Below are 72089 nucleotides of genomic sequence, written 5' to 3'. Positions count from 1 at the left end.
CCCTGAGTTTTGCCATGTTGAAAAATGACAGAGGACGCAGAGAGGTGCATTAAGAACTGACCCTATGATGGAGGACTTGTGTCCGCCTCTGTGCCCAACATGGAATGACGACTACTTCCGGTTGGCGCGGGGTAGCGTGGCACGTCATATTCAGCCTAGTTCCCGTCATCGCACCTTTTTACAACCCTGTGAGATCTTATTGATTTCCATTTGTATTTTGGACAGCTTTAAGACACGTTAACTTAATCGTATATCAAAGTCGAATGTCTGACGCACAACACCAGTATATATGGGTTCTTTTGTTCGATTGTTCCTAGACTCCTGAGGCATTCTATCAGTCATCTGAAACATAGTCTTCCTATGGGGAAGGACACGATCGATCCACAGCATCCGGAGTGTAGTGAATATCAAATTCAAATTCAAATTTTATTAAAAACCAAACATATTACAGAGTAATACGTAGGTGGCAAGATAAAGAACTGCGTATTAGGTACAAACAGAGGAAGTGAAACAAATTATCACCTAGCTGTGATCACCAACAGTGACATTGACTGTCAGTACCTTGTCTTACTTACTTTGACCAGAGGTCATCTGTTCAGAGTCAAACAAAGACAGAAGCAACCGAATAGGACCCAAGATCCGGCCGAACAACAACAACTCATTCAACTTGAGCAGACGACATCCAGAATGTACACGTTTTCTCCAAACTTAAGGTTTTTCTCAAGAAATATTTGAAGGAAAGTTGATCATTTCGACCATCTGAACAAAGTTTCTTCAATTTGTTTAACAAATATTTGTCAGTGTGTGCAGACGACACTTGAAAGACCGAACAAATCGTTGCAGAAGATGAATAATTATACGACTGCAGCAGATGACTCATCACCATATGAAGGGTTGCTAAGCGACCGCTAAAACAGTCCCACGCGAGGAATTAAGTAATGATCCGCTGCAGTCAATATAAATGACATGCTCACATTATCTACTTGATCACTTTTTCATTGCAAGTTAAGCAACATTTGGATCTGCAATCTTTAATTCTCTATTTTAAATGATCGTTACGGGTTTGAGTGATTATGAGTTGACTGTTTTCTGGACTATTAGTGTTCATGTTATTAGAGTTGGACAATCATAAGTCAATCAGTATTCACGTACCATTTCGAGTTTAAGTAGTTTGAATTATATCTTTAGAGTTTGAGACGACCCCTCCAAACCTGAGTTGAGTTAAAACTAGGACATTCTTGGTTTGGAATTTCTTTATCTAATTACTAAAGCAATTAAGTATTAAGGGAGGGATGTCGTGTGGTGGTTATTTAGAGACACGCTGAATATAAATAGTGGTCGCGTTAAATGTTCTCGTGTATGACGCTAATGCCGCGGATCTTCAATGGCGCTGAAGCCGATCGATTTAGAGTGAATAAAAACCACTGAATAGAAGTATCAACTAGTTATTGTGATATTGACAACCGCTAAAACAGTTCCACGCGAGGAATTAAGTAATGATCCGCTGCAGTCAATATAAATAACATGCTCACATTATTTGTACAAGCTTTCAATTGATCATTTTAATAGCAATAAATTACTTAAGCTGATTAATGCGTTTGAATATCAAAACAACTTTTTAGGACAGAAGTCGCCAGGTCCCATCGAAAATCGTCCATTTTGACTGAATGTTGTGTTTGCTCGAAGACTGAAAAGGAATTAGCGACTTTTGCATCTGAACTCTTTCGGGGGTCTCATAAACAGTGATTTGGTTCTCTTTGGCCTATTCGATTGACTCGTGCATATTGGTCCCGCCACAATCCATTCATTCAGAATCCATACCGGGAACGTAGGTGGACATCGACCAGTTAGTTCCGGATGGATTCATATTTTCTGAAGTTGTTCCGTGATAGTGGCACGTCCATTTTCATTACGAAATCTCCTTGATCACTTTTCATTGCAAGTTAAGCAACATTTGGATCTGCATCCTTTAATTCTCTATTTTGCGAGAAAAAATCGGTTCAACATGGCCGTAAAAATAGTCCTTCTAAAATGGGCTCTTCTGCTTCTTGCTGGAAACACTACCGCAGGTAAGTACAAGATATTATTGTTTTTGTAAAGAATGTACAAACTTCACTAATAACGATTCCTGCAAGTGTTGTGAGGTGGTTTTGGACATGTCTAGGAAATTCGTCAGTTACAATCAGTTTTGGTGAGATCTTCGTTGCAGTCTGAAATCAGTGTGTGTTCTTCAGTTTATAAAGTTCGGGTTCAGAAGGTTTCAAGATAAAAGTGATATTGATAATAATGATACTGATAATGGTAATACATGTAATACTATATGTACATGTACCTCAGTGATATAAAAGATTATCTTTGCAGTTGATTTAAGGTTTGAATGACCTTTTTTAAAAAGTTTTTCAAAATCGAGGTCAGCAGGGTCAGACACAATCATTTATTGTTTTGAAAGACTCCGGCAGGGTCAAAAGAAACAGTTGTTGGCGCCGATGATGTCAGCAATATGGCGAATTTCCGCCCCACCCGTGAGATTTGCTCTCGTCACGTCATGAGCACATTGAACTGCTAGTGAACCGTGCTCAATATGTACCGGATATACCGCTCTCTCCATCATCAACGACGATATATGTCGGTGCCGGCCGTGCGAGGTCGTTTCAATGAAAAAGACGCACGCCACTGCCGTACCGTACCTGAGAAAACTTGCCGTTTTAGGCAGATTTGCGATGATTGAAACAATACATCTACCTCATAATTCATGTACTCGAACGCCCGGAATCAGTATGTGATGGACTTTGAAAAGTTTGGGTGCGGGGTATGATAATGATGATAATGAAAATGTTTACATCTGTACATGGATGATTAGATAACAAGACAAGGAAGAAGAAAAAAGGAATTTTTTTTGAGATTCACCGGGGGTCGAACCCGTGACCAGCCGATCCACAGTCAAACACCTTTAGCGCTGAACCGTCAAGGCTTGCATGTTGAAATGGAGATTTTGTTCGCCTCTTATATGCGGTATGCAAACGAGCGCGCCACAATAGTGACAAGGTCGCGCAGGTGGCAAAGTGATTAGCCGAAATAGTTCCAAGTAATCGTATATTTCGATAGTTGTACAGATTTTTCTCAACATATCGTATGAATATACCTCAGTGATATAAAAGATTATCTTTGCAGTTGATTTAACGTTTGAATGACCTTTTTTAAAAAGTTTTTCAAAATTGTGGTCAGCAGGGTCAGACACAATCATTTATTGTTTTGAAAGACTCCGGCAGGGTCAAAAGAAATAGTTGTTGGCGCCGATGATGTCAGCAATATGGCGAATTTCCGCCCCAACCGTGAGATTTGCTCTCGTCACGTCATGAGCACATTGAACTGCTCGTGAACCGTGCTCAATATGTACCGGCTACCGCTCTCTCCATCATCAACGACGATATATGTCGGTGCCGGTGTAACATCTGTGGTTGTTTCCCATGTGTCAGTGTTTCCAAACAATAGGCAGCTAGAGAGACCACGACTTTTCAATATGGGGGATACACAGAAAAACTTGTCAATCTATTTTTGAGCGTTCCCAAACAATGAGGGGAAACACTCAAAAACAGAAACACTCAAAAACATTACACCGGCCGTGCGAGGTCGTTTCAATGAAAAAGACGCACGCCACTGCCGTACCCGTACCTGAGAAAACTTGCATTTTAGGCAGATTTGCGATGATTGAAACAATACATCTACCTCATAATTCATGTACTCGAACGCCCGGAATCAGTATGTGATGGAGTTTGAAAAGTTTGGGTGCAGGGTATGATAATGATGATAATAAAAATGTTTACATCTGTACATGGATGATTAGATAACAAGACAAGGAAGAAGAAAAAAAGAAAAAAAATTCGGCAGATTCACCGGGGGTCGAACCCGTGACCAGACGATCCACAGTCAAACACCTTCAGCGCTGAACCGTCAAGGCTTGCATGTTGAAATGGAGATTTTATTCGCCTCTTATATGCGGTATGCAAACGAGCGCGCCACAATAGTGACAAGGTCGCGCAGGTGGCAAAGTGATTAGCCGAAATAGTTCCAAGTAATCGTATATTTCGATAGTTGTACAGATTTTTCTCAACATATCGTATGTATATACCTCAGTGATATAAAAGATTATCTTTGCAGTTGATTTAACGTTTGAACGACCTTTTTTAAAAAGTTTTTCAAAATCGAGGTCAGCAGGGTCAGACACAATCATTTATTGTTTTGAAAGACTCCGGCAGGGTCAAAAGAAACAGTTGTTGGCGCCGATGATGTCAGCAATATGGCGAATTTCCGCCCCACCCGTGAGATTTGCTCTCGTCACGTCATGAGCACATTGAACTGCTGGTGAACCGTGCTCAATATGTACCGGCTACCGCTCTCTCCATCATCAACCACGATATATGTCGGTGCCGGCCGTGCGAGGTCGTTTCAATGAAGAAGACGCACGCCACTGCCGTACCCGTACCTGAGAAAACTTGCCGTTTTAGGCAGATTTGCGATGATTGAAAAAATACATCTACCTCATAATTCATGTACTCGAACGCCCGGAATCAGTATGTGCTGTAGTTTGAAAAGTTTGGGTGCGGGGTATGATAATGATGATAATGAAAATGTTTACATCTGTACATGGATGATTAGATAACAAGACAAGGAAGAAGAAAAAAGGAATTTTTTCTGAGATTCACCGGGGGTCGAACCCGTGACCAGACGATCCACAGTCAAACACCTTTAGCGCTGAACCGTCAAGGCTTGCATGTTGAAATGGAGATTTTGTTCGCCTCTTATATGCGGTATGCAAACGAGCGCGCCACAATAGTGACAAGGTCGCGCAGGTGGCAAAGTGATTAGCCGAAATAGTTCCAAGTAATCGTATATTTCGATAGTTGTACAGATTTTTCTCAACATATCGTATGTATATACCTCAGTGATATAAAAGATTATCTTTGCAGTTGATTTAACGTTTGAATGACCTTTTTTAAAAAGTTTTTCAAAATCGAGGTCAGCAGGGTCACCACAATCATTTATTGCTTTGAAAGACTCCGGCAGGGTCAAAAGAAACAGTTGTTGGCGCCGATGATGTCAGCAATATGGCGAATTTCCGCCCCACCCGTGAGATTTGCTCTCGTCACGTCATGAGAACATTGAACTGCTAGTGAACCGTGCTCAATATGTACCGGCTACCGCTCTCTCCATCATCAACGACGATATATGTCGGTGCCGGCCGTGCGAGGTCGTTTCAATGAAAAAGACGCACGCCACTGCCGTACCCGTACCTGAGAAAACTTGCCGTTTTAGGCAGATTTGCGATGATTGAAACAATACATCTACCTCATAATTCATGTACTCGAACGCCCGGAATCAGTATGTGATGGAGTTTGAAAAGTTTGGGTGCAGGGTATGATAATGATGATAATAAAAATGTTTAAATCTGTACATGGATGATCAGATAACAAGACAAGGAAGAAGAAAAAAAGAAAAAAAAAATTCGGCAGATTCACCGGGGGTCGAACCCGTGACCAGCCGATCCACAGTCAAACACCTTCAGCGCTGAACCGTCAAGGCTTGCATGTTGAAATGGAGATTTTATTCGCCTCTTATATGCGGTATGCAAACGAGCGCGCCACAATAGTGACAGGGTGGCAAAGTGATTAGCCGAAATAGTTCCAAGTAATCGTATATTTCGATAGTTGTACAGATTTTTCTCAACATATCGTATGTATATACACGTACATGAATGAATAAAGAAAGTAAATGAAGAGAAACGTTTTTTTCTGGATACACGGGGAGTCGAATCCGTGACCACCTGGCAGAAAGTCCAGCATCCTGACCGTTGAATCAAAGAGGTTTTCATGTTTGAGTGGAGATTTTCTTCGCCTGTGATAGCCAGGCTATGGTGATATGAACCTTGTGTGTTTATTTCACACAAGCTTCAGATCACCAATTCGTTGCGAATTTTTTGTGTTTTTGCCACATTGGTGGAGGACTTGCCGGCAATAAATTATAGTTCTATTTTATCAAACGTTGATTGGCTTGTTCGCACTCTTTTTTGTGAGAAAATCCATTATTTAATTAAATTGTGCCAGCTTATAGGTGATGTATCTGTAAGCACTTCAGTGGAGATTTTCTTCGCCTGTAATAGCCAGGCTATGGTGATATGAACCTTGTGTGTTTATTTCACACACGCTTCAGATCACCAATTCGTTGAGAATTTTTTCTGTTGTTGCCACATTGATGGAGGACCTGCCGGCAATAAATTATAGTTCTATTTTATCAAATGTTGATTGGCTTGTTCGAACTCATTTTTGTGAGGAAATCCATTATTTAATTAAATTGTGCAAGCTTAGGTGAGGTATTTGTAAGCACTTCTGCCATGGAATTTAAAAGGAAAATCATGATCAGCATCATGATGGTAAATCTGAGATCTTTTTAGTATAAGGGTTTTTGTTTGTTTATTGATTGACAGGGATTACCTCATTAATTGCTGAGTCAGCTACACAAAATTGCCGAATAATTACACTGACTAATTATGGTCGTACCCATGCAAGCCTCATGCTGGATGACAAGATGTCAATTAAAGTAGACATTTTGGGCTTGATTTTAAATGATATCAACTAACAGAATTTCGGTCGATTTTAAAATAGGAACGCGATCTTTTTCTAGATATTCCCTCACGGGCAGCATATTTTAATAAAACCATCCAGGCACCAGTGGTTTTTGATATCCTCCGCCTCTCGATATGACGAAGGAGTATAAAAAGCCTGGAGCTCAGGATACCCTTTGACTAATTGGAAAAGTCAAGGTCCGACACTAACACCTCTTTGCCCCAATGTAGCCTAGAAAATACCAGCTGCCGATTCGAATCATCCTCGGTAGTACTCGAACGCCCGGAATCAGTATGTGCTGCAGTTTGAAAAGTTTGGATGCGGGGTATGATAATGGTAATGATGAAATAATTTACATCTGTTCATGGAGGATTAGATAACAAGATAAGAGAAAACTGCGGCAGATTCAGCGGGAGTCGAACCCGTGACCAGCCGATCTACAGTCAAACACTCTTAGCGCTGAACTGTCAAGGCTTTCATGCTGTAATGGAGATTTTATTCGCCTCTTATATGCGATATGCAAAAGAGCGCCGCAATTGTGACAAGGTCGCGCAGGTGGCAAAGTGATTGGCCTAAATATATATAGTTCCAAATAATCGTATATTTCGATAGTTGTACATGTTTTTCTCAACATATCGTATCTATCCATATACCTCAGTGATATGGCGCCGATGATGTCAGCAATACGGCGGATTTCCGCCCCACCCGTGAGATTTGCTCTCGTCACGTCATGAGCACATTGAATTGCTAGGAACCGTGCTCAATATGTACCGGCTACTATGGGCGGTTATTTCCGCATAAATAGAGGTTGTCTCAAATCGAGACATTTTATGTCGTGTTATGACTCGAATAGACGTTTGGTGGCGCTCGTTTTAACGGAGACGTGTCGTATCTCAAATAGACATACACTCAAATAGACGTTTGGTGGCGCTCGTATATCAAACAAACATATATTGTCGTGTTTTCAGCTTTTTGTTAATAACTCAAATAGACGTTTGGTGTCGCTTTTCAAATAGACATACACCCAAGTAGACGTTTGGTGGCGCTCGTATCTCAAATAAACAATATTGTCGTGTTTTCAGCTTTTTGTGTATAACTCAAATAGACGTTTGTTGTCGCTTTTCAAATAGACATACTCTCAAATAGACGTTTGGTGTCGCTTTTCCGCAAAAAATGGAAGTTCCCCAAACAGACGTTGTGTGTACGAATCCGGTTGTGGACAACATTTTTCTTTTTCTTTTTTCTTTATATTTTATTTTTTATAATGCGTTTCTTTTCCCTTGTTATTTAGATTTTAGATATTTGAGTTATGCTGCCTGCAACATACCTACAGAAAGGACAATAAAAATAGCCCATCTCCAAGATCCAAGCGATAGTCCTTCAGATATCATATTGAGTATGAATATACAATGAGATTTGTCGCATGTAAATGGTCTTCCTTCAGTATGAATATGTTTCTCTGCAATGAGACTTGTCTTTCGATACTGCCTCATGTGTATGGTCTTCCTCCAGTTTATTTTCATACTGCATGCTTCAAATTTGAGTAACAAGCACAAAACAATACAAGCAAAGATTTTCAGGATTTGTATGATTTATTCATTTTTGCAACAGTGAAACACACCAAAATATACTACATTACTAATACATATATTTCATCACCAGGAATAGCATCAGTCATGTCACAAGAAATAACAGCTGGAGATCTGAGAACAGCATTATTTAAAGCATCATTTTACAGAAATATCTATTGATATAATGGCAAGTTCTACTACACAGTTTCATGATGACGCCCCGATGACGACACAGATTTATCGAATTCTGATTGGCTGAGAACCTGTGTACAAATGTACACTGTACTGCCCGAAAGGTTCAGGTCAACAAAATTCGCCGCCGGCCCGCCCTACTAAAAGTCCAGCGTATAGCGGATCGAAGCCTATTTCAATGGGATACCGCCTCGCTCCTTTACAACACTGGTATAAAATCCTTGTTCTTTTTTGACAGCTGTGTTCAACCCCGCCCCTGTCGGCTACTGGCCCTTGACGGCTGAAGCGAAGGGAGATGACCTCTCGGGCAACGACAACAATGCCACTCTCCATAGAGTCACATTCACCCACGGACCGACCCAAAGACCCAGGAGCGCTATTCGCTTTTACGGCAACACCTCGTCCTATTTCAGCGTGGTGAATTCGGCAACCATGGACTTGAGCCACCGTGACGGGTTCACACTCACGGGGTACTTGAAACTGCTCTCAGGGACTCAGGCGCCGATTATGGAGTGGCCGGGGACGCATGGCAAGAATTACGGATTGCTGGTCTGGGTGTGGCCCACATTGAATCTCCACGTTAACATAATCGCCGTTGATAATGCAGGACATATCTTTGATATGAAATTCTCTCACGGTGTTTGGAAGTTCTTTGGCGTATCGTACGACAAATCGTCAAGAAAAGTGATTGGTTATATGGATGGGGTCACCCCGGAGACGCAGATGAAATTTGAAAGCACGAGCGTTGCGCCAGATACCTCCGCGAGCCTTGTAAACTTCGGTAAACAAGTACGTTCCGTTACAGACAAACGGTCTCTGAACGGAGAGATGAGCTGCATCATGTTATTCGACCGGGGTCTGACAGCAGACGACATGAAGAGAGCAAAGACCTTCTGTGATAATAACAACAATGGGGGGCAAGGTAGGTCAACCCCAGCAGCACAGACCTAAACATACTGTACAATGTATAGGTCCGTGCCTGAAGCGACCGTTTGCACATCGTACAACACGTGCACTTCCCGTTCACTTGTGTTCTTCATATTTTCCTCCACGCTAGACAGCTTCATCGGCCTGTCCAAAGAAGCCGTAGCCTATAGTACTAGCTTTCAATTCAGGTTCAGAGTGTCTATCATTCGTCTCGAGTCACAACTACCTTCGCTTCGGAAGGGTGGCTGAACACACGTTCCTCTTTATTACAAATTCTCTCCATTTCAGGCGCCACGTTTGAATTCCACTCAAAAGCGAAGATTCCATCTGGAAGCATTCTGACGACGCACACAGACACCCCGACCATAATCAAGTGCATGGACTTCTGTGCCAGGGACTCTCAGTGCGCGTCAGCCTCCTTCACCGACGCCAGCAAGACCTGCCTGACCTCAAGTGTGAACTATTTCCTCCCCAAGGTGTCGCTCCCTGCCGACGACCGCTTTGAACTTTACTGCTTGATGCGACCAGTTTGATCAGCAGAGGCCGTTTGTTCAAAAGAACAAAAATCACGTTATCCCTACTAAACGGTTTAGTTGAATTAAGTAACCTTAAGGACGTTATCTCTTTCAGTTCATCCCACCAAGACCTAACGGTGCCGTTAAAGCTTTAATACGTGCTTTTGAACAACTCAGCCCTGAGTTTTGCCATGTTGAAAAATGACAGAGGACGCAGAGAGGTGCATTAAGAACTGACCCTATGATGGAGGACTTGTGTCCGCCTCTGTGCCCAACATGGAATGACGACTACTTCCGGTTGGCGCAGGATAGCGTGGCACGTCATATTCAGCCTAGTTCCCGTCATCGCACCTTTTTACAACCCTGTGAGATCTTATTGATTACCATTTGTATTTTGGACAGCTTTAAGACACGTTAACTTAATTGTATATCAAAGTCGAATGTCTAACGCACAACACCAGTATATATGGGTTCTTTTGTTCGATTGTTCCTAGACTCCTACAATCCATCCCAGACTCCTGGGGCATTCTATCAGTCATCTGAAAAATAGTCTTCCTATTGGGAAGGACACGATCCATCCACAGCATCCGGAGTGTAGTGAATATCAAATTCAAATTCAAATTTTATTGAAAACCAAACATATTACAGAGTAATACGTAGGTGGCAAGATAAAGAACTGCGTATTAGGTACAAACAGAGGAAGTGAAACAAATTATCACCTAGCTGTGATCACCAACAGTGACATTGACTGTCAGTACCTTGTCTTACTTACTTTGACCAGAGGCCATCTGTTCAGAGTCAAACAAAGACAGAAGCAATCGAATAGGACCCAAGATCCGGCCGAACAACAACAACTCATTCAACTTGAGCAGACGACATCCAGAATATACACGTTTTCTCCAAACTTAAGGTTTTTCTCAAGAAATATTTGAAGGAAAGTTGATCATTTCGACCATCTGAACAAAGTTTCTTCACTTTGTTTAACAAATATTTGTCAGTGTGAGCAGACGACACTTGAAAGACCAAACAAATCGTTGCAGAAGATGAATAATTATACGACTGCAGCAGATGACTCATCACCACATGAAGGGTTGCTAAGCGACCGCTAAAACAGTCCCACGCGAGGAATTAAGTAATGATCCGCTGCAGTCAATATAAATGACATGCTCACATTATCTACTTGATCACTTTTTCATTGCAAGTTAAGCAACATTTGGATCTGCAATCTTTAATTCTCTATTTTAAATGATCGTTACGGGTTTGAGTGATTATGAGTTGACTGTTTTCTGGACTATTAGTGTTCATGTTATTAGAGTTGGACAATCATAAGTCAATCAGTATTCACGTACCATTTCGAGTTTAAGTAGTTTGAATTATATCTTTAGAGTTTGAGACGACCCCTCCAAACCTGAGTTGAGTTAAAACTAGGACATTCTTGGTTTGGAATTTCTTTATCTAATTACTAAAGTAATTAAGTGGGAGGGATGTCGTGTTGTGGTTATTTAGAGACACGCTGAATATAAATAGTGGTCGCGTTAAATGTTCTCGTGTATGACGCTAATGCCGCGGATCTTCAATGGCGCTGAAGCCGATCGATTTAGAGTGAATAAAAACCACTGAATAGAAGTATCAACTAGTTATTGTGATATTGACAACCGCTAAAACAGTTCCACGCGAGGAATTAAGTAATGCGTTTGAATATCAAAACAACTTTTTAGGACAGAAGTCGCCAGGTCCCATCGAAAATCGTCCATTTTGACTGAATGTTGTGTTTGCTCGAAGACTAGAAAAGGAATTAGCGACTTTTGCATCTGAACTCTTTCGGGGGTCTCATAAACAGTGGTTTGGTTCTCTTTGGCCTATTCGATTGACTCGTGCATATTGGTCCCGCCACAATCCATTCATTCAGAATCCATACCGGGAACGTATAGGTGGACATCGACCAGTTAGTTCCGGATGGATTCATATTTTCTGAAGTTGTTCCGTGATAGTGGCACGTCCATTTTCATTACGAAATCTCCTTGATCACTTTTCATTGCAAGTTAAGCAACATTTGGATCTGCATCCTTTAATTCTCTATTTTGCGAGAAAAAATCGGTTCAACATGGCCGTAAAAATAGTCCTTCTAAAATGGGCTCTTCTGCTTCTTGCTGGAAACACTACCGCAGGTAAGTACAAGATATTATTGTTTTTGTAAAGAATGTACGAACTTCACTAATAACGATTCCTGCAAGTGTTGTGAGGTGGTTTTGGACATGTCTAGGAAATTCGTCAGTTACAATCAGTTTTGGTGAGATCTTCGTTGCAGTCTGAAATCAGTGTGTGTTCTTCAGTTTATAAAGTTCGGGTTCAGAAGGTTTCAAGATAAAAGTGATATTGATAATAATGATACTGATAATGCTAATAATACTATATGTACATGTACCTCAGTGATATAAAAGATTATCTTTGCAGTTGATTTAAGGTTTGAATGACCTTTTTTAAAAAGTTTTTCAAAATCGAGGTCAGCAGGGTCAGACACAATCATTTATTGTTTTGAAAGACTCCGGCAGGGTCAAAAGAAACAGTTGTTGGCGCCGATGATGTCAGCAATATGGCGAATTTCCGCCCCACCCGTGAGATTTGCTCTCGTCACGTAATGAGCACATTGAACTGCCAGTGAACCGTGCTCAATATGTACCGGATATACCGCTCTCTCCATCATCAACGACGATATATGTCGGTGCCGGCCGTGCGAGGTCGTTTCAATGAAAAAGACGCACGCCACTGCCGTACCCGTACCTGAGAAAACTAGTGCTGTTTTAGGCAGATTTGCGATGATTGAAAAAATGCATCTACCTCATAATTCATGTACTCGAACGCCCGGAATCAGTATGTGATGGAGTTTGAAAAGTTTGGGTGCGGGGTATGATAATGATGATAATGAAAATGTTTACATCTGTACATGGATGATTAGATAACAAGACAAGGAAGAAGAAAAAAAGAAAAAAAATTCGGCAGATTCACTGGGGGTCGAACCCGTGACCAGACGATCCACAGTCAAACACCTTCAGCGCTGAACCGTCAAGGCTTGCATGTTGAAATGGAGATTTTATTCGCCTCTTATATGCGGTATGCAAACGAGCGCGCCACAATAGTGACAAGGTCGCGCAGGTGGCAAAGTGATTAGCCGAAATAGTTCCAAGTAATCGTATATTTCGATAGTTGTACAGGTTTTTCTCAACATATCGTATGTATATACCTCAGTGATATAAAAGATTATCTTTGCAGTTGATTTAACGTTTGAATGACCTTTTTTAAAAAGTTTTTCAAAATCGAGGTCAGCAGGGTCAGACACAATCATTTATTGTTTTGAAAGACTCCGGCAGGGTCAAAAGAAACAGTTGTTGGCGCCGATGATGTCAGCAATATGGCGAATTTCCGCCCCACCCGTGAGATTTGCTCTCGTCACGTCATGAGCACATTGAACTGCTAGTGAACCGTGCTCAATATGTACCGGCTACCGCTCTCTCCATCATCAACGACGATATATGTCGGTGCCGGCCGTGCGAGGTCGTTTCAGTGAAAAAGACGCACGCCACTGCCGTACCCGTACCTGAGAAAACTTGCCGTTTAAGGCAGATTTGCGATGATTGAAACAATACATCTACCTCATAATTCATGTACTCGAACGCCCGGAATCAGTATGTGCTGGAGTTTGAAAAGTTTGAGTGCGGGGTATGATAATGATGATAATGAAAATGTTTACATCTGTACATTGATGATCAGATGACAAGACAAGGAAGAAGAAAAAAATATAAAAAAATTCGGCAGATTCACCGGGTCTCGAACCCGTGACCAGACGATCCACAGTCAAACACCTTCAGCGCTGAACCGTCAAGGCTTGCATGTTGAAATGGAGATTTTATTCGCCTCTTATATGCGGTATGCAAACGAGCGCGCCACAATAGTGACAGGGTGGCAAAGTGATTAGCCGAAATAGTTCCAAGTAATCGTATATTTCGATAGTTGTACAGATTTTTCTCAGCATATCGTATGTATATACACGTACATGAATGAATAAAGAAAGTAAATGAAGAGAAACGTTTTTTTCTGGATACACGGGGAGTCGAATCCGTGACCACCTGGCAGAAAGTCCAGCATCCTGACCGTTGAATCAAAGAGGTTTTCATGTTTGAGTGGAGATTATCTTCGCCTGTGATAGCCAGGCTATGGTGATATGAACCTTGTGTGTTTATTTCACACACGCTTCAGATCACCAATTCGTTGAGAATTTTTTCCGTTGGTGCCACATTGATGGAGGACCTGCCGGCAATAAGAGACAAGACCACAATTGATTTTTTAAGCCTTTTAGCAGTTAAATTGTCAATGTTTGACCGCGACGCATCAAAGAACGCGTGGTGTTGTGAATCTGAAATTTAGATTATGTTATTCCGGACAGTCGGGCAAGTAAATGGTGAAAAATAAAATGGTGATTGACCACGGAAATTTTTTTTTAATCGACAAATTAGACAGACTTTGATATTTCCACTCTTTTCAGCCAACTGGCAGAAAAAACTCAAAACACGCCCCCTATTACCCAATTAGCAAAATTCGAAATTTATTTTTTCATCAAATAATTTCTTTATATCTGTAGACTTGCCACAACAAATATTTTTTCAATACCTCTCCAAATATGTACTTGAGAGTAAAAAACATGCACTCGTCTAATAGATAGGCCTGGACCCTCCAACCTATGAATATTCATTAGTGGTCTTGTCTCAATGAAGGTACATTTCAGGGGTTAACATTTTGAGATTTTTTTCAAACTAATGTACATGACATCCCACAACTCTCCAACAAAGGAAAGTCATATCTGGACATTTTTGGAGAAATGAGAGACATTTCAAAGAGTGGTACAACTGTGCCAAAGCGACGAAAGAGGACAAAATCGACAAAAAGTCATGATTTTGCACCCAACAGCACCAAATTCAAAGACCTGCCCTGGCCAGAATAAGCAAGCTATGGAGCTGAAACTTTAGGATGTGATTTAGGAATATCTTTGCTGCTTAGGGCACAACTTTCAGAATCAAGGCCTAAGTAGTTTCAAAGAAATTACAAAATGAATGGCAACACAACAAGACTTGTAAAAATGAAACCGAACTTAGACCGGGGTTAGGTTGACTCTTATTTGGGTCAAATTAAGTTTTTTTCTCATTATTTTGGCTTGTTTTGACCTTAAATCATCAGCAATACAATATTCTAAATGAATTAGAGTGATTTGAGCACATTCAAATTTTTCACTATATTGACCCAAAATGTAGTGTAAATAGAGACAAGACCACAATTGATTTTTTAAGCCTTTTAGCAGTTAAATTGTCAATGTTTGACCGCGACGCATCAAAGAACGCGTGGTGTTGTGAATCTGAAATTTAGATTATGTTATTCCGGACAGTCGGGCAAGTAAATGGTGAAAAATAAAATGGTGATTGACCACGGAAATTTTTTTTTAATCGACAAATTAGACAGACTTTGATATTTCCACTCTTTTCAGCCAACTGGCAGAAAAAACTCAAAACACGCCCCCTATTACCCAATTAGCAAAATTCGAAATTTATTTTTTCATCAAATAATTTCTTTATATCTGTAGACTTGCCACAACAAATATTTTTTCAATACCTCTCCAAATATGTACTTGAGAGTAAAAAACATGCACTCGTCTAATAGATAGGCCTGGACCCTCCAACCTATGAATATTCATTAGTGGTCTTGTCTCATAAATTATAGTTGTTTTCAGTCAATGTTGATTGGCTTGTTCGCACTCTTTTTTGTGAGAAAATCCATTATTTAATTAAATTGTGCCAGCTTATAGGTGATGTATTTGTAAGCACTTGAGTGGAGATTTTCTTCGCCTGTAATAGCCAGGATATGGTGATATGAACCTTGTGTGTTTATTTCACACACGCTTCAGATCACCAATTCGCTGAGAATTTTTTCTGTTGTTGCCACATTGATGGAGGACCTGCCGGCAATAAATTATAGTTCTATTTTATCAAATGTTGATTGGCTTGTTCGAACTCATTTTTGTGAGGAAATCCATTATTTAATTAAATTGTGCAAGCTTAGGTGAGTTATTTGTAAGCACTTCTGCCATGGAATTTAAAGGGAAAATCATGATCAGCATCATGATGGTAAATCTGAGATCTTTTTCGTATAAGGGTTTCTTTGTTTATTGATTGACAGGGATTACCTCATTAATTGCTGAGTCAGCTTTACAAAATTGCCGAATAATTACACTGACTAATTTTGGTCGTACCCATGCAAGCCTCATGCTGGATGACAAGATGTCAATTAAAGTAGACATTTTGGGCTTGATTTTAAATGATATCAACTAACAGAATTTCGGTCGATTTTAAAACAGGAACGCGATCTTTTTCTAGATATTCCCTCACGGGCAGCATATTAACCATCCAGGCACCAGTGGTTTTTGATATCCCTCTCGATATGACGAAGGGGTATAAAAAGCCTGGAGCTCAGGATACCCTTTGACTAATTGGAAAAGTCAAGGTCCGACACTAACACCTCTTTGCCCCAATGTAGCCTAGAAAATATCAGCTGCCGATTCGAACTCGGTAGTACATGTACTCGAACGCCCGGAATCAGTATGTGCTGCAGTTTGAAAAGTTTGGGTGCGGGGTATGAAAATGGTAATGATGAAAAAATTTACATCTGTTCATGGAGGATTAGATAACAAGATAAGGAAAATGAGAAAAAGATATACTGTGGCAGATTCAGCGGGAGCCGAACCCGTGACCAGCCGATCCACAGTCAAACACCTTCAACGCTGAACTGACAAGGCTTTCATTCGCCTCTTATATGCGATATGCAAAAGAGCGCCGCAATTGTGACAAGGTCGCGCAGGTGGCAAAGTGATTGGCCTAAATATATATAGTTCCAAATAATCGTATATTTCGATAGTTGTACATATTTTTCTCAACATATCGTATCCATCCATATACCTCAGTGATATAAAAAATTATGTTTGCAGTTGATTTAACGTTTAAATGGCCTTTTTAAAATGTTTTTAAAAACGAGGTCAGCAGTGTCACAGTCAATCAATATTGTTTTGAAAGACTCGTCACGTCATGAGCACATTGAATTGCGAGTGAACCGTACTGTATATGTACCGGCTACCACTCTCCATCATCACTGACCATATGTGCCGGTGCCGGACGTGCGAGGTCGTTTTAGAATTCTATTGTGTATCCATTGTGTGAGGGAAAATCATTCTGTGTTTTTTTTCCTAAACTTTTGGGGCACTATAGTGTATATTTGTACAGGGACTTTCAGCCAATCAGATTTCGACAAATGCATGACGTCAGAAGCCTTAGAAACTTTAGAGCAGTTGGTAGGTCGCTCGTCAGAAATGGCAGAATACGATGTTTGATTCAAAGGTCGCGAGTTCGAATCCGGTTGTGGACAACATTTTTCTTTTTCTTCTTTATATTTTATTTTTAAAATGCGTTTCTTTTCCCTTGTTATTTAGATTTTAGATATCTGAGTTATGCTGCCTACAACATACCTACAGAAAGGGCTATAACAATAGTCCATCTTCAAGATCCAACCACAGTTTAATGATGATGCCCCGATGACGACACAGATTTATCGGATTCTGATTGGCTGAGAACCTGTGTAGAAATGGTCACTGTACTGCCCGAAAGGTTCAGGGAAACAAAATCCGGCCCGCCCTACTTAAAGTCCAGCGTATAGCGGATCGAAGCCTATTTCGATGGGCTACCACCTCGCTCCTATACAGCGCTCTAATAAACTCATTGTTCTTTTTGACAGCTGTGTTCAACCCCGCCCCTGTCGGCTACTGGCCCTTGACGGCTGAAGCGAAGGGAGATGACCTCTCGGGCAAGGACAACCATGCCACCCTCCATGGAGTCACATTCACCGACGGACCGACCCAAAGACCCAGGAGCGCTATTCGCTTTTCCGGCAACTCCTCGTCCTATTTCAGCGTGGGGAAATCGACAACCATGGACTTGAGCAAGCGTGACGGGTTCACACTCACGGGGTACTTGAAACTGCTCTCAGGGACTCAGGCGCCGATTATGGAGTGGCCGGGGAAGAGCTTGTCGTATGGATCGCTGGTCTGGGTGTGGCCCAAAATGACTCTCCACATTAGCATAATCGGGAGAGGTACTCCAGGACATGTCTTTGATATGAAATTCTCTCACGGTGTTTGGATGTTCTTTGGCGTATCATACGACAAATCGTCAAGAAATGTGATTGGTTATTTGGATGGGTTCACCCCGGAGACGCAGCTGGAAAGCACGAGCGCTGCGCCAGATACCTCCGCGAGCCTTGTAAACTTCGGTAAACAGGTACGTTCAGCGTCTCTGAACGCATCGATGAGCTGCGTCATGTTATTCGACCGGGGTCTGACAGCAGACGACATGAAGAGAGCAAAGACCTTCTGTGATAATAACAACAATGGGGGACAAGGTAGGTCAACCCCAGCAACACAGACCTAAACATATTGTACAATGTTTACAGTCAAACACCTTCAACGCTGAACTGACAAGGCTTTCATTCGCCTCTTATATGCGATATGCAAAAGAGCGCCGCAATTGTGACAAGGTCGCGCAGGTGGCAAAGTGATTGGCCTAAATATATATAGTTCCAAATAATCGTATATTTCGATAGTTGTACATATTTTTCTCAACATATCGTATCCATCCATATACCCCAGTGATATAAAAAATTATGTTTGCAGTTGATTTAACGTTTAAATGGCCTTTTTAAAATGTTTTTAAAAACGAGGTCAGCAGTGTCACAGTCAATCAATATTGTTTTGAAAGACTCGTCACGTCATGAGCACATTGAATTGCGAGTGAACCGTACTGTATATGTACCGGCTACCACTCTCCATCATCACTGACCATATGTGCCGGTGCCGGACGTGCGAGGTCGTTTTAGAATTCTATTGTGTATCCATTGTGTGAGGGAAAATCATTCTGTGTTTTTTTTCCTAAACTTTTGGGGCACTATAGTGTATATTTGTACAGGGACTTTCAGCCAATCAGATTTCGACAAATGCATGACGTCAGAAGCCTTAGAAACTTTAGAGCAGTTGGTAGGTCGCTCGTCAGAAATGGCAGAATACGATGTTTGATTCAAAGGTCGCGAGTTCGAATCCGGTTGTGGACAACATTTTTCTTTTTCTTCTTTATATTTTATTTTTAAAATGCGTTTCTTTTCCCTTGTTATTTAGATTTTAGATATCTGAGTTATGCTGCCTACAACATACCTACAGAAAGGGCTATAACAATAGTCCATCTTCAAGATCCAACCACAGTTTAATGATGATGCCCCGATGACGACACAGATTTATCGGATTCTGATTGGCTGAGAACCTGTGTAGAAATGGTCACTGTACTGCCCGAAAGGTTCAGGGAAACAAAATCCGGCCCGCCCTACTTAAAGTCCAGCGTATAGCGGATCGAAGCCTATTTCGATGGGCTACCACCTCGCTCCTATACAGCGCTCTAATAAACTCATTGTTCTTTTTGACAGCTGTGTTCAACCCCGCCCCTGTCGGCTACTGGCCCTTGACGGCTGAAGCGAAGGGAGATGACCTCTCGGGCAACGACAACCATGCCACCCTCCATAGAGTCACATTCACCGACGGACCGACCCAAAGACCCAGGAGCGCTATTCGCTTTTCCGGCAACTCCTCGTCCTATTTCAGCGTGGGGAAATCGACAACCATGGACTTGAGCAAGCGTGACGGGTTCACACTCACGGGGTACTTGAAACTGCTCTCAGGGACTCAGGCGCCGATTATGGAGTGGCCGGGGAAGAGCTTGTCGTTCGGATCGCTGGTCTGGGTGTGGCCCAAAATGACTCTCCACATTAGCATAATCGGGAGAGGTACTCCAGGACATGTCTTTGATATGAAATTCTCTCACGGTGTTTGGATGTTCTTTGGCGTATCATACGACAAATCGTCAAGAAATGTGATTGGTTATTTGGATGGGTTCACCCCGGAGACGCAGCTGGAAAGCACGAGCGCTGCGCCAGATACCTCCGCGAGCCTTGTAAACTTCGGTAAACAGGTACGTTCAGCGTCTCTGAACGCATCGATGAGCTGCGTCATGTTATTCGACCGGGGTCTGACAGCAGACGACATGAAGAGAGCAAAGACCTTCTGTGATAATAACAACAATGGGGGACAAGGTAGGTCAACCCCAGCAACACAGACCTAAACATATTGTACAATGTTTAGGTCCTTGCCTGAAGCGACCGTTTGCACATCGTACAACACGTGCACTTCCCGTTCACTTGTGTTCTTCATATTTTCCTCCACGCTAGACAGCTTCATCGGCCTGTCCAAAGAAGCCGTAGCCTATAGTACTAGCTTTCAATTCAGGTTCAGAGTGTCTATCATTCGTCTCGAGTCACAACTACCTTCGCTTCGGAAGGGTGGCTGAACACACGTTCGTCTTTATTACAAATTCTCTCCATTTCAGGCGCCACGTTTGAATTCCACTCCAAAGCGAAGATTCCATCTGGAAGCATTCTGAGGACGCACACAGACACCCCGACCATAATCAAGTGCATGGACTTCTGTGCCAGGGACTCTCAGTGCGCGTCAGCCTCCTTCACCGACGCCAGCAAGACCTGCCTGACCTCAAGTGTGAACTATTTCCTCCCCAAGGTGTCGCTCCCTGCCGACGACCGCTTTGAACTTTACTGCCTGACGCGACCAGTTTGATCAGCAGGGGCCGTTTGTTCAAAAGAACAAAAATCACGTTATCCCTACTAAACGGTTTAGTTGAATTAAGTAACCTTAAGGACGTTATCTCTTTCAGTTCATCCAACCAAGACCTAACGGTGCCGTTAAAGCTTTAATATGTGCTTTTTGAACAACTCAGCCCTGAGTTTTGCCATGTTGAAAAATGACAGAGGACGCAGAGAGGTGCATTAAGAACTGACCCTATGATGGAGGACTTGTGTCCGCCTCTGTGCCCAACATGGAATGACGACTACTTCCGGTTGGCGCGGGATAGCGTGGCACGTCATATTCAGCGTAGTTCCCGTCATCGCACCTTTTTACAACCCTGTGAGATCTTATTGATTACCATTTGTATTTTGGACAGCTTTAAGACACGTTAACTTAATTGTATATCAAAGCCGAATGTCTAACGCACAACACCAGTATATATGGGTTCTTTTGTTCGATTGTTCCTAGACTCCTACAATCCATCCCAGACTCCTGGGGCATTCTATCAGTCATCTGAAAAATAGTCTTCCTATTGGGAAGGACACGATCCATCCACAGCATCCGGAGTGTAGTGAATATCAAATTCAAATTCAAATTTTATTGAAAACCAAACATATTACAGAGTAATACGTAGGTGGCAAGATAAAGAACTGCGTATTAGGTACAAACAGAGGAAGTGAAACAAATTATCACCTAGCTGTGATCACCAACAGTGACATTGACTGTCAGTACCTTGTCTTACTTACTTTGACCAGAGGCCATCTGTTCAGAGTCAAACAAAGACAGAAGCAACCGAATAGGACCCAAGATCCGGTCGAACAACAACAACTCATTCAACTTGAGCAGACGACATCCAGAATATACACGTTTTCTCCAAACTTAAGGTTTTTCTCAAGAAATATTTGAACGAAAGTTGATCATTTCGACCATCTGAACAAAGTTTCTTCACTTTGTTTAACAAATATTTGTCAGTGTGAGCAGACGACACTTGAAAGACCGAACAAATCGTTGCAGAAGATGAATAATTATACGACTGCAGCAGATGACTCATCACCATATGAAGGGTTGCTAAGCGACCGCTAAAACAGTCCCACGCGAGGAATTAAGTAATGATCCGCTGCAGTCAATATAAATGACATGCTCACATTATCTACTTGATCACTTTTTCATTGCAAGTTAAGCAACATTTGGATCAGCAATCTTTAATTCTCTATTTTGATCGTTACGGGTTTGAGTGATTATGAGTTGACTGTTTTCTGGACTATTAGTGTTCATGTTATTAGAGTTGGACAATCATAAGTCAATCAGTATTCACGTACCATTTCGAGTTTAAGTAGTTTGAATTATATCTTTAGAGTTTGAGACGACCCCTCCAAACCTGAGTTGAGTTAAAACTAGGACATTCTTGGTTTGGAATTTCTTTATCTAATTACTAAAGTAATTAAGTATTAAGGGAGGGATGTCGTGTTGTGGTTATTTAGAGACACGCTGAATATAAATAGTGGTCGCGTTAAATGTTCTCGTGTATGACGCTAATGCCGCGGATCTTCAATGGCGCTGAAGCCGATCGATTTAGAGTGAATAAAAACCACTGAATAGAAGTATCAACTAGTTATTGTGATATTGACAACCGCTAAAACAGTTCCACGTGAGGAATTAAGTAATGATCCGCTGCAGTCAATATAAATAACATGCTAACATTATTTGTACAAGCTTTCAATTGATCATTTTAATAGCAATAAATTACTTAAGCTGATTAATGCGTTTGAATATCAAAACAACTTTTTAGGACAGAAGTCGCCAGGTCCCATCGAAAATCGTCCATTTTGACTGAATGTTGTGTTTGCTCGAAGACTAGAAAAGGAATTGGCGACTTTTGCATCTGAACTCTTTCGGGGGTCTCATAAACAGTGGTTTGGTTCTCTTTGGCCTATTCGATTGACTCGTGCATATTGGTCCCGCCACAATCCATTCATTCAGAATCCATACCGGGAACGTAGGTGGACATCGACCAGTTAGTTCCGGATGGATTCATATTTTCTGAAGTTGTTCCGTGATAGTGGCACGTCCATTTTCATTACGAAATCTCCTTGATCACTTTTCATTGCAAGTTAAGCAACATTTGGATCTGCATCCTTTAATTCTCTATTTTGCGAGAAAAAATCGGTTCAACATGGCCGTAAAAATAGTCCTTCTAAAATGGGCTCTTCTGCTTCTTGCTGGAAACACTACCGCAGGTAAGTACAAGATATTATTGTTTTTGTAAAGAATGTACAAACTTCACTAATAACGATTCCTGCAAGTGTTGTGAGGTGGTTTTGGACATGTCTAGGAAATTCGTCAGTTACAATCAGTTTTGGTGAGATCTTCGTTGCAGTCTGAAATCAGTGTGTGTTCTTCAGTTTATAAAGTTCGGGTTCAGAAGGTTTCAAGATAAAAGTGATATTGATAATAATGATACTGATAATGGTAATACATGTAATACTATATGTACATGTACCTCAGTGATATAAAAGATTATCTTTGCAGTTGATTTAAGGTTTGAATGACCTTTTTTAAAAAGTTTTTCAAAATCGAGGTCAGCAGGGTCAGACACAATCATTTATTGTTTTGAAAGACTCCGGCAGGGTCAAAAGAAACAGTTGTTGGCGCCGATGATGTCAGCAATATGGCGAATTTCCGCCCCACCCGTGAGATTTGCTCTCGTCACGTCATGAGCACATTGAACTGCTAGTGAACCGTGCTCAATATGTACCGGATATACCGCTCTCTCCATCATCAACGACGATATATGTCGGTGCCGGCCGTGCGAGGTCGTTTCAATGAAAAAGACGCACGCCACTGCCGTACCCGTACCTGAGAAAACTTGCCGTTTTAGGCAGATTTGCAATGATTGAAACAATACATCTACCTCATAATTCATGTACTCGAACGCCCGGAATCAGTATGTGATGGAGTTTGAAAAGTTTGGGTGCGGGGTATGATAATGATGATAATGAAAATGTTTACATCTGTACATGGATGATTAGATAACAAGACAAGGAAGAAGAAAAAAGGAATTTTTTTTTTGAGATACACCGGGGGTCGAACCCGTGACCAGCCGATCCACAGTCAAACACCTTTAGCGCTGAACCGTCAAGGCTTGCATGTTGAAATGGAGATTTTGTTCGCCTCTTATATGCGGTATGCAAACGAGCGCGCCACAATATTGACAAGGTCGCGCAGGTGGCAAAGTGATTAGCCGAAATAGTTCCAAGTAAACGTATATTTCGATAGTTGTACAGATTTTTCTCAACATATCGTATGAATATACCTCAGTGATATAAAAGATTATCTTTGCAGTTGATTTAACGTTTGAATGACCTTTTTTAAAAAGTTTTTCAAAATCGTGGTCAGCAGGGTCAGACACAATCATTTATTGTTTTGAAAGACTCCGGCAGGGTCAAAAGAAATAGTTGTTGGCGCCGATGATGTCAGCAATATGGCGAATTTCCGCCCCAACCGTGAGATTTGCTCTCGTCACGTCATGAGCACATTGAACTGCTAGTGAACCGTGCTCAATATGTACCGGCTATCGCTCTCTCCATCATCAACGACGATATATGTCGGTGCCGGTGTAACATCTGTGGTTGTTTCCCATGTGTCAGTGTTTCCAAACAATAGGCAGCTAGAGAGACCACGACTTTTCAATAGGGGGGATACACAGAAAAACTTGTCAATCTATTTTTGAGCGTTCCCAAACAATGAGGGGAAACACTCAAAAACAGAAACACTCAAAAACATTACACCGGCCGTGCGAGGTCGTTTCAATGAAAAAGACGCACGCCACTGCCGTACCCGTACCTGAGAAAACTTGCGTTTTAGGCAGATTTGCGATGATTGAAACAATACATCTACCTCATAATTCATGTACTCGAACGCCCGGAATCAGTATGTGATGGAGTTTGAAAAGTTTGGGTGCAGGGTATGATAATGATGATAATAAAAATGTTTACATCTGTACATGGATGATTAGATAACAAGACAAGGAAGAAGAAAAAAAGAAAAAAAATTCGGCAGATTCACCGGGGGTCGAACCCGTGACCAGCCGATCCACAGTCAAACACCTTCAGCGCTGAACCGTCAAGGCTTGCATGTTGAAATGGAGATTTTATTCGCCTCTTATATGCGGTGTGCAAACGAGCGCGCCACAATAGTGACAAGGTCGCGCAGGTGGCAAAGTGATTAGCCGAAATAGTTTCAAGTAATCGTATATTTCGATAGTTGTACAGATTTTTCTCAACATATCGTATGTATATACCTCAGTGATATAAAAGATTATCTTTGCAGTTGATTTAACGTTTGAACGACCTTTTTTAAAAAGTTTTTCAAAATCGAGGTCAGCAGGGTCAGACACAATCATTTATTGTTTTGAAAGACTCCGGCAGGGTCAAAAGAAACAGTTGTTGGCGCCGATGATGTCAGCAATATGGCGAATTTCCGCCCCACCCGTGAGATTTGCTCTCGTCACGTCATGAGCACATTGAACTGCTGGTGAACCGTGCTCAATATGTACCGGCTGCGAAATTTTTTTCTGCAGGATACTTCTGCCACAGTGTACATCTGACAGCCAATCACAATTGGCGCGATCTTTGACGTCACACTGTTTATTTATGCATGATAATGCAAATACAATGGACGATACCGAGTCGCATGCCGAGTGCCACTTCAACTGTGAATGTGACAATAATTGTCTGACCCCAAGTATGCTCAACTCAAGGTTTGTGTCGTAGTGTTTAGGAATGAATTGCACAGATTCATTGTAAAATTGATGATATTATGCGTACAAAAGAGGCATCAGCTGATCTGATCCTACATTGCAGTGCATGCATTGATTTGTGAAATTTTAAGGGGCAGTGACACTGACAGTGTTGCCAATGTTGATAATTATTAAAGGGACAGTGTATCCGATGTCTCGCGATTTGTGAAATTTTAAGGGGCAGTGACACTGACAGTGTTGCCAATGTTGATAATTATTAAAGGGACAGTGTATCCGATGTCTGCTGTTGAAGGTATCAGGCCTATTTTGGTAGTTTGAACATTGTTGAAGGGCCATTGTATAAAACACATTTTGACAAGCAAACAAAATAAAATTGAATGGTGGCGCCACCTATGCATATACAGCAGAACTAGTTACACGGTTGACAGATAAACATTCAACCTCGGCTATTTTGCCGAGCACAGTGCGCCTTAACAGACAAGTCCAATAAATACAGTCCACTCGACAATGAAAATACATGTTAAGATACTGCAAATAAATATATTTTAGCTAATATACTCCTCTAACCATTTGCTAACTTGTTCTTTCCAAGATTATCAGAACACGTGGCATTGTTGACATTATTGCGCCATGTAGAAAGATGATGTCAACAAAGACACGTGCTTGCCTTGAATTCTGATTGGCTGTCAGATGTACACTATGGCAGAAGTATCCTGCAGAACAAAATTTCGCGTACCGGCTACCGCTCTCTCCATCATCAACCACGATGTATGTCGGTGCCGGCCGTGCGAGGTCGTTTCAATGAAAAAGACGCACGCCACTGCCGTACCCGTATCTGAGAAAACTTGCCGTTTTAGGCAGATTTGCGATGATTGAAAAAATACATCTACCTCATAATTCATGTACTCGAACGCCCGGAATCAGTATGTGCTGGAGTTTGAAAAGTTTGGTTGCAGGGTATGATAATGATGATAATGAAAATGTTTACATCTGTACATGGATGATCAGATAACAAGACAAGGAAGACGAAAAAAAATATAAAAAAATTCGGCAGATTCAGCGGGGCTCGAACCCGTGACCAGCCGATCCACAGTCAAACACCTTCAGCGCTGAACCGTCAAGGCTTGCATGTTGAAATGGAGATTTTATTCGCCTCTTATATGCGGTATGCAAACGAGCGCGCCACAATAGTGACAGGGTGGCAAAGTGATTAGCCGAAATAGTTCCAAGTAATCGTATATTTCGACAGTTGTACAGATTTTTCTCAACATATCGTATGTATATACACGTACATGAATGAATAAAGAAAGTAAATGAAGAGAAACGTTTTTTTCTGGATACACGGGGAGTCGAATCCGTGACCACCTGGCAGAAAGTCCAGCATCCTAACCGTTGAATCAAAGAGGTTTTCATGTTTGAGTGGAGATTTTCTTCGCCTGTAATAGCCAGGCTATGGTGATATGAACCTTGTGTGTTTATTTCACACAAGCTTCAGATCACCAATTCGTTGCGAATTTTTTGTGTTTTTGCCATATTGGTGGAGGACCTGCCGGCAATAAATTATAGTTCTATTTTATCAAATGTTGATTGGCTTGTTCGAACTCATTTTTGTGAGGAAATCCATTATTTAATTAAATTGTGCAAGCTTAGGTGAGGTATTTGTAAGCACTTCTGCCAAGGAATTTAAAGGGAAAATCATGATGAGCATGGTAAATCTGAGATCTATTTAGTATAAGGGTTTTTGTTTATTGATTGACAGGGATTACCTCATTAATTGCTGAGTCAGCTACACAAAATTGCCGAATAATTACACTGACTAATTATGGTCGTACCCATGCAAGCCTCAAGCTGGATGACAAGATGTCAATTAAAGTAGACATTTTGGGCTTGATTTTAAATGATATCAACTAACAGAATTTCGGTCGATTTTGAAATAGGAACGCGATCTTTTTCTAGATATTCCCTCACGGGCAGCATATTAACCATCCAGGCACCAGTGGTTTTTGATATCCCTCTCGATATGACGAAGGGGTATAAAAAGCCTGAAGCTCAGGATACCCTTTGACTAATTGGAAAAGTCAAGGTCCGACACTAATACCTCTTTGCCCCAACGTAGCCTAGAAAATATCAGCTGCCGATTCGAACTCGGTAGTACATGTACTCGAACGCCCGGAATCAGTATGTGCTGCAGTTTGAAAAGTTTGGGTGCGGGGTATGAAAATGGTAATGATGAAAAAATTTACATCTGTTCATGGAGGATTAGACAACAAGATAAGGAAAATGAGAAAAAGAGATACTGTGGCAGATTCAGCGGGAGCCGAACCCGTGACCAGCCGATCCACAGTCAAACACTCTTAGCGCTGAACTGACAAGGCTTTCATTCGCCTCTTATATGCGATATGCAAAAGAGCGCCGCAATTGTGACAAGGTCGCGCAGGTGGCAAAGTGATTGGCCTAAATATATATAGTTCCAAATAATCGTATATTTCGATAGTTGTACATATTTTTCTCAACATATCGTATCCATCCATATACCTCAGTGATATAAAAAATTATGTTTGCAGTTGATTTAACGTTTAAATGGCCTTTTTAAAAAGTTTTTAAAAACGAGGTCAGCAGTATCACAGTCAATCAATATTGTTTTGAAAGACTCGTCACGTCATGAGCACATTGAATTGCGAGTGAACCGTACTGTATATGTACCGGCTACCACTCTCCATCATCACTGACCATATGTGCCGGTGCCGGACGTGCGAGGTCGTTTTAGAATTCTATTGTGTATCCATTGTGTGAGGGAAAATCATTCTGTGTTTTTTTTCCTAAACTTTTGGGGCACTATAGTGTATATTTGTACAGGGACTTTCAGCCAATCAGATTTCGACAAATGCATGACGTCAGAAGCCTTAGAAACTTTAGAGCAGTTGGTAGGTCGCTCGTCAGAAATGGCAGAATACGATGTTTGATTCAAAGATCGCGAGTTCGAATCCGGTTGTGGACAACATTTTTCTTTTTCTTCTTTATATTTTATTTTTAAAATGCGTTTCTTTTCCCTTGTTATTTAGATTTTAGATATTTGAGTTATGCTGCCTACAACATACCTACAGAAAGGGCTATAACAATAGTCCATCTTCAAGATCCAACCACAGTTTAATGATGATGCCCCGATGACGACACAGATTTATCGGATTCTGATTGGCTGAGAACCTGTGTAGAAATGGTCACTGTACTGCCCGAAAGGTTCAGGGAAACAAAATCCGGCCCGCCCTACTAAAAGTCCAGCGTATAGCGGATCGAAGCCTATTTCGATGGACTACCACCTCGCTCCTATACAGCGCTCTAATAAACTCATTGTTCTTTTTTGACAGCTGTGTTCAACCCCGTTCCTGTCGGCTACTGGCCCTTGACGGCTGAAGCGAAGGGAGATGACCTCTCGGGCAAGGACAACCATGCCACCCTCCATGGAGTCACATTCACCGACGGACCGACCCAAAGACCCAGGAGCGCTATTCGCTTTTCCGGCAACTCCTCGTCCTATTTCAGCGTGGGGAAATCGACAACCATGGACTTGAGCAAGCGTGACGGGTTCACACTCACGGGGTACTTGAAACTGCTCTCAGGGACTCAGGCGCCGATTATGGAGTGGCCGGGGAAGAGCTTGTCGTTCGGATCGCTGGTCTGGGTGTGGCCCAAAATGACTCTCCACATTAGCATAATCGGGAGAGGTACTCCAGGACATGTCTTTGATATGAAATTCTCTCACGGTGTTTGGATGTTCTTTGGCGTATCATACGACAAATCGTCAAGAAATGTGATTGGTTATTTGGATGGGTTCACCCCGGAGACGCAGCTGGAAAGCACGAGCGCTGCGCCAGATACCTCCGCGAGCCTTGTAAACTTCGGTAAACAGGTACGTTCAGCGTCTCTGAACGCATCGATGAGCTGCGTCATGTTATTCGACCGGGGTCTGACAGCAGACGACATGAAGAGAGCAAAGACCTTCTGTGATAATAACAACAATGGGGGACAAGGTAGGTCAACCCCAGCAACACAGACCTAAACATATTGTACAATGTTTAGGTCCTTGCCTGAAGCGACCGTTTGCACATCGTACAACACGTGCACTTCCCGTTCACTTGTGTTCTTCATATTTTCCTCCACGCTAGACAGCTTCATCGGCCTGTCCAAAGAAGCCGTAGCCTGTAGTACTAGCTTTCAATTCAGGTTCAGAGTGTCTATCATTCGTCTCGAGTCACAACTACCTTAGCTTCGGAAGGGCGGCTGAACACACGTTCCTCTTTATTACAAATTCTCTCCATTTCAGGCGCCACGTTTGAATTCCACTCAAAAGCGAAGATTCCATCTGGAAGCATTCTGACGACGCACACAGACACCCCGACCATAATCAAGTGCATGGACTTCTGTGCCAGGGACTCTCAGTGCGCGTCAGCCTCCTTCACCGACGCCAGCAAGACCTGCCTGACCTCAAATGTGAACTATTTCCTCCCCAAGGTGTCGCTCCCTGCCGACGACCGCTTTGAACTTTACTGCTTGATGCGACCAGTTTGATCAGCAGAGGCCGTTTGTTCAAAAGAACAAAAATCACGTTATCCCTACTAAACGGTTTAGTTGAATTAAGTAACCTTAAGGACGTTATCTCTTTCAGTTCATCCCACCAAGACCTAACGGTGCCGTTAAAGCTTTAATACGTGCTTTTTGAACAACTCAGCCCTGAGTTTTGCCATGTTGAAAAATGACAGAGGACGCAGAGAGGTGCATTAAGAACTGACCCTATGATGGAGGACTTGTGTCCGCCTCTGTGCCCAACATGGAATGACGACTACTTCCGGTTGACGCGGGGTAGCGTGGCACGTCATATTCAGCCTAGTTCCCGTCATCGCACCTTTTTACAACCCTGTGATCTCTTATTGATTTCCATTTGTATTTTGGACAGCTTTAAGACACGTTAACTTAATCGTATATCAAAGTCGAATGTCTGACGCACAACACCAGTATATATGGGTTCTTTCGTTCGATTGTTCCTAGACTCCTGAGGCATTCTATCAGTCATCTGAAACATAGTCTTCCTATGGGGAAGGACACGATCCATCCACAGCATCCGGAGTGTAGTGAATATCAAATTCAAATTCAAATTTTATTAAAAACCAAACATATTACAGAGTAATACGTATGTGGCAAGATAAAGAACTGCGTATTAGCTACAAACAGAGGAAGTGAAACAAATTATCACCTAGCTGTGATCACCAACAGTGACATTGACTGTCAGTACCTTGTCTTACTTACTTTGACCAGAGGTCATCTGTTCAGAGTCAAACAAAGACAGAAGCAACCGAATAGGACCCAAGATCCGGCCGAACAACAACAACTCATTCAACTTGAGCAGACGACATCCAGAATGTACACGTTTTCTCCAAACTTAAGGTTTTTCTCAAGAAATATTTGAAGGAAAGTTGATCATTTCGACCATCTGAACAAAGTTTCTTCACTTTGTTTAACAAATATTTGTCAGTGTGAGCAGACGACACTTGAAAGACCGAACAAATCGTTGCAGAAGATGAATAATTATACGACTGCAGCAGATGACTCATCACCATATGAAGGGTTGCTAAGCGACCGCTAAAACAGTCCCACGCGAGGAATTAAGTAATGATCCGCTGCAGTCAATATAAATGACATGCTCACATTATCTACTTGATCACTTTTTCATTGCAAGTTAAGCAACATTTGGATCTGCAATCTTCTCTATTTTAAATGATCGTTACGGGTTTGAGTGATTATGAGTTGACTGTTTTCTGGACTATTAGTGTTCATGTTATTAGAGTTGGACAATCATAAGTCAATCAGTATTCACGTACCATTTCGAGTTTAAGTAGTTTGAATTATATCTTTAGAGTTTGAGACGACCCCTCCAAACCTGAGTTGAGTTAAAACTAGGACATTCTTGGTTTGGAATTTCTTTATCTAATTACTAAAGTAATTAAGTGGGAGGGGTGTCGTGTTGTGGTTATTTAGAGACACGCTGAATATAAATAGTGGTCGCGTTAAATGTTCTCGTGTATGACGCTAATGCCGCGGATCTTCAATGGCGCTGAAGCCGATCGATTTAGAGTGAATAAAAACCACTGAATAGAAGTATCAACTAGTTATTGTGATATTGACAACCGCTAAAACAGTTCCACGCGAGGAATTAAGTAATGATCCGCTGCAGTCAATATAAATAACATGCTCACATTATTTGTACAAGCTTTCAATTGATCATTTTAATAGCAATAAATTACTTAAGCTGATTAATGCGTTTGAATATCAAAACAACTTTTTAGGACAGAAGTCGCCAGGTCCCATCGAAAATCGTCCATTTTGACTGAATGTTGTATTTGCTCGAAGACTAGAAAAGGAATTAGCGACTTTTGCATCTGAACTCTTTCGGGGGTCTCATAAACAGTGGTTTGGTTCTCTTTGGCCTATTCGATTGACTCGTGCATATTGGTCCCGCCACAATCCATTCATTCAGAATCCATACCGGGAACGTAGGTGGACATCGACCAGTTAGTTCCGGATGGATTCATATTTTCTGAAGTTGTTCCGTGATAGTGGCACGTCCATTTTCATTACGAAATCTCCTTGATCACTTTTCATTGCAAGTTAAGCAACATTTGGATCTGCATCCTTTAATTCTCTATTTTGCGAGAAAAAATCGGTTCAACATGGCCGTAAAAATAGTCCTTCTAAAATGGGCTCTTCTGCTTCTTGCTGGAAACACTACCGCAGGTAAGTACAAGATATTATTGTTTTTGTAAAGAATGTACAAACTTCACTAATAACGATTCCTGCAAGTGTTGTGAGGTGGTTTTGGACATGTCTAGGAAATTCGTCAGTTACAATCAGTTTTGGTGAGATCTTCGTTGCAGACTGAAATCAGTGTGTGTTCTTCAGTTTATAAAGTTCGGGTTCAGAAGGTTTCAAGATAAAAGTGATATTGATAATAATGATACTGATAATGCTAATAATACTATATGTACATGTACCTCAGTGATATAAAAGATTATCTTTGCAGTTGATTTAAGGTTTAAATGACCTTTTTTAAAAAGTTTTTCAAAATCGAGGTCAGCAGGGTCAGACACAATCATTTATTGTTTTGAAAGACTCCGGCAGGGTCAAAAGAAACAGTTGTTGGCGCCGATGATGTCAGCAATATGGCGAATTTCCGCCCCACCCGTGAGATTTGCTCTCGTCACGTCATGAGCACATTGAACTGCCAGTGAACCGTGCTCAATATGTACCGGATATACCGCTCTCTCCATCATCAACGACGATATATGTCGGTGCCGGCCGTGCGAGGTCGTTTCAATGAAAAAGACGCACGCCACTGCCGTACCCGTACCTGAGAAAATTAGTGCTGTTTTAGGCAGATTTGCGATGATTGAAAAAATACATCTACCTCATAATTCATGTACTCAAACGCCCGGAATCAGTATGTGATGGAGTTTGAAAAGTTTGGGTGCGGGGTTATGATAATGATGATAATGAAAATGTTTACATCTGTACATGGATGATTAGATAAGAAGACAAGGAAGAAGAAAAAAGGAATTTTTTTTGGAGATTCACCGGGGGTCGAACCCGTGACCAGCCGATCCACAGTCAAACACCTTTAGCGCTGAACCGTCAAGGCTTGCATGTTGAAATGGAGATTTTGTTCGCCTCTTATATGCGGTATGCAAACGAGCGCGCCACAATAGTGACAAGGTCGCGCAGGTGGCAAAGTGATTAGCCGAAATAGTTCCAAGTAATCGTATATTTCGATAGTTGTACAGATTTTTCTCAACATATCGTATGTATATACCTCAGTGATATAAAAGATTATCTTTGCAGTTTATTTAACGTTTGAATGACCTTTTTTAAAAAGTTTTTCAAAATCGTGGTCAACAGGGTCAGACACAATCATTTATTGTTTTGACAGACTCCGGCAGGGTCAAAAGAAATAGTTGTTTGCGCCGATGATGTCAGCAATATGGCAAATTTCCGCCCCACCCGTGAGATTTGCTCTCGTCACGTCATGAGCACATTGAACTGCTAGTGAACCGTGCTCAATATGTACCGGCTACCGCTCTCTCCATCATCAACGACGATATATGTCGGTGCCGGTGTAACATCTGTGGTTGTTTCCATGTGTCAGTGTTTCCAAACAATAGGCAGCTAGAGAGACCACGACTTTTCAATAGGGGGGATACACAGAAAAACTTGTCAATCTATTTTTGAGCGTTCCCAAACAATGAGGGGAAACACTCAAAAACAGAAACACTCAAAAACATTACACCGGCCGTGCGAGGTCGTTTCAATGAAAAAGACGCACGCCACTGCCGTACCCGTACCTGAGAAAACTCGCGTTTTAGGCAGATTTGCGATGATTGAAACAATACATCTACCTCATAATTCATGTACTCGAACGCCCGGAATCAGTATGTGATGGAGTTTGAAAAGTTTGGTTGCAGGGTATGAGTATGATGATAATAAAAATGTTTACATCTGTACATGGATGATTAGATAACAAGACAAGGAAGAAGAAAAAAATCCAAAAAAAATCGGCAGATTCACCGGGGGTCGAACCCGTGACCAGCCGATCCACAGTCAAACACCTTCAGCGCTGAACCGTCAAGGCTTGCATGTTGAAATGGAGATTTTATTCGCCTCTTATATGCGGTATGCAAACGAGCGCGCCACAATAGTGACAAGGTCGCGCAGGTGGCAAAGTGATTAGCCGAAATAGTTCCAAGTAATCGTATATTTCGATAGTTGTACAGATTTTTCTCAACATATCGTATGTATATACCTCAGTGATATAAAAGATTATCTTTGCAGTTGATTTAACGTTTGAATGACCTTTTTTTAAAAGTTTTTCAAAATCGAGGTCAGCAGGGTCAGACACAATCATTTATTGTTTTGAAAGACTCCGGCAGGGTCAAAAGAAACAGTTGCTGGCGCCGATGATGTCAGCAATATGGCGAATTTCCGCCCCACCCGTGAGATTTGCTCTCGTCACGTCATGAGCACATTGAACTGCTAGTGAACCGTGCTCAATATGTACCGGCTATCGCTCTCTCCATCATCAACGACGATATATGTCGGTGCCGGCCGTGCGAGGTCGTTTCAATGAAAAAGACGCACGCCACTGCCGTACCCGTACCTGAGAAAACTTGCCGTTTTAGGCAGATTTGCGATGATTGAAACAATACATCTACCTCATAATTCATGTACTCGAACGCCCGGAATCAGTATGTGCTGGAGTTTGAAAAGTTTGAGTGCGGGGTATGATAATGATGATAATGAAAATGTTTACATCTGTACATTGATGATCAGATGACAAGACAAGGAAGAAGAAAAAAATATAAAAAAATTCGGCAGATTCACCGGGTCTCGAACCCGTGACCAGACGATCCACAGTGAAACACCTTCAGCGCTGAACCGTCAAGGCGTGCATGTTGAAATGGAGATTTTATTCGCCTCTTATATGCGGTATGCAAACGAGCGCGCCACAATAGTGACAGGGTGGCAAAGTGATTAGCCGAAATAGTTCCAAGTAATCGTATATTTCGATAGTTGTACAGATTTTTCTCAACATATCGTATGTATATACACGTACATGAATGAATAAAGAAAGTAAATGAAGAGAAACGTTTTTTTCTGGATACACGGGGAGTCGAATCCGTGACCACCTGGCAGAAAGTCCAGCATCCTGACCGTTGAATCAAAGAGGTTTTCATGTTTGATTGGAGATTATCTTCGCCTGTGATAGCCAGGCTATGGTGATATGAACCTTGTGTATTTATTTCACACACGCTTCAGATCACCAATTCGTTGAGAATTTTTTCTGTTGTTGCCACATTGATGGAGGACCTGCCGGCAATAAATTATAGTTCTTTTTTATCAAATGTTGACTGGCTTGTTCGCACTCATTTTTGTGAGGAAATCCATTATTTAATTAAATTGTGCAAGCTTAGGTGAGTTATTTGTAAGCACTTCTGCCATGGAATTTAAAGGGAAAATCATGATCAGCATCATGATGGTAAATCTGAGATCTTTTTAGTATAAGGGTTTTTGTTTGTTTATTGATTGACAGGGATTACCTCATTAATTGCTGAGTCAGCTACACAAAATTGCCGAATAATTACACTGACTAATTTTGGTCGTACCCATGCAAGCCTCATGCTGGATGACAAGATGTCAATTAAAGTAGACATTTTGGGCTTGATTTTAAATGATATCAACTAACAGAATTTCGGTCGATTTTGAAATAGGAACGCGATCTTTTTCTAGATATTCCCTCACGGGCAGCATATTAACCATCCAGGCACCAGTGGTTTTTGATATCCCTCTCGATATGACGAAGGGGTATAAAAAGCCTGAAGCTCAGGATACCATTTGACTAATTGGAAAAGTCAAGGTCCGACACTAATACCTCTTTGCCCCAATGTAGCCTAGAAAATATCAGCTGCCGATTCGAACTCGGTAGTACATGTACTCGAACGCCCGGAATCAGTATGTGCTGCAGTTTGAAAAGTTTGGGTGCGGGGTATGAAAATGGTAATGATGAAAAAATTTACATCTGTTCATGGAGGATTAGATAACAAGATAAGGAAAATGAGAAAAAGATATACTGTGGCAGATTCAGCGGGAGCCGAACCCGTGACCAGCCGATCCACAGTCAAACACTCTTAGCGCTGAACTGACAAGGCTTTCATTCGCCTCTTATATGCGATATGCAAAAGAGCGCCGCAATTGTGACAAGGTCGCGCGGGTGGCAAAGTGATTGGCCTAAATATATATAGTTCCAAATAATCGTATATTTCGATAGTTGTACATATTTTTCTCAACATATCGTATCCATCCATATACCTCAGTGATATAAAAAATTATGTTTGCAGTTGATTTAACGTTTAAATGGCCTTTTTAAAATGTTTTTAAAAACGAGGTCAGCAGTGTCACAGTCAATCAATATTGTTTTGAAAGACTCGTCACGTCATGAGCACATTGAATTGCGAGTGAACCGTACTGTATATGTACCGGCTACCACTCTCCATCATCACTGACCATATGTGCCGGTGCCGGACGTGCGAGGTCGTTTTAGAATTCTATTGTGTATCCATTGTGTGAGGGAAAATCATTCTGTGTTTTTTTTCCTAAACTTTTGGGGCACTATAGTGTATATTTGTACAGGGACTTTCAGCTAATCAGATTTCGACAAATGCATGACGTCAGAAGCCTTAGAAACTTTAGAGCAGTTGGTAGGTCGCTCGTCAGAAATGGCAGAATACGATGTTTGATTCAAAGGTCGCGAGTTCGAATCCGGTTGTGGACAACATTTTTCTTTTTCTTCTTTATATTTTATTTTTAAAATGCGTTTCTTTTCCCTTGTTATTTAGATTTTAGATATCTGAGTTATGCTGCTACAACATACCTACAGAAAGGGCTATAACAATAGTCCATCTTCAAGATCCAACCACAGTTTAATGATGATGCCCCGATGACGACACAGATTTATCGGATTCTGATTGGCTGAGAACCTGTGTAGAAATGGTCACTGTACTGCCCGAAAGGTTCAGGGAAACAAAATCCGGCCCGCCCTACTTAAAGTCCAGCGTATAGCGGATCGAAGCCTATTTCGATGGGCTACCACCTCGCTCCTATACAGCGCTCTAATAAACTCATTGTTCTTTTTGACAGCTGTGTTCAACCCCGCCCCTGTCGGCTACTGGCCCTTGACGGCTGAAGCGAAGGGAGATGACCTCTCGGGCAAGGACAACCATGCCACCCTCCATGGAGTCACATTCACCGACGGACCGACCCAAAGACCCAGGAGCGCTATTCGCTTTTCCGGCAACTCCTCGTCCTATTTCAGCGTGGGGAAATCGACAACCATGGACTTGAGCAAGCGTGACGGGTTCACACTCACGGGGTACTTGAAACTGCTCTCAGGGACTCAGGCGCCGATTATGGAGTGGCCGGGGAAGAGCTTGTCGTTCGGATCGCTGGTCTGGGTGTGGCCCAAAATGACTCTCCACATTAGCATAATCGGGAGAGGTACTCCAGGACATGTCTTTGATATGAAATTCTCTCACGGTGTTTGGATGTTCTTTGGCGTATCATACGACAAATCGTCAAGAAATGTGATTGGTTATTTGGATGGGTTCACCCCGGAGACGCAGCTGGAAAGCACGAGCGCTGCGCCAGATACCTCCGCGAGCCTTGTAAACTTCGGTAAACAAGTACGTTCAGCGTCTCTGAACGCATCGATGAGCTGCGTCATGTTATTCGACCGGGGTCTGACAGCAGACGACATGAAGAGAGCAAAGACCTTCTGTGATAATAACAACAATGGGGGGCAAGGTAGGTCAACCCCAGCAACACAGACCTAAACATATTGTACAATGTTTAGGTCCTTGCCTGAAGCGACCGTTTGCACATCGTACAACACGTGCACTTCCCGTTCACTTGTGTTCTTCATATTTTCCTCCACGCTAGACAGCTTCATCGGCCTGTCCAAAGAAGCCGTAGCCTATAGTACTAGCTTTCAATTCAGGTTCAGAGTGTCTATCATTCGTCTCGAGTCACAACTACCTTCGCTTCGGAAGGGCGGCTGAACACACGTTCCTCTTTATTACAAATTCTCTCCATTTCAGGCGCCACGTTTGTATTCCACTCAAAAGCGAAGATTCCATCTGGAAGCATTCTGACGACGCACACAGACACCCCGACCATAATCAAGTGCATGGACTTCTGTGCCAGGGACTCTCAGTGCGCGTCAGCCTCCTTCACCGACGCCAGCAAGACCTGCCTGACCTCAAATGTGAACTATTTCCTCCCCAAGGTGTCGCTCCCTGCCGACGACCGCTTTGAACTTTACTGCTTGATGCGACCAGTTTGATCAGCAGAGGCCGTTTGTTCAATAGAACAAAAATCACGTTATCCCTACTAAACGGTTTAGTTGAATTAAGTAACCTTAAGGACGTTATCTCTTTCAGTTCATCCCACCAAGACCTAACGGTGCCGTTAAGCTTTAATACGTGCTTTTTGAACCACTCAGCCCTGAGTTTTGCCATGTTGAAAAATGACAGAGGACGCAGAGAGGTGCATTAAGAACTGACCCTATGATGGAGGACTTGTGTCCGCCTCTGTGCCCAACATGGAATGACGACTACTTCCGGTTGGCGCGGGATAGCGTGGCACGTCATATTCAGCCTAGTTCCCGTCATCGCACCTTTTTACAACCCTGTGAGATCTTATTGATTACCATTTGTATTTTGGACAGCTTTAAGACACGTTAACTTAATTGTATATCAAAGTCGAATGTCTGACGCACAACACCAGTATATATGGGTTCTTTTGTTCGATTGTTCCTAGACTCCTACAATCCATCCCAGACTCCTGGGGCATTCTATCAGTCATCTGAAAAATAGTCTTCCTATTGGGAAGGACACGATCCATCCACAGCATCCGGAGTGTAGTGAATATCAAATTCAAATTCAAATTTTATTGAAAACCAAACATATTACAGAGTAATACGTAGGTGGCAAGATAAAGAACTGCGTATTAGGTACAAACAGAGGAAGTGAAACAAATTATCACCTAGCTGTGATCACCAACAGTGACATTGACTGTCAGTACCTTGTCTTACTTACTTTGACCAGAGGCCATCTGTTCAGAGTCAAACAAAGACAGAAGCAACCGAATAGGACCCAAGATCCGGCCGAACAACAACAACTCATTCAACTTGAGCAGACGACATCCAGAATATACACGTTTTCTCCAAACTTAAGGTTTTTCTCAAGAAATATTTGAACGAAAGTTGATCATTTCGACCATCTGAACAAAGTTTCTTCACTTTGTTTAACAAATATTTGTCAGTGTGAGCAGACGACACTTGAAAGACCGAACAAATCGTTGCAGAAGATGAATAATTATACGACTGCAGCAGATGACTCATCACCATATGAAGGGTTGCTAAGCGACCGCTAAAACAGTCCCACGCGAGGAATTAAGTAATGATCCGCTGCAGTCAATATAAATGACATGCTCACATTATCTACTTGATCACTTTTTCATTGCAAGTTAAGCAACATTTGGATCTGCAATCTTTAATTCTCTATTTTAAATGGTCGTTACGGGTTTGAGTGATTATGAGTTGACTGTTTTCTGGACTATTAGTGTTCATGTTATTAGAGTTGGACCATCATAAGTCAATCAGTATTCACGTACCATTTCGAGTTTAAGTAGTTTGAATTATATCTTTAGAGTTTGAGACGACCCCTCCAAACCTGAGTTGAGTTAAAACTAGGACATTCTTGGTTTGGAATTTCTTTATCTAATTACTAAAGTAATTAAGTGGGAGGGATGTCGTGTTGTGGTTATTTAGAGACACGCTGAATATAAATAGTGGTCACGTTAAATGTTCTCGTGTATGACGCTAATGCCGCGGATCTTCAATGGCGCTGAAGCCGATCGATTTAGAGTGAATAAAAACCACTGAATAGAAGTATCAACTAGTTATTGTGATATTGACAACCGCTAAAACAGTTCCACGCGAGGAATTAAGTAATGCGTTTGAATATCAAAACAACTTTTTAGGACAGAAGTCGCCAGGTCCCATCGAAAATCGTCCATTTTGACTGAATGTTGTGTTTGCTCGAAGACTAGAAAAGGAATTAGCGACTTTTGCATCTGAACTCTTTCGGGGGTCTCATAAACAGTGGTTTGGTTCTCTTTGGCCTATTCGATTGACTCGTGCATATTGGTCCCGCCACAATCCATTCATTCAGAATCCATACCGGGAACGTAGGTGGACATCGACCAGTTAGTTCCGGATGGATTCATATTTTCTGAAGTTGTTCCGTGATAGTGGCACGTCCATTTTCATTACGAAATCTCCTTGATCACTTTTCATTGCAAGTTAAGCAACATTTGGATCTGCATCCTTTAATTCTCTATTTTGCGAGAAAAAATCGGTTCAACATGGCCGTAAAAATAGTCCTTCTAAAATGGGCTCTTCTGCTTCTTGCTGGAAACACTACCGCAGGTAAGTACAAGATATTATTGTTTTTGTAAAGAATGTACAAACTTCACTAATAACGATTCCTGCAAGTGTTGTGAGGTGGTTTTGGACATGTCTAGGAAATTCGTCAGTTACAATCAGTTTTGGTGAGATCTTCGTTGCAGTCTGAAATCAGTGTGTGTTCTTCAGTTTATAAAGTTCGGGTTCAGAAGGTTTCAAGATAAAAGTGATATTGATAATAATGATACTGATAATGCTAATAATACTATATGTACATGTACCTCAGTGATATAAAAGATTATCTTTGCAGTTGATTTAAGGTTTGAATGACCTTTTTTAAAAAGTTTTTCAAAATCGAGGTCAGCAGGGTCAGACACAATCATTTATTGTTTTGAAAGACTCCGGCAGGGTCAAAAGAAACAGTTGTTGGCGCCGATGATGTCAGCAATATGGCGAATTTCCGCCCCAACCGTGAGATTTGCTCTCGTCACGTCATGAGCACATTGAACTGCCAGTGAACCGTGCTCAATATGTACCGGATATACCGCTCTCTCCATCATCAACGACGATATATGTCGGTGCCGGCCGTGCGAGGTCGTTTCAATGAAAAAGACGCACGCCACTGCCGTACCCGTACCTGAGAAAACTAGTGCTGTTTTAGGCAGATTTGCGATGATTGAAAAAATACATCTACCTCATAATTCATGTACTCGAACGCCCGGAATCAGTATGTGATGGAGTTTGAAAAGTTTGGGTGCGGGGTTATGATAATGATGATAATGAAAATGTTTACATCTGTACATGGATGATTAGATAACAAGACAAGGAAGAAGAAAAAAGGAATTTTTTTGGAGATTCACCGGGGGTCGAACCCGTGACCAGCCGATCCACAGTCAAACACCTTGAGCGCTGAACCGTCAAGGCTTGCATGTTGAAATGGAGATTTTGTTCGCCTCTTATATGCGGTATGCAAACGAGCGCGCCACAATAGTGACAGGGTGGCAAAGTGATTAGCCGAAATAGTTCCAAGTAATCGTATATTTCGATAGTTGTACAGGTTTTTCTCAACATATCGTATGTATATACCTCAGTGATATAAAAGATTATCTTTGCAGTTGATTTAACGTTTGAATGACCTTTTTTAAAAAGTTTTTCAAAATCGAGGTCAGCAGGGTCAGACACAATCATTTATTGTTTTGAAAGACTCCGGCAGGGTCAAAAGAAACAGTTGTTGGCGCCGATGATGTCAGCAATATGGCGAATTTCCGCCCCACCCGTGAGATTTGCTCTCGTCACGTCATGAGCACATTGAACTGCTAGTGAACCGTGCTCAATATGTACCGGCTACCGCTCTCTCCATCATCAACGACGATATATGTCGGTGCCGGCCGTGCGAGGTCGTTTCAATGAAAAAGACGCACGCCACTGCCGTACCCGTACCTGAGAAAACTTGCCGTTTTAGGCAGATTTGCGATGATTGAAACAATACATCTACCTCATAATTCATGTACTCGAACGCCCGGAATCAGTATGTGCTGGAGTTTGAAAAGTTTGAGTGCGGGGTATGATAATGATGATAATGAAAATGTTTACATCTGTACATTGATGATCAGATGACAAGACAAGGAAGAAGAAAAAAATATAAAAAAATTCGGCAGATTCACCGGGGGTCGAACCCGTGACCAGCCGATCCACAGTCAAACACCTTCAGCGCTGAACCGTCAAGGCTTGCATGTTGAAATGGAGATTTTATTCGCCTCTTATATGCGGTATGCAAACGAGCGCGCCACAATAGTGACAGGGTGGCAAAGTGATTAGCCGAAATAGTTCCAAGTAATCGTATATTTCGATAGTTGTACAGATTTTTCTCAGCATATCGTATGTATATACACGTACATGAATGAATAAAGAAAGTAAATGAAGAGAAACATTTTTTTCTGGATACACGGGGAGTCGAATCCGTGACCACCTGGCAGAAAGTCCAGCATCCTGACCGTTGAATCAAAGAGGTTTTCATGTTTGAGTGGAGATTATCTTCGCCTGTGATAGCCAGGCTATGGTGATATGAACCTTGTGTGTTTATTTCACACACGCTTCAGATCACCAATTCGTTGAGAATTTTTTCTGTTGGTGCCACATTGATGGAGGACCTGCCGGCAATAAATTATAGTTCTTTTTTATCAAATGTTGACTGGCTTGTTCGCACTCATTTTTGTGAGGAAATCCATTATTTAATTAAATTGTGCAAGCTTAGGTGAGTTATTTGTAAGCACTTCTGCCATGGAATTTAAAGGGAAAATCATGATCAGCATCATGATGGTAAATCTGAGATCTTTTTCGTATAAGGGTTTTTGTTTGTTTATTGATTGACAGGGATTATCTCATTAATTGCTGAGTCAGCTACACAAAATTGCCGAATAATTACACTGACTAATTATGGTCGTACCCATGCAAGCCTCATGCTGGATGACAAGATGTCAATTAAAGTAGACATTTTGGGCTTGATTTTAAATGATATCAACTAACAGAATTTCGGTCGATTTTAAAATAGGAACGCGATCTTTTTCTAGATATTCCCTCACGGGCAGCATATTAACCATCCAGGCACCAGTGGTTTTTGATATCCCTCTCGATATGACGAAGGGGTATAAAAAGCCTGAAGCTCAGGATACCATTTGACTAATTGGAAAAGTCAAGGTCCGACACTAATACCTCTTTGCCCCAATGTAGCCTAGAAAATATCAGCTGCCGATTCGAACTCGGTAGTACATGTACTCGAACGCCCGGAATCAGTATGTGCTGCAGTTTGAAAAGTTTGGGTGCGGGGTATGAAAATGGTAATGATGAAAAAATTTACATCTGTTCATGGAGGATTAGATAACAAGATAAGGAAAATGAGAAAAAGAGATACTGTGGCAGATTCAGCGGGAGCCGAACCCGTGACCAGCCGATCCACAGTCAATCACTAGCGCTGAACTGACAAGGCTTTCATGCTGTAATGGAGATTTTATTATATGCGATATGCAAAAGAGCGCCGCAATTGTGACAAGGTCGCGCAGGTGGCAAAGTGATTGGCCTAAATATATATAGTTCCAAATAATCGAATATTTCGATAGTTGTACAGATTTTTCTCAACATATCGTATCCATCCATATACCTCAGTGATATAAAAAATTATGTTTGCAGTTGATTTAACGTTTAAATGGCCTTTTTAAAAAGTTTTTAAAAACGAGGTCAGCAGGGTCACAGTCAATCACTAAATTGTTTTGAAAGACTCGTCACGTCATGAGCACATTGAATTGCGAGTGAACCGTACTGAATATGTACCGGCTACCACTCTCCATCATCACTGACCATATGTGCCTTTGCCGGACGTGCGAGGTCGTTTTAGAATTCTATTGTGTATCCATTGTGTGAGGGAAAATCATTCTGTGTTTTTTTCCTAAACTTTTTGGGCACTATAGTGTATATTTGTACAGGGACTTTCAGCCAATCAAATTTCGACAAATGCATGACGTCAGAAGCCTTAGAAACTTTAGAGCAGTTGGTAGATGGCAGAATGGCAGAATACGATATTTGATCCAAAGATCGCGAGTTCGAATCCGGTTGTGGACAACATTTTTCTTTTCTTTTTCTTCTTTTTTAAAATTTTTATAATGCGTTTCAATTCCCTTGTTATTTAGATTTTAGATATTTGAGTTATGCTGCCTGCAACATACCTACAGAAAGGGCTATAACAATAGTCCATCTTCAAGATCCAACCACAGTTTCATCATGACGACACAGATTTATCGGATCTTGATTGGCTGAGAACCTGTGTAGAAATGGTCACTGTACTGCCCGAAAGGTTCAGGGAAACAAAATCCGGCCCGCCCTACTTAAAGTGCAGCGTATAGCGGATCGAAGCCTATTTCGATGGGCTACCGCCTCGCTCCTATACAGCGCTCTAATAAACTCATTGTTCTTTTTTGACAGCTGTGTTCAACCCCGCCCCTGTCAGCTACTGGCCCTTGACGGCTGAAGCGAAGGGAGATGACCTCTCGGGCAACGACAACCATGCCACCCTCCATGGAGTCACATTCACCGACGGACCGACCCAAAGACCCAGGAGCGCTATTCGCTTTTACGGCAACACCTCGTCCTATTTCAGCGTGGTGAAATCGACAACCATGGACTTGAGCAAGCGTGAAGGGTTCACACTCACGGGGTACTTGAAACTGCTCTCAGGGCTTGAGGCGCCGATTATGGAGTGGCCAGGGACGCAGGGCAAGTCGTTCGGATTGCAAGTCTCGGCGTGGCCCAACTCGAATCTCCACGTTTGCATAACCGGTTATGATTGTCGAGGACATGTCTTTGATATGAAATTCTCTCACGGTGTTTGGAAGTTCTTTGGCGTATCGTACGACAAATCGTCAAGAAAAGTGATTGGTTATATGGATGGGGTCACCCCGGAGACGCAGATGAAATTTGAAAGCACGAGCGTTGCGCCAGATACCTCCGCGAGCCTTGTAAATTTCGGTAAACAAGACCGTGGCCATACAACTAACGTGTTTCTGAACGGCGAGATGAGCTGCGTCATGTTATTCGACCGGAGTCTGACAGTAGACGACATGAAGAGAGCAAAGACCTTCTGTGATAATAACAACAATGGGGGGCAAGGTAGGTCAACCCCAGCAGCACAGACCTAAACATACTGTACAATGTATAGGTCCGTGCCTGAAGCGACCGTTTGCACATCGTACAACACGTGCACTTCCCGTTCACTTGTGTTCTTCATATTTTCCTCCACGCTAGACAGCTTCATCGGCCTGTCCAAAGAAGCCGTAGCCTATAGTACTAGCTTTCAATTCAGGTTCAGAGTGTCTATCATTCGTCTCGAGTCACAACTACCTTAGCTTCGGAAGGGCGGCTGAACACACGTTCCTCTTTATTACAAATTCTCTCCATTTCAGGCGCCACGTTTGAATTCCACTCCAAAGCGAAGATTCCATCTGGAAGCATTCTGAGGACGCACACAGACACCCCGACCATAATCAAGTGCATGGACTTCTGTTTCAGGGACTCTCAGTGCGCGTCAGCCTCCTTCACCGACGCCAGCAAGACCTGCCTGACCTCAAGTGTGAACTATTTCCTCCCCAAGGTGACGCTTCCTGCCGACGACCGCTTTGAACTTTACTGCCTGACGCGACCAGTTTGATCAGCAGGGGCCATTTGTTCAAAAGAACAAAAATCACGTTATCCCTACTAAACGGTTTAGTTGAATTAAGTAACCTTAAGGACGTTATCTCTTTCAGTTCATCCCACCAAGACCTAACGGTGCCGTTAAAGCTTTAATACGTGCTTTTTGAACAACTCAGCCTTGAGTTTTGCCATGTTGAAAAATGACAGAGGACGCAAAGAGGTGCATTAAGAACTGACCCTATGATGGAGGACTTGTGTCCGCCTCTGTGCCCAACATGGAATGACGACTACTTCCGGTTGACGCGGGGTAGCGTGGCACGTCATATTCAGCCTAGTTCCCGTCATCGCACCTTTTTACAACCCTGTGATATCTTATTGATTTCCATTTGTATTTTGGACAGCTTTAAGACACGTTTACTTAATTGTATATCAAAGTCGAATGTCTGACGCACAACACCAGTATATATGGGTTCTTTTGTTCGATTGTTTCTAGACTCCTGAGGCATTCTATCAGTCATCTGAAACATAGTCTTCCTATGGGGAAGGACACGATCGATCCACAGCATCCGGAGTGTAGTGAATATCAAATTCAAATTCAAATTTTATTAAAAACCAAACATATTACAGAGAAATACGTAGGTGGCAAGATAAAGAACTGCATATTAGGTACAAACAGAGGAAGTGAAACAAATTATCACCTAGCTACGATCACCAACAGTGACATTGACTGTCAGTGCCTTGTCTTACTTACTTTGACCAGAGGCCATCTGTTCAGAGTCAAACAAAGACAGAAGCAACCGAATAGGACCCAAGATCCGGCCGAACAACAACAACTCATTCAACTTGAGCAGACGACATCCAGAATGTACACGTTTTCTCCAAACTTAAGGTTTTGCTCAAGAAATATTTGAAGGAAAGTTGATCATTTCGACCATCTGAACAAAGTTTCTTCAATTTGTTTAACAAATATTTGTCAGTGTGAGCAGACGACACTTGAAAGACCGAACAAATCGTTGCAGAAGATGAATAATTATACGGCTGCAGCAGATGACTCATCACCATATGAAGGGTTGCTAAGCGACCGCTAAAACAGTCCCACGCGAGGAATTAAGTAATGATCCGCTGCTGTCAATATAAATAACATGCTCACATTATTTGTACAAGCTTTCAATTGATCATTTTAATAGCAATAAATTACTGAAGCTGATCAATGCGTTTGAATGTCAAAACAACTTTTTAGGAGAGAAGTCGCCAGGTCACCAGTGATTTGGTTCACTTTGGCCTATTCGATTGACTCCTGAATAATGGTCCCGCCACAATCCATAAATTCAGAATCCATACCGGGAACGTAGGTGGACATCAGTTCCGGATGTTCGTTCATATGTACGAAGTTGTTCCGTGATAGTGGCACGTTCATTTTCGTTACGAAATCTCCTTGATCACTTTTTCATTGCAAGTTAAGCATCATTTGGATCTGCAATCTTTAATTCTCGATTTTGCGAGAAAAAAATCGGTTCAACATGGCCGTAAAAATAGTCCTTCTAAAATGGGCTCTTCTGCTTCTTGCTGGAAACACTACCGCCGGTAAGTAACAGATATTATTATTTTTGTAAAGAATGTACAAACTTCATCTTCTTCTGCGTTCGCAACAGTGGATATCACTGCGGGTTCGTCAGTGGTATGCAGATAAATTTCACAACAAGTTGAGTTTGCCACTAGGAAATCAAACGGAAACGCTATTCGACATATTAACATTTATTAAAACATTTTTTTGGTGAAAATTCGTATTTCTTGCTCCCTCTGTCATCTTATCTGATCTTATTGGCCACAACAGCCATGAATCTAGCTACACATTGATTTCTGCACTAAAATCTGCTTGCCGTTGCCGAACAGTCCAGCGAACACGATTTCATATGATGCTGTTACACCCAGAGCCAAGGGCAGCGCGAGCAGATTAACACCTGATAATCCATCTCAAAGCAGACCAATGAACGAGCTCGATAGCAAAGATTACTTCGGAGCAATCCTCAACCCACACTTTTTCTCTCCTGTCCTGTAGTAGATTGGCTGGGAGATTTCTGCACACTCTTGACTCAATTTTTTTTAATTTTTTTTTTTTTTTAATCTATCTGTTTTACCACTGTCAAACTGTTTTAAATCCAAATATTTGCTTCTAACTCCATTATAAAGTGCCTTGGAGCATGCTTAGCTTGTACAAGGCACTATAATATCCGGTATTCATTATTATTATTATTATTATTATTATTATTATTATTATTATTATTAGAAAACTTACATAAAAGATAAAGTTTGTGGAACCAATGATGTCAGCAATGGCGGATTTGAACTAAAGTTCATAGAGTCGATTCTCTTGCAATCAAGTCTGCATACTTCGTTTATCGTATTGATATAGCTCACCGTGATTTAGAGGGAGACCTTGGGTGTGTGATTTCAGTGACTAGGGAGGAAAATGCACTCCTCGATGTGGCAAGAGACTAAATGCTAATCACTAATAACGATTCCTGCAAGTGTTGTGAGGTGGTTTTGGACATGTCTAGGAAATTCGTCAGTTACAATCAGTTTTGGTGAGATCTTCGTTGCAGTCTGAAATCAGTGTGTGTTCTTCAGTTTATAAAGTTCGGGTTCAGAAGGTTTCAAGATAAAGTGATATTGATAATAATGATACTGATAATGCTAATAATACTATATGTACATGTACATCAGTGATATAAAAGATTATCTTTGCAGTTGATTTAACGTTTGAATGAACTTTTTTAAAAAGTTTTTCAAAATCGAGGTCAGCAGGGTCAGACACAATCATTTATTGTTTTGAAAGACTCCGGCAGGGTCAAAAGAAACAGTTGTTGGCGCCGATGATGTCAGCAATATGGCGAATTTCCGCCCCACCCGTGAGATTTGCTCTCGTCACGTCATGAGCACATTGAACTGCTAGTGAACCGTGCTCAATATGTACCGGCTACCGCTCTCTCCATCATCAACGACGATATATGTCGGTGCCGGCCGTGCGAGGTCGTTTCAATGAAAAAGACGCACGCCACTGCCGTACCCGTACCTGAGAAAACTTGCCGTTTTAGGCAGATTTGCGATGATTGAAACAATACATCTACCTCATAATTCATGTACTCGAACGCCCGGAATCAGTATGTGATGGAGTTTGAAAAGTTTGGGTGCGGGGTATGATTATGATGATAATAAAAATGTTTACATCTGTACATGGATGATTAGATAACAAGACAAGGAAGAAGAAAAAAAAGAAAATAATTCGGCAGATTCACCGGGGGTCGAACCCGTGACCAGACGATCCACAGTCAAACACCTTCAGCGCTGAACCGTCAAGGCTTGCATGTTGAAATGGAGATTTTATTCGCCTCTTATATGCGGTATGCAAACGAGCGCGCCACAATAGTGACAAGGTCGCGCAGGTGGCAAAGTGAATAGCCGAAATAGTTCCAAGTAATCGTATATTTCGATAGTTGTACAGATTTTTCTCAACATATCGTATGTATATACCTCAGTGAAATAAAAGATTATCTTTGCAGTTGATTTAACGTTTGAATGACCTTTTTTAAAAAGTTTTTCAAAATCGAGGTCAGCAGGGTCACCACAATCATTTATTGCTTTGAAAGACTCCGGCAGGGTCAAAAGAAACAGTTGTTGGCGCCGATGATGTCAATAATATGGCGAATTTCCGCCCCACCCGTGAGATTTGCTCTCGTCACGTCATGAGCACATTGAACTGCTAGTGAACCGTGCTCAATATGTACCGGCTACCGCTCTCTCCATCATCAACGACGATATATGTCGGTGCCGGCCGTGCGAGGTCGTTTCAATGAAAAAGACGCACGCCACTGCCGTACCCATATCTGAGAAAACTTGCGTTTTAGGCAGATTTGCGATGATTGAAACAATACATCTACCTCATAATTCATGTACTCGAACGCCCGGAATCAGTATGTGATGGAGTTTGAAAAGTTTGGGTGCAGGGTATGATAATGATGATAATAAAAATGTTTACATCTGTACATGGATGATTAGATAACAAGACAAGGAAGAAGAAAAAAAGAAAAAAAATTCGGCAGATTCACCGGGGGTCGAACCCGTGACCAGACGATCCACAGTCAAACACCTTCAGCGCTGAACCGTCAAGGCTTGCATGTTGAAATGGAGATTTTATTCGCCTCTTATATGCGGTATGCAAACGAGCGCCACAATAGTGACAAGGTCGCGCAGGTGGCAAAGTGATTAGCCGAAATAGATCCAAGTAATCGTATATTTCGATAGTTGTACAGATTTTTCTCAACATATCGTATGTATATACCTCAGTGATATAAAAGATTATCTTTGCAGTTGATTTAACGTTTGAATGAACTTTTTTTAAAAGTTTTTCAAAATCGAGGTCAGCAGGGTCAGACACAATCATTTATTGTTTTGAAAGACTCCGGCAGGGTCAAAAGAAACAGTTGTTGGCGCCGATGATGTCAGCAATATGGCGAATTTCCGCCCCACCCGTGAGATTTGCTCTCGTCACGTCATGAGCACATTGAACTGCTAGTGAACCGTGCTCAATATGTACCGGCTACCGCTCTCTCCATCATCAACGACGATATATGTCGGTGCCGGCCGTGCGAGGTCGTTTCAATGAAAAAGACGCACGCCACTGCTGTACCCGTACCTGAGAAAACTTGCCGTTTTAGGCAGATTTGCGATGATTGAAACAATACCTCATAATTCATGTACTCGAACGCCCGGAATCAGTATGTGATGGAGTTTGAAAAGTTTGGGTGCAGGGTATGATAATGATGATAATGAAAATGTTTACATCTGTACATGGATGATTAGATAACAAGACAAGGAAGAAGAAAAAAAAGAAAAAAATTCGGCAGATTCACCGGGGGTCGAACCCGTGACCAGACGATCCACAGTCAAAGACCTTCAGCGCTGAGCCGTCAAGGCTTGCATGTTGAAATGGAGATTTTATTCGCCTCTTATATGCGGTATGCAAACGAGCGCGCCACAATAGTGACAAGGTCGCGCAGGTGGCAAAGTGATTAGCCGAAATAGTTCCAAGTAATCGTATATTTCGATAGTTGTACAGATTTTTCTCAACATATCGTATGTATATACCTCAGTGATATAAAAGATTATCTTTGCAGTTGATTTAACGTTTAATGACCTTTTTTAAAAAGTTTTTCAAAATCGAGGGCAGCAGGGTCACCACAATCATTTATTGCTTTGAAAGACTCCGGCAGGGTCAAAAGAAACAGTTGTTGGCGCCGATGATGTCAGCAATATGGCGAATTTCCGCCCCACCCGTGAAATTTGCTCTCGTCACGTCATGAGCACATTGAACTGCTAGTGAACCGTGCTCAATATGTACCGGCTACCGCTCTCTCCATCATCAACGACGATATATGTCGGTGCCGGCCGTGCGAGGTCGTTTCAATGAGAAAGACGCACGCCGCTGCCGTACCCGTACCTGAGAAAACTTGCCGTTTTAGGCAGATTTGCGATGATTGAAACAATACATCTACCTCATAATTCATGTACTCGAACGCCCGGAATCAGTATGTGATGGAGTTTGAAAAGTTTGGGTGCGGGGTATGATAATGATGATAATGAAAATGTTTACATTTGTACATGGATGATTAGATAACAAGACAAGGAAGAAGAAAAAAAGAAATGTTTTTTTTCGAGATTCACCGGGGGTCGAACCCGTGACCAGCCGATCCACAGTCAAACACCTTCAACGCTGAACCGTCAAGGCTTGCATGTTGAAATGGAGATTTTATTCGCCTCTTATATGCGGTATGCAAACGAGCGCGCCACAATAGTGACAAGGTCGCGCAGGTGGCAAAGTGATTAGCCGAAATAGTTCCAAGTAATCGTATATTTCGATTGTTGTACAGATTTTTCTCAACATATTGTATGTATATACCTCAGTGATATAAAAGATTATCTTTGCAGTTGATTTTAACGTTTGAATGACCTTTTTTAAAAAGTTTTCAAAATCGAGGTCAGCAGGGTCAGACACAATCATTTATTGTTTTGAAAGACTCCGGCAGGGTCAAAAGAAATAGTTGTTGGCGCCGATGATGTCAGCAATATGGCGAATTTCCGCCCCACCCGTGAGATTTGCTCTCGTCACGTCATGAGCACATTGAACTGCTAGTGAACCGTGCTCAATATGTACCGGCTATCGCTCTCTCCATCATCAACGACGATATATGTCGGTGCCGGCCGTGCGAGGTCGTTTCAATGAAAAAGACGCACGCCACTGCCGTACCCGTACCTGAGAAAACTTGCCGTTTTAGGCAGATTTGCGATGATTGAAACAATACATCTACCTCATAATTCATGTACTCGAACGCCCGGAATCAGTATGTGATGGAGTTTGAAAAGTTTGGGTGCAGGGTATGATAATGATGATAATAAAAATGTTTACATCTGTACATGGATGATTAGATAACAAGACAAGGAAGAAGAAAAAAAGAAAAAAAATTCGACAGATTCACCGGGGGTCGAACCCGTGACCAGCCGATCCACAGTCAAACACCTTCAGCGCTGAACCGTCAAGGCTTGCATGTTGAAATGGAGATTTTATTCGCCTCTTATATGCGGTATGCAAACGAGCGCGCCACAATAGTGACAAGGTCGCGCAGGTGGCAAAGTGATTAGCCTAAATAGTTCCAAGTAATCGTATATTTCGATAGTTGTACAGATTTTTCTCAACATATCGTATGTATATACCTCAGTGATATAAAAGATTATCTTTGCAGTTGATTTAACGTTTGAATGAACTTTTTTTTAAAGTTTTTCAAAATCGAGGTCAGCAGGGTCAGACACAATCATTTATTGTTTTGAAAGACTCCGGCAGGGTCAAAAGAAACAGTTGTTGGCGGCGATGATGTCAGCTATATTGCGAATTTCCGCCCCACCCGTGAGATTTGCTCTCGTCACGTCATGAGCACATTGAACTGCTAGTGAACCGTGCTCAATATGTACCGGCTACCGCTCTCTCCATCATCAACGACGATATATGTCGGTGCCGGCCGTGCGAGGTCGTTTCAATGAAAAAGACGCACGCCACTGCCGTACCCGTACCTGAGAAAACTTGCCGTTTTAGGCAGATTTGCGATGATTGAAACAATACCTCATAATTCATGTACTCGAACGCCCGGAATCAGTATGTGATGGAGTTTGAAAAGTTTGGGTGCGGGGTATGATAATGATGATAATGAAAATGTTTACATCTGTACATGGATGATTAGATAACAAGACAAGGAAGAAGAAAAAAAAGAAAAAAATTCGGCAGATTCACCGGGGGTCGAACCCGTGACCAGCCGATCCACAGTCAAACACCTTCAGCGCTGAACCGTCAAGGCTTGCATGTTGAAATGGAGATTTTATTCGCCTCTTATATGCGGTATGCAAACGAGCGCGCCACAATAGTGACAAGGTCGCGCAGGTGGCAAAGTGATTAGCCGAAATAGTTCCAAGTAATCGTATATTTCGATAGTTGTACAGATTTTTCTCAACATATCGTATGTATATACCTCAGTGATATAAAAGATTATATTTGCAGTTGATTTAACGTTTGAATGACCTTTTTTAAAAAGTTTTTCAAAATCGAGGTCAGCAGGGTCACCACAATCATTTATTGCTTTGAAAGACTCCGGCAGGGTTAAAAGAAACAGTTGTTGGCGCCGATGATGTCAGCAATATGGCGAATTTCCGCCCCACCCGTGAGATTTGCTCTCGTCACGTCATGAGCACATTAATCTGCTAGTGAACCGTGCTCAATATGTACCGGCTACCGCTCTCTCCATCATCAACGACGATATATGTCGGTGCCGGCCGTGCGAGGTCGTTTCAATGAAGAAGTCGCACGCCACTGCCGTACCCGTACCTGAGAAAACTTGCCGTTTTAGGCAGATTTGCGATGATTGAAACAATACATCTACCTCATAATTCATGTACTCGAACGCCCGGAATCAGTATGTGATGGAGTTTGAAAAGTTTGGGTGCAGGGTATGATTATGATGATAATAAAAATGTTTACATCTGTACATGGATGATTAGATAACAAGACAAGGAAGAAGAAAAAAAGAAAAAAAATTCGGCAGATTCACCGGGGGTCGAACCCGTGACCAGCCGATCCACAGTCAAACACCTTCAGCGCTGAACCGTCAAGGCTTGCATGTTGAAATGGAGATTTTATTCGCCTCTTATATGCGGTATGCAAACGAGCGCGCCACAATAGTGACAAGGTCGCGCAGGTGGCAAAGTGATTAACCGAAATAGTTCCAAGTAATCGTATATTTCGATAGTTGTACATATTTTTCTCAACATATCGTATGTATATACCTCAGTGATATAAAAGATTATCTTTGCAGTTGATTTAACGTTTGAATGACCTTTTTTAAAAAGTTTTTCAAAATCGAGGTCAGCAGGGTCAGACACAATCATTTATTGTTTTGAAAGACTCCGGCAGTGTCAAAAGAAACAGTTGTTGGTGCCGATGATGTCAGCTATATTGCGAATTTCCGCCCCACCCGTGAGATTTGCTCTCGTCACGTCATGAGCACATTGAACTGCTAGTGAACCGTGCTCAATATGTACCGGCTACCGCTCTCTCCATCATCAACGACGATATATGTCGGTGCCGGCTGTGCGAGGTCGTTTCAATGAAAAAGACGCACGCCACTGCCGTACCCGTACCTGAGAAAACTTGTCGTTTTAGGCAGATTTGCGATGATTGAAACAATACATCTACCTCATAATTCATGTACTCGAACGCCCGGAATCAGTATGTGATGGAGTTTGAAAAGTTTGGGTGCGGGGTATGATAATGATGATAATGAAAATGTTTACATCTGTACATGGATGATTAGATAACAAGACAAGGAAGAAGAAAAAAAAGAAAAAAATTCGGCAGATTCACCGGGGGTCGAACCCGTGACCAGCCGATCCACAGTCAAACACCTTCAACGCTGAACCGTCAAGGCTTGCATGTTGAAATGGCGATTTTATTCGCCTCTAATATGCGGTATGCAAACAAGCGCGCCACAATAGTGACAAGGTCGCGCAGGTGGCAAAGTGATTAACCGAAATAGTTCCAAGTAATCGTATATTTCGATTGTTGTACAGATTTTTCTCAACATATTGTATGTATATACCTCAGTGATATAAAAGATTATCTTTGCAGTTGATTTAACGTTTGAATGACCTTTTTTAAAAAGTTTTTAAAATCGAGGTCAGCAGGGTCAGACACAATCATTTATTGTTTTGAAAGACTCCGGCAGGGTCAAAAGAAATAGTTGTTGGCGCCGATGATGTCAGCAATATGGCGAATTTCCGCCCCACCCGTGAGATTTGCTCTCGTCACGTCATGAGCACATTGAACTGCTAGTGAACCGTGCTCAATATGTACCGGCTACCGCTCTCTCCATCATCAACGACGATATATGTCGGTGCCGGCCGTGCGAGGTCGTTTCAATGAAAAAGACGCACGCCACTGCCGTACCCGTACCTGAGAAAACTTGCCGTTTTAGGCAGATTTGCGATGATTGAAACAATACATCTACCTCATAATTCATGTACTCGAACGCCCGGAATCAGTATGTGAAGGAGTTTGAAAAGTTTGGGTGCAGGGTATGATAATGATGATAATAAAAATGTTTACATCTGTACATGGATGATTAGATAACAAGACAAGGAAGAAGAAAAAAAAGAAAAAAATTCGGCAGATTCACCGGGGGTCGAACACGTGACCAGCCGATCCACAGTCAAATACCTTCAGCGCTGAACCGTCAAGGCTTGCATGTTGAAATGGAGATTTTATTCGCCTCTTATATGCGGTATGCAAACGAGCGCGCCACAATAGTGACAAGGTCGCGCAGGTGGCAAAGTGATTAGCCGAAATAGTTCCAAGTAATCGTATATTTCGATAGTTGTACAGATTTTTCTCAACATATCGTATGTATATACCTCAGTGATATAAAAGATTATCTTTGCAGTTGATTTAACGTTTGAATGACCTTTTTAAAAAGTTTTTCAAAATCGAGGTCAGCAGGGTCACCACAATCATTTATTGCTTTGAAAGACTCCGGCAGGGTCAAAAGAAACAGTTGTTGGCACCGATGATGTCAGCAATATGGCGAATTTCCGCCCCACCCGTAAGATTTGCTCTCGTCACGTCATGAGCACATTGAACTGCTAGTGAACCGTGCTCAATATGTACCGGCTACCGCTCTCTCCATCATCAACGACGATATATGTCGGTGCTGGCCGTGCGAGGTCGTTTCAATGAAAAAGACGCACGCCACTGCCGTACCCGTACCTGAGAAAACTTGCCGTTTTAGGCAGATTTGCGATGATTGAAACAATACATCTACCTCATAATTCATGTACTCGAACGCCCGGAATCAGTATGTGATGGAGTTTGAAAAGTTTGGGTGCGGGGTATGATAATGATGATAATGAAAATGTTTACATCTGTACATGGATGATTAGATAACAAGACAAGGAAGAAGAAAAAAAAGAAAAAAATTCGGCAGATTCACCGGGGGTCGAACACGTGACCAGCCGATCCACAGTCAAACACCTTCAGCGCTGAACCGTCAAGGCTTGCATGTTGAAATGGAGATTTTATTCGCCTCTTATATGCGGTATGCAAACGAGCGCGCCACAATAGTGACAGGGTGGCAAAGTGATTAGCCGAAATAGTTCCAAGTAATCGTATATTTCGATAGTTGTACAGATTTTTCTCAACATATCGTATGTATATACACGTACATGAATGAATAAAGAAAGTAAATGAAGAGAAACGTTTTTTTCTGGATACACGGGGAGTCGAATCCGTGACCACCTGGCAGAAAGTCCAGCATCCTAACCGTTGAATCAAAGAGGTTTTCATGTTTGAGTGGAGATTTTCTTCGCCTGTGATAGCCAGGCTATGGTGATATGAACCTTGTGTGTTTATTTCACACACGCTTCAGATCACCAATTCGTTGAGAATTTTTTCTGTTGGTGCCACACTGATGGAGGACCTGCCGGCAATAAATTATAGTTGTTTTCAGTCAATGTTGATTGGCTTGTTCGCACTCTTTTTTGTGAGAAAATCCATTATTTCATTAAATTGTGCCAGCTTAGGTGATGTATCTGTAAGCACTTGAGTGGAGATTTTCTTCGCCTGTAATAACCAGGCTATAGTGATATGAACCTTGTGTGTTTATTTCACACACGCTTCAGATCACCAATTCGTTGAGAATTTTTTCTGTTGTTGCCACATTGATGGAGGACCTGCCGGCAATAAATTATAGTTCTATTTTATCAAATGTTGATTGGCTTGTTCGCACTCATTTTTGTGAGGAAATCCATTATTTAATTAAATTGTGCAAGCTTAGGTGAGGTATTTGTAAGCACTTCTGCCATGGAATTTAAAAGGAAAATCATGATCAGCATCATGATGGTAAATCTGAGATCTTTTTCGTATAAGGGTTTCTTTGTTTATTGATTGACAGGGATTACCTCATTAATTGCTGAGTCAGCTACACAAAATTGCCGAATAATTACACTGACTAATTTTGGTCGTACCCATGCAAGCCTCATGCTGGATGACAAGATGTCAATTAAAGTAGACATTTTGGGCTTGATTTTAAATGATATCAACTAACAGAATTTCGGTCGATTTTAAAATAGGAACGCGATCTTTTTCTAGATATTCCCTCACGGGCAGCATATTAACCATCCAGGCACCAGTGGTTTTTGATATCCCTCTCGATATGACGAAGGGGTATAAAAAGCCTGAAGCTCAGGATACCATTTGACTAATTGGAAAAGTCAAGGTCCGACACTAATACCTCTTTGCCCCAATGTAGCCTAGAAAATATCAGCTGCCGATTCGAACTCGGTAGTACATGTACTCGAACGCCCGGAATCAGTATGTGCTGCAGTTTGAAAAGTTTGGGTGCGGGGTATGAAAATGGTAATGATGAAAAAATTTACATCTGTTCATGGAGGATTAGATAACAAGATAAGGAAAATGAGAAAAAGAGATACTGTGGCAGATTCAGCGGGAGCCGAACCCGTGACCAGCCGATCCACAGTCAAACACTCTTAGCGCTGAACTGACAAGGCTTTCATTCGCCTCTTATATGCGATATGCAAAAGAGCGCCGCAATTGTGACAAGGTCGCGCAGGTGGCAAAGTGATTGGCCTAAATATATATAGTTCCAAATAATCGTATATTTCGATAGTTGTACATATTTTTCTCAACATATCGTATCCATCCATATACCTCAGTGATATAAAAAATTATGTTTGCAGTTGATTTAACGTTTAAATGGCCTTTTTAAAAAGTTTTTAAAAACGAGGTCAGCAGTGTCACAGTCAATCAATATTGTTTTGAAAGACTCGTCACGTCATGAGCACATTGAATTGCGAGTGAACCGTACTGTATATGTACCGGCTACCACTCTCCATCATCACTGACCATATGTGCCGGTGCCGGACGTGCGAGGTCGTTTTAGAATTCTATTGTGTATCCATTGTGTGAGGGAAAATCATTCTGTGTTTTTTTTCCTAAACTTTTGGGGCACTATAGTGTATATTTGTACAGGGACTTTCAGCCAATCAGATTTCGACAAATGCATGACGTCAGAAGCCTTAGAAACTTTAGAGCAGTTGGTAGGTCGCTCGTCAGAAATGGCAGAATACGATGTTTGATTCAAAGGTCGCGAGTTCGAATCCGGTTGTGGACAACATTTTTCTTTTTCTTCTTTATATTTTATTTTTAAAATGCGTTTCTTTTCCCTTGTTATTTAGATTTTAGATATTTGAGTTATGCTGCCTACAACATACCTACAGAAAGGGCTATAACAATAGTCCATCTTCAAGATCCAACCACAGTTTAATGATGATGCCCCGATGACGACACAGATTTATCGGATTCTGATTGGCTGAGAACCTGTGTAGAAATGGTCACTGTACTGCCCGAAAGGTTCAGGGAAACAAAATCCGGCCCGCCCTACTTAAAGTCCAGCGTATAGCGGATCGAAGCCTATTTCGATGGACTACCACCTCGCTCCTATACAGCGCTCTAATAAACTCATTGTTCTTTTTTGACAGCTGTGTTCAACCCCGACCCTGTCGGCTACTGGCCCTTGACGGCTGAAGCGAAGGGAGATGACCTCTCGGGCAACGACAACCATGCCACCCTCCATGGAGTCACATTCACCGACGGACCGACCCTAAGACCCAGGAGCGCTATTCGCTTTTCCGGCAACTCCTCGTCCTATTTCAGCGTGGGGAAATCGACAACCATGGACTTGAGCAAGCGTGACGGGTTCACACTCACGGGGTACTTGAAACTGCTCTCAGGGACTCAAGCGCCGATTATGGAGTGGCCGGGGACGCAGGGCAAGTTGTTCGGATTGATGGTCTGGGCGTGGCCCAACTCTAATCTCTACGTTAGTATAACCGGTTATGGTAATCCAGGACATATCTTTGATATGCAATTCTCTAACGGGGTTTGGATGTTCTTTGGCCTATCGTACGACAAATCGTCAAGAAAAGTGATTGGTTATATGGATGGGGTCACCCGAGAGACGCGGGTGAAATTTGAAAGCACGAGCGTTGCGCCAGATACCTCCGCGAGCCTTGTAAACTTCGGTAAACGAGACCGTGGCGGCACAAGTGACCATGACGGGGACAAGTTTCTGAACGGAGAGATGAGCTGCGTCATGTTATTCGACCGGGGTCTGACAGCAGACGACATGAAGAGAGCAAAGACCTTCTGTGATAATAACAACAATGGGGGACAAGGTAGGTCAACCCCAGCAACACAGACCTAAACATATTGTACAATGTTTAGGTCCTGGCCTGAAGCGACCGTTTGCACATCGTACAACACGTGCACTTCCCGTTCACTTGTGTTCTTCATATTTTCCTCCACGCTAGACAGCTTCATCGGCCTGTCCAAATAAGCCGTAGCCTATAGTACTAGCTTTCAATTCAGGTTCAGAGTGTCTATCATTCGTCTCGAGTCACAACTACCTTCGCTTCGGAAGGGCGGCTGAACACACGTTCCTCTTTATTACAAATTCTCTCCATTTCAGGCGCCACGTTTGAATTCCACTCCAAAGCGAAGATTCCATCTGGAAGCATTCTGAGGACGCACACAGACACCCCGACCATAATCAAGTGCATGGACTTCTGTTTCAGGGACTCTCAGTGCGCGTCAGCCTCCTTCACCGACGCCAGCAAGACCTGCCTGACCTCAAGTGTGAACTATTTCCTCCCCAAGGTGACGCTTCCTGCCGACGACCGCTTTGAACTTTACTGCCTGACGCGACCAGTTTGATCAGCAGGGGCCATTTGTTCAAAAGAACAAAAATCACGTTATCCCTACTAAACGGTTTAGTTGAATTAAGTAACCTTAAGGACGTTGTCTCTTTCAGTTCATCCCACCAAGACCTAACGGTGCCGTTAAAGCTTTAATACGTGCTTTTTGAACAACTCAGCCCTGAGTTTTGCCATGTTGAAAAATGACAGAGGACGCAGAGAGGTGCATTAAGAACTGACCCTATGATGGAGGACTTGTGTCCGCCTCTGTGCCCAACATGGAATGACGACTACTTCCGGTTGGCGCGGGATAGCGTGGCACGTCATATTCAGCCTAGTTCCCGTCATCGCACCTTTTTACAACCCTGTGAGATCTTATTGATTACCATTTGTATTTTGGACAGCTTTAAGACACGTTAACTTAATTGTATATCAAAGTCGAATGTCTAACGCACAACACCAGTATATATGGGTTCTTTTGTTCGATTGTTCCTAGACTCCTACAATCCATCCCAGACTCCTGGGGCATTCTATCAGTCATCTGAAAAATAGTCTTCCTATTGGGAAGGACACGATCCATCCACAGCATCCGGAGTGTAGTGAATATCAAATTCAAATTCAAATTTTATTGAAAACCAAACATATTACAGAGTAATACGTAGGTGGCAAGATAAAGAACTGCGTATTAGGTACAAACAGAGGAAGTGAAACAAATTATCACCTAGCTGTGATCACCAACAGTGACATTGACTGTCAGTACCTTGTCTTACTTACTTTGACCAGAGGCCATCTGTTCAGAGTCAAACAAAGACAGAAGCAATCGAATAGGACCCAAGATCCGGCCGAACAACAACAACTCATTCAACTTGAGCAGACGACATCCAGAATATACACGTTTTCTCCAAACTTAAGGTTTTTCTCAAGAAATATTTGAAGGAAAGTTGATCATTTCGACCATCTGAACAAAGTTTCTTCACTTTGTTTAACAAATATTTGTCAGTGTGAGCAGACGACACTTGAAAGACCGAACAAATCGTTGCAGAAGATGAATAATTATACGACTGCAGCAGATGACTCATCACCATATGAAGGGTTGCTAAGCGACCCCTAAAACAGTTCCACGCGAGGAATTAAGTAGTGATCCGCTGCAGTCAATATAAATGACATGCTCACATTATCTACTTGATCACTTTTTCATTGCAAGTTAAGCAACATTTGGATCTGCAATCTTTAATTCTCTATTTTAAATGATCGTTACGGGTTTGAGTGATTATGAGTTGACTGTTTTCTGGACTATTAGTGTTCATGTTATTAGAGTTGGACAATCATAAGTCAATCAGTATTCACGTACCATTTCGAGTTTAAGTAGTTTGAATTATATCTTTAGAGTTTGAGACGACCCCTCCAAACCTGAGTTGAGTTAAAACTAGGACATTCTTGGTTTGGAATTTCTTTATCTAATTACTAAAGTAATTAAGTGGGAGGGATGTCGTGTTGTGGTTATTTAGAGACACGCTGAATATAAATAGTGGTCGCGTTAAATGTTCTCGTGTATGACGCTAATGCCGCGGATCTTCAATGGCGCTGAAGCCGATCGATTTAGAGTGAATAAAAACCACTGAATAGAAGTATCAACTAGTTATTGTGATATTGACAACCGCTAAAACAGTTCCACGCGAGGAATTAAGTAATGCGTTTGAATATCAAAACAACTTTTTAGGACAGAAGTCGCCAGGTCCCATCGAAAATCGTCCATTTTGACTGAATGTTGTGTTTGCTCGAAGACTAGAAAAGGAATTAGCGACTTTTGCATCTGAACTCTTTCGGGGGTCTCATAAACAGTGGTTTGGTTCTCTTTGGCCTATTCGATTGACTCGTGCATATTGGTCCCGCCGCAATCCATTCATTCAGAATCCATACCGGGAACGTAGGTGGACATCGACCAGTTAGTTCCGGATGGATTCATATTTTCTGAAGTTGTTCCGTGATAGTGGCACGTCCATTTTCATTACGAAATCTCCTTGATCACTTTTCATTGCAAGTTAAGCAACATTTGGATCTGCATCCTTTAATTCTCTATTTTGCGAGAAAAAATCGGTTCAACATGGCCGTAAAAATAGTCCTTCTAAAATGGGCTCTTCTGCTTCTTGCTGGAAACACTACCGTCGGTAAGTACAAGATATTATTGTTTTTGTAAAGAATGTACAAACTTCACTAATAACGATTCCTGCAAGTGTTGTGAGGTGGTTTTGGACATGTCTAGGAAATTCGTCAGTTACAATCAGTTTTGGTGAGATCTTCGTTGCAGTCTGAAATCAGTGTGTGTTCTTCAGTTTATAAAGTTCGGGTTCAGAAGGTTTCAAGATAAAAGTGATATTGATAATAATGATACTGATAATGCTAATAATACTATATGTACATGTACCTCAGTGATATAAAAGATTATCTTTGCAGTTGATTTAAGGTTTGAATGACCTTTTTTAAAAAGTTTTTCAAAATCGAGGTCAGCAGGGTCAGACACAATCATTTATTGTTTTGAAAGACTCCGGCAGGGTCAAAAGAAACAGTTGTTGGCGCCGATGATGTCAGCAATATGGCGAATTTCCGCCCCACCCGTGAGATTTGCTCTCGTCACGTCATGAGCACATTGAACTGCCAGTGAACCGTGCTCAATATGTACCGGATATACCGCTCTCTCCATCATCAACGACGATATATGTCGGTGCCGGTGTAACATCTGTGGTTGTTTCCATGTGTCAGTGTTTCCAAACAATAGGCAGCTAGAGAGACCACGACTTTTCAATAGGGGGGATACACAGAAAAACTTGTCAATCTATTTTTGAGCGTTCCCAAACAATGAGGGGAAACACTCAAAAACATTACACCGGCCGTGCGAGGTCGTTTCAATGAAAAAGACGCACGCCACTGCCGTACCCGTACCTGAGAAAACTCGCGTTTTAGGCAGATTTGCGATGATTGAAACAATACATCTACCTCATAATTCATGTACTCGAACGCCCGGAATCAGTATGTGATGGAGTTTGAAAAGTTTGGTTGCAGGGTATGATAATGATGATAATAAAAATGTTTACATCTGTACATGGATGATTAGATAACAAGACAAGGAAGAAGAAAAAAATCCAAAAAAAATCGGCAGATTCACCGGGGGTCGAACCCGTGACCAGCCGATCCACAGTCAAACACCTTCAGCGCTGAACCGTTAAGGCTTGCATGTTGAAATGGAGATTTTATTCGCCTCTTATATGCGGTATGCAAACGAGCGCGCCACAATAGTGACAAGGTCGCGCAGGTGGCAAAGTGATTAGCCGAAATAGTTCCAAGTAATCGTATATTTCGATAGTTGTACAGATTTTTCTCAACATATCGTATGTATATACCTCAGTGATATAAAAGATTATCTTTGCAGTTGATTTAACGTTTGAATGACCTTTTTTAAAAAGTTTTTCAAAATCGAGGTCAGCAGGGTCAGACACAATCATTTATTGTTTTGAAAGACTCCGGCAGGGTCAAAAGAAACAGTTGTTGGCGCCGATGATGTCAGCAATATGGCGAATTTCCGCCCCACCCGTGAGATTTGCTCTCGTCACGTCATGAGCACATTGAACTGCTAGTGAACCGTGCTCAATATGTACCGGCTACCGCTCTTTCCATCATCAACGACGATATATGTCGGTGCCGGCCGTGCGAGGTCGTTTCAATGAAAAAGACGCACGCCACTGCCGTACCCGTACCTGAGAAAACTTGCCGTTTTAGGCAGATTTGCGATGATTGAAACAATACATCTACCTCATAATTCATGTACTCGAACGCCCGGAATCAGTATGTGCTGGAGTTTGAAAAGTTTGGGTGCGGGGTATGATAATGATGATAATGAAAATGTTTACATCTGTACATTGATGATCAGATGACAAGACAAGGAAGAAGAAAAAAATATTAAAAAATTCGGCAGATTCACCGGGTCTCGAACCCGTGACCAGCCGATCCACAGTCAAACACCTTCAGCGCTGAACCGTCAAGGCTTGCATGTTGAAATGGAGATTTTATTCGCCTCTTATATGCGGTATGCAAACGAGCGCGCCACAATAGTGACAGGGTGGCAAAGTGATTAGCCGAAATAGTTCCAAGTAATCGTATATTTCGACAGTTGTACAGATTTTTCTCAGCATATCGTATGTATATACACGTACATGAATGAATAAAGAAAGTAAATGAAGAGAAACGTTTTTTTCTGGATACACGGGGAGTTGAATCCGTGACCACCTGGCAGAAAGTCCAGCATCCTGACCGTTGAATCAAAGAGGTTTTCATGTTTGAGTGGAGATTATCTTCGCCTGTGATAGCCAGGCTATGGTGATATGAACCTTGTGTGTTTATTTCACACACGCTTCAGATCACCAATTCGTTGAGAATTTTTTCTGTTGGTGCCACATTGGTGGAGGACTTGCCGGCAATAAATTCTAGTTCTATTTTATCAAACGTTGATTGGCTGATTCGCACTCTTTTTTGTGAGAAAATCCATTATTTAATTAAATTGTGCCAGCTTAGGTGATGTATTTGTAAGCACTTGAGTGGAGATTTTCTTCGCCTGTAATAACCAGGCTATGGTGATATGAGCCTTGTGTGTTTATTTCACACACGCTTCAGATCACCAATTCGTTGAGAATCTTTTCTGTTGGTGCCACACTGATGGAGGACCTGCCGGCAATAAATTATAGTTGTTTTCAGTCAATGTTGATTGGCTTGTTCGCACTCTTTTTTGTGAGAAAATCCATTATTTAATTAAATTGTGCCAGCTTATAGGTGATGTATTTGTAAGCACTTGAGTGGAGATTTTCTTCGCCTGTAATAGCCAGGCTATGGTGATATGGACCTTGTGTGTTTATTTCACACACGCTTCAGATCACCAATTCGTTGAGAATTTTTTCTGTTGTTGCCACATTGATGGAGGACCTGCCGGCAATAAATTATAGTTCTTTTTTATCAAATGTTGACTGGCTTGTTCGCACTCATTTTTGTGAGGAAATCCATTATTTAATTAAATTGTGCAAGCTTAGGTGAGTTATTTGTAAGCACTTCTGCCATGGAATTTAAAGGGAAAATCATGATCAGCATCATGATGGTAAATCTGAGATCTTTTTAGTATAAGGGTTTTTGTTTGTTTATTGATTGACAGGGATTACCTCATTAATTGCTGAGTCAGCTACACAAAATTGCCGAATAATTACGCTGACTAATTATGGTCGTACCCATGCAAGCCTCATGCTGGATGACAAGATGTCAATTAAAGTAGACATTTTGGGCTTGATTTTAAATGATATCAACTAACAGAATTTCGGTCGATTTTAAAATAGGAACGCGATCTTTTTCTAGATATTCCCTCACGGGCAGCATATTAACCATCCAGGCACCAGTGGTTTTTGATATCCCTCTCGATATGACGAAGGGGTATAAAAAGCCTGAAGCTCAGGATACCATTTGACTAATTGGAAAAGTCAAGGTCCGACACTAATACCTCTTTGCCCCAATGTAGCCTAGAAAATATCAGCTGCCGATTCGAACTCGGTAGTACATGTACTCGAACGCCCGGAATCAGTATGTGCTGCAGTTTGAAAAGTTTGGGTGCGGGGTATGAAAATGGTAATGATGAAAAAATTTACATCTGTTCATGGAGGATTAGATAACAAGATAAAGAAAATGAGAAAAAGAGATACTGTGGCAGATTCAGCGGGAGCCGAACCCGTGACCAGCCGATCCACAGTCAAACACTCTTAGCGCTGAACTGACAAGGCTTTCATTCGCCTCTTATATGCGATATGCAAAAGAGCGCCGCAATTGTGACAAGGTCGCGCAGGTGGCAAAGTGATTGGCCTAAATATATATAGTTCCAAATAATCGTATATTTCGATAGTTGTACATATTTTTCTCAACATATCGTATCCATCCATATACCTCAGTGATATAAAAAATTGGCTAAACTTTAGAATTACCGATCGGATGTTCCTCCGCACTATATAAGTTGTGAATCGGTTTAAAGGGTTAGGGTTAGGGTTAGGCTACTTGTTCATTATTCGGTATTCATTCGCCCCTTAGACCTATACTTCCGATCGGGAATTCTAAAGTCGTTCCAAAAAATTATGTTTGCAGTTGATTTAACGTTTAAATGGCCTTTTTAAAATGTTTTTAAAAACGAGGTCAGCAGTGTCACAGTCAATCAATATTGTTTTGAAAGACTCGTCACGTCATGAGCACATTGAATTGCGAGTGAACCGTACTGTATATGTACCGGCTACCACTCTCCATCATCACTGACCATATGTGCCGGTGCCGGACGTGCGAGGTCGTTTTAGAATTCTATTGTGTATCCATTGTGTGAGGGAAAATCATTCTGTGTTTTTTTTCCTAAACTTTTGGGGCACTATAGTGTATATTTGTACAGGGACTTTCAGCCAATCAGATTTCGACAAATGCATGACGTCAGAAGCCTTAGAAACTTTAGAGCAGTTGGTAGGTCGCTCGTCAGAAATGGCAGAATACGATGTTTGATTCAAAGGTCGCGAGTTCGAATCCGGTTGTGGACAACATTTTTCTTTTTCTTCTTTATATTTTATTTTTAAAATGCGTTTCTTTTCCCTTGTTATTTAGATTTTAGATATCTGAGTTATGCTGCCTACAACATACCTACAGAAAGGGCTATAACAATAGTCCATCTTCAAGATCCAACCACAGTTAAATGATGATGCCCCGATGACGACACAGATTTATCGGATTCTGATTGGCTGAGAACCTGTGTAGAAATGGTCACTGTACTGCCCGAAAGGTTCAGGGAAACAAAATCCGGCCCGCCCTACTTAAAGTCCAGCGTATAGCGGATCGAAGCCTATTTCGATGGGCTACCACCTCGCTCCTATACAGCGCTCTAATAAACTCATTGTTCTTTTTTGACAGCTGTGTTCAACCCCGCCCCTGTCGGCTACTGGCCCTTGACGGCTGAAGCGAAGGGAGATGACCTTTCGGGCAACGACAACCATGCCACCCTCCATGGAGTCACATTCACCGACGGACCGACCCAAAGACCCAGGAGCGCTATTCGCTTTTCCGGCAACTCCTCGTCCTATTTCAGCGTGGGGAAATCGACAACCATGGACTTGAGCAAGCGTGACGGGTTCACACTCACGGGGTACTTGAAACTGCTCTCAGGGACTCAGGCGCCGATTATGGAGTGGCCGGGGAAGAGCTTGTCGTTCGGATCGCTGGTCTGGGTGTGGCCCAAAATGACTCTCCACATTAGCATAATCGGGAGAGGTACTCCAGGACATGTCTTTGATATGAAATTCTCTCACGGTGTTTGGATGTTCTTTGGCGTATCATACGACAAATCGTCAAGAAATGTGATTGGTTATTTGGATGGGTTCACCCCGGAGACGCAGCTGGAAAGCACGAGCGCTGCGCCAGATACCTCCGCGAGCCTTGTAAACTTCGGTAAACAAGTACGTTCAGCGTCTCTGAACGCATCGATGAGCTGCGTCATGTTATTCGACCGGGGTCTGACAGCAGACGACATGAAGAGAGCAAAGACCTTCTGTGATAATAACAACAATGGAGGACAAGGTAGGTCAACCCCAGCAACACAGACCTAAACATATTGTACAATGTTTAGGTCCTTGCCTGAAGCGACCGTTTGCACATCGTACAACACGTGCACTTCCCGTTCACTTGTGTTCTTCATATTTTCCTCCACGCTAGACAGCTTCATCGGCCTGTCCAAAGAAGCCGTAGCCTATAGTACTAGCTTTCAATTCAGGTTCAGAGTGTCTATCATTCGTCTCGAGTCACAACTACCTTCGCTTCGGAAGGGCGGCTGAACACACGTTCCTCTTTATTACAAATTCTCTCCATTTCAGGCGCCACGTTTGAATTCCACTCCAAAGCGAAGATTCCATCTGGAAGCATTCTGACGACGCACACAGACACCCCGACCATAATCAAGTGCATGGACTTCTGTGCCAGGGACTCTCAGTGCGCGTCAGCCTCCTTCACCGACGCCAGCAAGACCTGCCTGACCTCAAGTGTGAACTATTTCCTCCCCAAGGTGTCGCTCCCTGCCGACGACCGCTTTGAACTTTACTGCCTGACGCGACCAGTTTGATCAGCAGGGGCCGTTTGTTCAAAAGAACAAAAATCACGTTATCCCTACTAAACGGTTTAGTTGAATTAAGTAACCTTAAGGACGTTATCTCTTTCAGTTCATCCCACCAAGACCTAACGGTGCCGTTAGAGCTTTAATACGTGCTTTTTGAACAACTCAGCCCTGAGTTTTGCCATGTTGAAAAATGACAGAGGACGCAAAGAGGTGCATTAAGAACTGACCCTATCATGGAGGACTTGTGTCCGCCTCTGTGCCCAACATGGAATGACGACTACTTCCGGTTGGCGCGGGATAGCGTGGCACGTCATATTCAGCCTAGTTCCCGTCATCGCACCTTTTTACAACCCTGTGAGATCTTATTGATTACCATTTGTATTTTGGACAGCTTTAAGACACGTTAACTTAATTGTATATCAAAGTCGAATGTCTAACGCACAACACCAGTATATATGGGTTCTTTTGTTCGATTGTTCCTAGACTCCTACAATCCATCCCAGACTCCTGGGGCATTCTATCAGTCATCTGAAAAATAGTCTTCCTATTGGGAAGGACACGATCCATCCACAGCATCCGGAGTGTAGTGAATATCAAATTCAAATTCAAATTTTATTGAAAACCAAACATATTACAGAGTAATACGTAGGTGGCAAGATAAAGAACTGCGTATTAGGTACAAACAGAGGAAGTGAAACAAATTATCACCTAGCTGTGATCACCAACAGTGACATTGACTGTCAGTACCTTGTCTTACTTACTTTGACCAGAGGCCATCTGTTCAGAGTCAAACAAAGACAGAAGCAACCGAATAGGACCCAAGATCCGGCCGAACAACAACAACTCATTCAACTTGAGCAGACGACATCCAGAATATACACGTTTTCTCCAAACTTAAGGTTTTTCTCAAGAAATATTTGAACGAAAGTTGATCATTTCGACCATCTGAACAAAGTTTCTTCACTTTGTTTAACAAATATTTGTCAGTGTGAGCAGACGACACTTGAAAGACCGAACAAATCGTTGCAGAAGATGAATAATTATACGACTGCAGCAGATGACTCATCACCATATGAAGGGTTGCTAAGCGACCGCTAAAACAGTCCCACGCGAGGAATTAAGTAGTGATCCGCTGCAGTCAATATAAATGACATGCTCACATTATCTACTTGATCACTTTTTCATTGCAAGTTAAGCAACATTTGGATCTGCAATCTTTAATTCTCTATTTTAAATGATCGTTACGGGTTTGAGTGATTATGAGTTGACTGTTTTCTGGACTATTAGTGTTCATGTTATTAGAGTTGGACAATCATAAGTCAATCAGTATTCGAGTTTAAGTAGTTTGAATTATATCTTTAGAGTTTGAGACGACCCCTCCAAACCTGAGTTGAGTTAAAACTAGGACATTCTTGGTTTGGAATTTCTTTATCTAATTACTAAAGTAATTAAGTGGGAGGGATGTCGTGTTGTGGTTATTTAGAGACACGCTGAATATAAATAGTGGTCGCGTTAAATGTTCTCGTGTATGACGCTAATGCCGCGGATCTTCAATGGCGCTGAAGCCGATCGATTTAGAGTGAATAAAAACCACTGAATAGAAGTATCAACTAGTTATTGTGATATTGACAACCGCTAAAACAGTTCCACGCGAGGAATTAAGTAATGATCCGCTGCAGTCAATATAAATAACATGCTCACATTATTTGTACAAGCTTTCAATTGATCATTTTAATAGCAATAAATTACTTAAGCTGATTAATGCGTTTGAATATCAAAACAACTTTTTAGGACAGAAGTCGCCAGGTCCCATCGAAAATCGTCCATTTTGACTGAATGTTGTGTTTGCTCGAAGACTAGAAAAGGAATTAGCGACTTTTGCATCTGAACTCTTTCGGGGGTCTCATAAACAGTGGTTTGGTTCTCTTTGGCCTATTCGATTGACTCGTGCATATTGGTCCCGCCACAATCCATTCATTCAGAATCCATACCGGGAACGTAGGTGGACATCGACCAGTTAGTTCCGGATGGATTCATATTTTCTGAAGTTGTTCCGTGATAGTGGCACGTCCATTTTCATTACGAAATCTCCTTGATCACTTTTCATTGCAAGTTAAGCAACATTTGGATCTGCATCCTTTAATTCTCTATTTTGCGAGAAAAAATCGGTTCAACATGGCCGTAAAAATAGTCCTTCTAAAATGGGCTCTTCTGCTTCTTGCTGGAAACACTACCGTCGGTAAGTACAAGATATTATTGTTTTTGTAAAGAATGTACAAACTTCACTAATAACGATTCCTGCAAGTGTTGTGAGGTGGTTTTGGACATGTCTAGGAAATTCGTCAGTTACAATCAGTTTTGGTGAGATCTTCGTTGCAGTCTGAAATCAGTGTGTGTTCTTCAGTTTATAAAGTTCGGGTTCAGAAGGTTTCAAGATAAAAGTGATATTGATAATAATGATACTGATAATGCTAATAATACTATATGTACATGTACCTCAGTGATATAAAAGATTATCTTTGCAGTTGATTTAAGGTTTGAATGACCTTTTTTAAAAAGTTTTTCAAAATCGAGGTCAGCAGGGTCAGACACAATCATTTATTGTTTTGAAAGACTCCGGCAGGGTCAAAAGAAACAGTTGTTGGCGCCGATGATGTCAGCAATATGGCGAATTTCCGCCCCACCCGTGAGATTTGCTCTCGTCACGTCATGAGCACATTGAACTGCCAGTGAACCGTGCTCAATATGTACCGGATATACCGCTCTCTCCATCATCAACGACGATATATGTCGGTGCCGGCCGTGCGAGGTCGTTTCAATGAAAAAGACGCACGCCACTGCCGTGCCCGTACCTGAGAAAACTAGTGCCGTTTTAGGCAGATTTGCGATGATTGAAAAAATACATCTACCTCATAATTCATGTACTCGAACGCCCGGAATCAGTATGTGATGGAGTTTGAAAAGTTTGGGTGCGGGGTATGATAATGATGATAATGAAAATGTTTACATCTGTACATGGATGATTAGATAACAAGACAAGGAAGAAGAAAAAAGGAATTTTTTTTTGGATATTCACCGGGGGTCGAACCCGTGACCAGCCGATCCACAGTCAAACACCTTTAGCGCTGAACCCTCAAGGCTTGCATGTTGAATTGGAGATTTTGTTCGCCTCTTATATGCGGTATGCAAACCAGCGCGCCACAATAGTGACAAGGTCGCGCAGGTGGCAAAGTGATTAGCCGAAATAGTTCCAAGTAATCGTATATTTCGATAGTTGTACAGGTTTTTCTCAACATATCGTATGTATATACCTCAGTGATATAAAAGATTATCTTTGCAGTTGATTTAACGTTTGAATGACCTTTTTTAAAAAGTTTTTCAAAATCGTGGTCAACAGGGTCAGACACAATCATTTATTGTTTTGACAGACTCCGGCAGGGTCAAAAGAAATAGTTGTTGGCGCCGATGATGTCAGCAATATGGCGAATTTCCGCCCCAACCGTGAGATTTGCTCTCGTCACGTCATGAGCACATTGAACTGCTAGTGAACCGTGCTCAATATGTACCGGCTACCGCTCTCTCCATCATCAACGACGATATATGTCGGTGCCGGTGTAACATCTGTGGTTGTTTCCATGTGTCAGTGTTTCCAAACAATAGGCAGCTAGAGAGACCACGACTTTTCAATAGGGGGATACACAGAAAAACTTGTCAATCTATTTTTGAGCGTTCCCAAACAATGAGGGGAAACACTCAAAAACAGAAACACTCAAAAACATTACACCGGCCGTGCGAGGTCGTTTCAATGAAAAAGACGCACGCCACTGCCGTACCCGTACCTGAGAAAACTCGCGTTTTAGGCAGATTTGCGATGATTGAAACAATACATCTACCTCATAATTCATGTACTCGAACGCCCGGAATCAGTATGTGATGGAGTTTGAAAAGTTTGGTTGCAGGGTATGAT

At 42.0% G+C, this 72089-nt stretch overlaps 3 protein-coding genes across 3 annotated transcripts; all 3 read left to right on the top strand.

The window, feature by feature from the left end:
• The first annotated feature begins 37243 nt into the window (after positions 1-37243).
• On the top strand, positions 37244-38366 carry LOC135499885 (uncharacterized). The gene is made up of 2 exons (XM_064790909.1): positions 37244-37754; positions 38048-38366. Exons 1-2 carry the CDS (start codon positions 37286-37288, stop codon positions 38290-38292), a joined length of 714 nt encoding a protein of 237 aa, XP_064646979.1. The 5' UTR covers positions 37244-37285; the 3' UTR covers positions 38293-38366.
• Positions 38367-47098: 8732 nt separating this feature from the next.
• On the top strand, positions 47099-68128 carry LOC135499445 (uncharacterized). The gene is made up of 3 exons (XM_064790189.1): positions 47099-47181; positions 66928-67590; positions 67884-68128. The coding sequence occupies exons 1-3, from the start codon at positions 47118-47120 to the stop codon at positions 68126-68128; spliced, it is 972 nt and encodes a 323-aa protein (XP_064646259.1). The 5' UTR covers positions 47099-47117.
• On the top strand, positions 58826-60788 carry LOC135499937 (uncharacterized). Its single transcript, XM_064790998.1, has 2 exons — positions 58826-59442; positions 59736-60788. The coding sequence occupies exons 1-2, from the start codon at positions 58941-58943 to the stop codon at positions 59978-59980; spliced, it is 747 nt and encodes a 248-aa protein (XP_064647068.1). The 5' UTR covers positions 58826-58940; the 3' UTR covers positions 59981-60788.
• Positions 68129-72089: the final 3961 nt, after the last annotated feature.

The sequence above is a fragment of the Lineus longissimus genome, chromosome 15, assembly GCF_910592395.1.
Source record: "Lineus longissimus chromosome 15, tnLinLong1.2, whole genome shotgun sequence".
NCBI lineage: Eukaryota > Metazoa > Nemertea > Pilidiophora > Heteronemertea > Lineidae > Lineus > Lineus longissimus.
The sequence above is the reverse complement of the archived record's forward strand: the minus strand, read 5'-3'. Positions and strand labels throughout refer to the sequence as shown.

Bases quoted from the DNA above. Each gene is read 5' to 3' on its own strand.
- LOC135499885 (XM_064790909.1), top strand. From the start codon at position 37,286: ATGGACTTGAGCAAGCGTGACGGGTTCACACTCACGGGGTACTTGAAA. The intron at 37,755-38,047 runs GTAGGTCAACCC...TCTCCATTTCAG, and splicing joins TAACAACAATGGGGGGCAAG to GCGCCACGTTTGTATTCCAC.
- LOC135499445 (XM_064790189.1), top strand. From the start codon at position 47,118: ATGGCCGTAAAAATAGTCCTTCTAAAATGGGCTCTTCTGCTTCTTGCT. The intron at 47,182-66,927 runs GTAAGTAACAGA...CTTTTTTGACAG, and splicing joins TGCTGGAAACACTACCGCCG to CTGTGTTCAACCCCGCCCCT. The intron at 67,591-67,883 runs GTAGGTCAACCC...TCTCCATTTCAG, and splicing joins TAACAACAATGGAGGACAAG to GCGCCACGTTTGAATTCCAC.
- LOC135499937 (XM_064790998.1), top strand. From the start codon at position 58,941: ATGGACTTGAGCAAGCGTGACGGGTTCACACTCACGGGGTACTTGAAA. The intron at 59,443-59,735 runs GTAGGTCAACCC...TCTCCATTTCAG, and splicing joins TAACAACAATGGGGGACAAG to GCGCCACGTTTGAATTCCAC.